Source organism: Humulus lupulus, chromosome 2 (assembly GCF_963169125.1).
Source record: "Humulus lupulus chromosome 2, drHumLupu1.1, whole genome shotgun sequence".
Classification (NCBI taxonomy): Eukaryota; Viridiplantae; Streptophyta; class Magnoliopsida; order Rosales; family Cannabaceae; genus Humulus; species Humulus lupulus.
In genome coordinates this window covers 221,012,347-221,084,435 of record NC_084794.1, presented here as the reverse complement: position 1 = coordinate 221,084,435, position 72,089 = coordinate 221,012,347, and the positions used below count along the sequence as shown (strand labels likewise).

The 72,089-nt window shown below is 36.7% G+C and overlaps 1 protein-coding gene and 1 long non-coding RNA gene across 3 annotated transcripts; both read right to left on the bottom strand.

Moving 5' to 3' along the window:
* Positions 1-14,193: 14,193 nt before the first annotated feature.
* Positions 14,194-18,418, bottom strand: LOC133816541 (uncharacterized). 2 transcript variants are annotated; one of them, XR_009885315.1, is made up of 4 exons: positions 17,878-18,418; positions 17,717-17,795; positions 16,218-16,283; positions 14,194-15,157 (listed from the first exon to the last, which is right to left on the bottom strand). It is a non-coding gene; the product is annotated as an uncharacterized LOC133816541 (long non-coding RNA). The 2 variants fall into 2 exon arrangements; XR_009885316.1 differs by lacking the exon at positions 16,218-16,283.
* A 14,235-nt stretch (positions 18,419-32,653) lies between these two features.
* LOC133818986 (uncharacterized) lies at positions 32,654-38,583 on the bottom strand. Its single transcript, XM_062252128.1, has 9 exons — positions 38,143-38,583; positions 37,855-38,066; positions 36,749-37,030; positions 36,499-36,621; positions 35,642-35,804; positions 34,860-35,080; positions 33,731-33,767; positions 33,485-33,643; positions 32,654-32,906 (listed from the first exon to the last, which is right to left on the bottom strand). Exons 1-8 carry the CDS (start codon positions 38,498-38,500, stop codon positions 33,525-33,527), a joined length of 1,515 nt encoding a protein of 504 aa, XP_062108112.1. The 5' UTR covers positions 38,501-38,583; the 3' UTR covers positions 32,654-32,906; positions 33,485-33,524.
* Between the last annotated feature and the right edge of the window lie 33,506 nt (positions 38,584-72,089).

Here is a 72,089-nt window from a genome sequence, read left to right as displayed (position 1 = left end):
ATATAAGCATGGTTGTTGGAGGTATAATATTGCATGAGAGTAGCATGATTTAATTGTGATGATAGGTATTTTCTTATAATAACAATATAATAATAGTTACAGGCTAGGGTTTGTGATTTAATTGTATAGATTTAAACATGTATGGTTATTGTGTAAATTTTGTGAAGCATGATAAAAAAAGATGGATTCTTGATTTGTTAAACTTGCTGATTTTAATGTTTAAAGGATTTAGAATATGATGAAAATAATGATTTTGCATCCTTAAATGATTGTGCAAATGCTATGATGTTTTTAAGAAATTAAAGGGAATTTTAACATGCATTAAAAATGGTATTTTTACTCAAATAAATACCTTCAGATTTTTTTTTATATATTTTAAAGAAATTATGGGATTTTAATTTCAAGATGGTGATTTTTTAAGAGTTTATTTTGTTGCTGGAATTTTTGGTAACAATATTGGAAAGTCTTTTAATTGAAAGAAAATGTGTGTGTTTGTGAAATAATATAACACCTAAACTATGTAAATATTAAAAATGGCCTTTTAATGTAACCATGATTGTTCATTTTAATAGATATGATTTTCTTCATTTTAATTAAGAAAAATGCTGAGGTAAATTCACTTGTGATTTTTAAATAAATTAAATGGTAGCTGAAAGTTTAGTTTAATAAATTAAAATTAATTATTTGATTATCACATGTGAATTTATACTACATAAAATTTAGTCTTAATAAAATAATACAAACAAAATATATTTTTCTCACACCTAAAAATTATATTTTCTCACATCAATTTTTGTAATTTTATTAGTTTAGATAAAATTGTGATTTTCTAAGGAAACATGATAATTATAAGTATTTTAAATCATGTCAAGCCTTAATTATGTCTATGTAATTTAAAATAATAAATGGATTTATTATTTTTTTAATGGCTAAAAAAATTATTTTTATGAAATAGAAATAATGTTTTAGAGGTTTAATCAACTTAGTGATTTTAAAGAGATCAATAATGATAAGAAAAGTATGTTGCTAAATTCTTGTTTGAAAACGATAGAAATAAGCGTGTAGGAATTATCGTTTTTAATGTCACTTTTTAACAACGTTCTCACGTATGCATGTCGCATGCAAATGCACTTTTGCGTTAAAAAAATATATCTAATATTCAACCATATGGTTTTTAATAAAAAACCATGCATGTAAAATATGTATAATTTGCATTATTCTTTTGGTGATTTTATGTGTAAATATGCATGTTTGAAAAATATGTATAGTTTTCACCATGTGTGCATGGCCCATGCACACATGGGGTATATGAGTTGGGCACAAGAAAGTCTTGCTAAAGAATGTTATTTGATTATGGTTATAGGATCGTTGTGAAGTTTATCAATTTTTGTTTTGCATGGACCTGAGGTAAGGAAGTTAGATAAAATTCTATTTGTTTATGCTATGAACGGTAAGATTGAATTGTATGAATATAAATGTTATATATGGTGATGTACCATGTATGAAATGTTATTCCGATATGATATGATGATTGCAGAAATTCATGTAGTTTTCCTTGGCTTTGAGATGACTGGATTGCATGTATTTTTGTATGTTGTATGATATGTAATGGTTATTAGCGTGTTGATCGCGACACAACAAATGGGTTACTAAAGATATAAAGACGTAACCCGAGTTACTAAGGATATAAATACGTAACTCATAGGGCGGACGCGCCAAGGTTATTCAAGGACCAGAGTTCTTGTTTACGTCAAGATGTGACATGGACAAGATAGGGGGTCATGTTCACAAAGATATGATGATAATGTTTATGATAATTATGTTATAATGATTATGTTTATGATGATGATGGTTATGATAATGATGTTTATGATGTATAACGATGTATGTATATGAATATGTTTTGTTGTGTTTACTTGTGTATTGTTTGCACTTCCTTATTGGGCTTTTAGCTCACCCCTTACTTTCCCTTCCAGGTAGCAAATAGGATTTCTCTTTGGCACGCGTGGTGATGTGGAGAGTTTAAACGCCAGGATGTGTATGGTGTGGGGGTACCCTATGGGCGAGAAAATGATCAGCTTAATGTCAATTTCTAAAGAATAATATTATGTTTATTTTTAACTTTTCAGAACTTATCAGTGGAACTTGAACTTTATTTATTTTTAAAACATTGCACAGAACTATTATTTTTATCTTTCAACTATTTGGCCCAACTTGCATGTTTTAGCAAGGCCCCACTTGGATTTTTCAAATAATAAGTGTCTTTCTTCTATAAGCTTATGAGTATGCAAATGTTTTACAAAATATTAGATTAGGGCATTTTTCAGATGTTGACTTGGAACATAATATGTGCACATGTAATGAATTTCAGCTAGAGGAAATTCCATGTGCACATGCCACAGCAATTGAAAGCAAGTACTTGGACAAGTACAAATTTTGCTCAAATTGGTATAGTATTTCTGTTTTGAAAAAGACATATGCATATTCAATTAATCATGTTCCAGATAAACTTGATTGGAGTGTCCCAGATGAAATTAAAGAAGTTAAAATGAATGCTCCAAAATTCAAAGTAAAACCAGGACGTCATAAGTAAAAGAGAATTCTATCAACGAGAGAATTTTCCAAGTGTGCTTGAGCAGTCAAGTGTGGAAATTGTGGAATATTGGGGCATAATAGAAAGAATTGTAGCAACCTACCAATTCTAAAAGAATGATAAAACATCAAATATGCGAACATGAAACTTTAACTATTTTTTTCATTTTAAAAAATTGTAAAAGCTTTAATGCTTTATAATTTTTTTTTCAATATTTTGACTTTCACGTGTTTAAATTTTAAGGATTGTGAATTATATTTTATGACTAGTAGTTTACATATTATGATTTGTGATTTACATCTTAATAAAAGAATGTCATTTATTAACCAAACTATTTAGATGCCTATACATGAAATTTTAAAACTAGTGCTCTAAATTTTAAAGAGTCGTTGTTTAGATTTTAAACAATTGTGGTTTATATTTTAATCCTTCAAGATTACATTTTAAAGTATCATGGTTTAGATTTTCAAAGTAATGATGTATACTTTACATTTATCATTTAAAGAAACATGCTTTAGGTTTTAAGCGTAGTCGTTTGAATTCTAAAGAGTTTTCATTTAAAATGTTACACTTCATTGTCTAAATTTATAGTTTAAAGAAAGTTGGTTTAAATTTTAAGCCCAGTGGTTTAACTTTAAAACCTTATGGTTTAAATTTTAAAGATTTATGGTTTAAATTTTAAAGAGTAACGGTTTAAATTTTGAGCCTTGTGGTGAAATTTTAAGTCTAGTGGTTTAATTTTCAATAATGTTGGTTTAAATGTTACACTTTATGGATTAAATTCAAAAATGCAATATAGAAAGAAAAGAAGAATTGCGCTGCGGCGCGTAGGCGCTATGACCATAATCTCTTTACTCGAGCGTCGCCGCTCTCAAAGAGACGTGCCACTGGGCACAGAAAAATATTAATCCATAATTTATTTTATGCCAATTAAATTTTGTGGTTTAATTTTTTAAATACTAAAGAATTCTGGTTTAAATTTTTAAGAGTAGTAGTTTAAATTTTAAGCATAATGGTTTAATTTTTAAAACTTGTGATTTAACTTTTGAGCCTTGTGGTTTAAATTTTTAAGAATTTGGTTTAGATTTAAGATATTATCAATACATGAATGCCTAGTTGTTTATAGTTTAAGCCTTGTAGTTTAAGTTTTAAAGAGTCATAATTTAAATTTTAAACATTATAGTTTAAGTGTTATAATTTTAAATTTTAAGCATAGTGGTTCAAATATTAAGGCCAGTGGATTAACTTTTAAACCTAGAGGTTTAAATTTTAAGAAATTAAAACCTTGTGGTTTAACTTTCAAGATCAGTAGTTTAAATTTTAAGCATAATGGTTTAAATTTGAAGTCATTTAAGCATTGAAGTTTCAATTTTAAGGCTAGTAGTTTAAAATTTAAAAGTTGTGGTTTAAATCTCTAGCCTTGTAGTTGAAGGTTTAAATAGTCGTGATTTAAATTTTAAACATTATAGTTTAAGTGTTATAGTTTAAAATTTTAAGCACAGTTGTTCAAATATTAAAGCTAGTGGATTAACTTTTAAACCTAGAGGTTTAAATTTCAAAATGGTAAAATCTAGAAGTTTAAATCTAAGACATTAAAATCTTGTGGTTTAAATTTAAGGTTAGTAGTTTAAATTTTAAGCATAATGATTTAAATTTTAATCCATTTAAGCCTTAGGTTTAAATTTTACGGCTAGTAGTTTCAAATTTAAAACTTGTGGTTTAAATTTCTAGCCTTGTATTTTAAGTTTTAAAAAGTCGTTATTTAAATTTTAAACATTATAATTTAAGTGTTATAGTTTTAAATTTTAAGCATAGGGGTTTAAATATTAAAGCTAGAGGATTAACTTTTAAACATAGATGTTTAAATTTTAAGACATTAAAACCTTGTGGTTTACATTTTAAGACATTAAAGTCTTGTGGTTTAAATTTTAAGACTAGTAGTTTAAATTATAATCTATTACCTCCAAAATTTAGATGCAGTTCATTTCCATTAGAGCTACCGTCCTGACAATTAATCATAAAAATCTATCTAACATTTCTGATCAAATAATGCTTAATTAATACAGCAATTTCCTTGAAACATAGATAGTGACAGACACTTGTTTATATATATGAGAAAATATCAAAATTAAACCACATGCAGAAGTATTCATAGAATCACATACAATGATTTGCACTACCTTATCATTCTTTATTTTCCATAATTAAACTACTTGTACAATGTACACTAAGAAACAAGTCGTCAATCTAAAAAATGAATTATTTTCACATTTTTAACAAAAATTCTTTAATGATTTTGCAAATTGGATTTTGGAATCCCTAACATAAGATGGTGTTCGTGGGGATCGCATTGCGGCACTACATATATAGTGTTGCGGCGGTCAGGAGGTATATACAAAAATATTCATTTCCATTAGAGCTACTATCGTGACAATTAATCATAAAAATCTATCTAACATTTCTGATCAAATAATGCTCAATTAATACAGCAATTTCCTTGAAACATAGATAGTGACAGAAACTTGTTTATACATATGAGAAAATATCAAAATTAAACCACATGCAGAAGTATTCATAGAATCACATACAATGATTTGCACTACCTTATCATTCTTTATTTTCCATAATTAAACTACTTGTACAATGTACACTAAGAAACAAGTCATCAATCTAAAAAATGAATTATTTTCACATTTTTAACAAAAATTCTTTAATGATTTTGCAAATTGGATTTTGGAATCCCTAACATAAGATGGTGTTCGTGGGGATCGCATTGCGGCACTACATATATAGTGTTGCGGCGCTCAGGAGGTATATACAAAAATATTCATTTCCATTAGAGCTACTATCGTGACAATTAATCATAAAAATCTATCTAACATTTCTCATCAAATAATGCTCAATTAATACAGCAATTTCCTTGAAACATAGATAGTGACAGAAACTTGTTTATACATATGAGAAAATATCAAAATTAAACCACATGCAGAAGTATTCATAGAATCACATACAATGATTTGCACTACCTTATCATTCTTTATTTTCCATAATTAAACTACTTGTACAATGTACACTAAGAAACAAGTCATCAATCTAAAAAATGAATTATTTTCACATTTTTAACAAAAATTCTTTAATGATTTTGCAAATTGGATTTTGGAATCCCTAACATAAGATGGTGTTCGTGGGGATCGCATTGCGGCACTACATATATAGTGTTGCGGCGCTCAGGAGGTATATACAAAAATATTCATTTCCATTAGAGCTACTATCGTGACAATTAATCATAAAAATCTATCTAACATTTCCGATCAAATAATGCTCAATTAATACAGCAATTTCCTTGAAACATAGATAGTGACAGACACTTGTTTATACATATGAGAAAATATCAAAATTAAACCACATGCAGAAGTATTCATAGAATCACATACAATGATTTGCACTACCTTATCATTCTTTATTTTCCATAATTAAACTACTTGTACAATGTACACTAAGAAACAAGTCATCAATCTAAAAAATGAATTATTTTCACATTTTTAACAAAAATTCTTTAATGATTTTGCAAATTGGATTTTGGAATCCCTAACATAAGATGGTGTTCGTGGGGATCGCATCGCGGCACTACATATATAGTGTTGCGGCGCCCAGGGGGTATATATACAAAAATGTTGTCTTGCGAGCTGCAACGCTACAAGCATAGCGCCGCGACACTCCAGAAGTATGTCAATATCTGTTTTGCAGCCTAAAAGAAAAAAATTTAAGCTATTTAAGGCTTGTGATTTAAATTTTAAGACTAGTGATTTAATTTTTAAGCCTTATGGTTTAAATTTTTAAAAATTTTGGTTTATATTTTAGACATTACATTATATAGATTAAAATTATAGTTTAAAGAGACTTGATTTATAATTTAAGCCTAAAGGATTAAATTTTAAACCTTGTGGTTTGAATTTGATGTCATTTAAGCCTTGTGGTTTAAATTTTAAGCCATTTAAGCCTAGTGTTTTAAATTTTAAGCATTGTGGTTTAAAATTTAAGTATTGTGATTTAAATTTTAAGCCTTGTGAATCAGAAAATTTCCCACAAGGTTTAAATTTTAAGTCTTGTAATTTTAATTTTAAACTTTGTGATTTAAAGTAATAAAGATTTTGGTTTAGATTTTAGGCATAATGCTATATAGATAAAAAAAATTATAGCTTAAAGAGACTTAGTTTATAATTTAAGCCTAAAAGATTAAATTTTAAACTTTGTAGTTTAAATTTGAAGTCATTTAAATATTGTGGTTCAAATTTTAAGTCATTTAAGGTTTGATTTAAATTTTAAGCCTAGTGGTTTAAATTTTAAGCCATTTAAGATTAGTGGTTTAAATTTTAAGTCTATTAGTTTAAACTGAATATACCAATATTCATAACTTTTTGTTGAAAGCTTCAATCAATCTATCTGTAATGGCCTGTTAAGATCCCTGGAAGGCAAATGATCATAAAACTAAATAGGTTTTTCTTCTAAGATTATAAATGCATTTGTGTATAACATAAATCAAAATATGAATCAACCAAACAAAATAATCCCCTATCAAATACTGAACTTGGTAGATAAATAATCTTGAAATCATCAAAAGAAAACAAAATTGGAACCAAACAACCTCAATTGAAATAAGCACAATCATTATCCAACACAAAATATGTTTACACATATATACATATATGTGGTGTGTATGCCTCAAATGAACAAACCAAACTAAATAATCTCATCATTACAATCAAATTACCATACATAATACTAAATAGATCCTACGATCTTAGTTACCAATAGTATTTGTGCTGATGATTATGAATAATTATACTGTTTCTGATAAAATTATAATAACAAAAGTAAATTTAGCTTCTAGAATTTTTTTTATTATTATTTAGCTAGAAATATTTTTTGCAGACCTCTCAAGGTATCAGCCATGTAGAAAAGGACTAAAGGGGTGTTAATAATCATACATACGTTGACATGAATTTATTCAGTATTGAAAACGACAAGTGGTTTAATAGCTAAGCATAACAAATCGGTGAGATCTTAAATTAGAAATTTTGTCTACATCATCATCACTTGTTCCTTCCTTGTGGAGGGAAGGAAGTATGTGTATATCTATATTATGAAGCTAGAGTAGTTTGAAGTTTTCATGAATCTAGACAAGCTTGTCATTGAATTTATGTTTATGTAACATAACAGTAGAGTTTCAACTTACTAAATGCCTACATTTATTAACAGTCTCTTACTGAAAAACTCTGATGTCTAGAATCACGGGTTCATAATTTCAATTTTATCCAAGACTATCAGAAGAACTCTACAACTAATTTGAGAATTGTCAATCTATCTATAATTTTTGTAAATCAAAAGCAATGACGAGTTTCATCAAAACAAAACAAACAATGAAAACACTATATAAGAACAGAAATTACGATTAAAATAATGAGTGTTTTTGGTAAAGTGAGGTCTCCTCCTTTTTCGTGGAGTTTATTAAAGAAGATCATTTAGTTCTACATATCATTGTACGAGCAAAAGCAAACGTAAAGTATATCTCGGTCGGTGGAAGAAGTTGAGCTCATCCAGGAGGGTTTTGTTTCAAAAATTTGTTGGGTATAGAGTTGATTGAAGAAGGAGAATTTGTTCTATGTAGGGTTGTACGAGCACAATATGAAAACATACCAAGACAAACTAAATGAATAGCTAACTTCTTAAAAGACCCAGAAAATCAGCATTTGAACACATTTTTGCTCTAAAAAATAAACTATACAACATAATAATAAAACACCAAGAAAATGCTATATTGTATGTACCCAATAGTCTTAAATCTAAAATTGTCCTAAAATATAAATCTAAAATACAAAGCAAATGAAAAAATTGTCCCCACTTATGGAGGGGGAGTACCAAATCCTGGCTTACGTCTGGCGGTGACGGAAGATTGATAGAGTATAAATGACTAAAAAATAAGTAATTCAAAAAGAAAAATTGTAGTAAATGTATTCATAGAAATTAGACAAGTGAATGTGTATGGGTAAATTGACTTTTGTTTGGTAGGCATACAAAAGAAGCAAAATCAAAATTCTTCAACATTTTTTATGCTGATCTTTTATGGTCTAATGAATTTGGATACATATAGTCTGGAGAAACATCCTCCCATCAATTTTCTAAACATCCAAAGACTTCAACAACTACACATCTGGGAAAATTATTCAAGAGAAATATCACAGTAGTTATTTGAGCACATATATGGAACATGCATAACATCATGTACAATCTGTAGAAAATTGCTCCATGTTGCGGCAGTCAAGTGTTTTTCAAAGACTTTAAAATAGAAACATTACATACAAATAAATGTCATACAAGAACATAAATTACGATTAAAATAATGACGACTTTCATCACAACAAAACAAACAATGAAAACACTATGGCTATATTCGGTAAAACATTTTTAAATAGTTTTTTGATTAAATAATAAAAATTTTGATAACAACACCGAAAAACGTGTTCGGTGAGTTAAAGTTTTTTTAAACTTATTTTTAATTTTTTTTAATTTTAATTAAAATTGACCAAATTTTGAAAACACCATTTTCATACTTTCAAAAAAAAATTAAACCAATTTTTTTTCTCCAATCTCAAGCTCGTGTGCAGAGACCTCTCTCAAGCTTCAATGGCTTCTCATAGGTCTCTCCAAATTTTCTTCAGGTACACCATCTATTTCATGTCTCTCCCTCGTATGATTTCTTCTTCTTCTTCTCAATCTCTTTTTCTGATTTTGTTTGGGATTAGGGTTTGTGATTTTCCTCCATTTTTTCTCTTGTCCAATATAATTGACACAGGACTCTGAGATTTTAGCTAAGCTCAATGTATTCTTAATTCACATGTACATATTTGTTCTTTTTTTATGGTTTGAACCTCTTTTTTGGATTCTTGATTTATGTTTTCTCTCTTTTTATCTTTGTTCTCTATTTCCTCTCTGTCTCACCTAGAGAGAGTACAAAATTTGGGACACCGATTCTTCTTCTCCTCATATGATCTACTCCGTTGTGGTAATTAGCTCTCTTTTCAATCTCATTATTCTGTATTTATATATTATATATGTATATATTTGTGGTTTTGAGCTAACTAAGACTATGGGTTTTACTAGGAGTGTGGATAGTTTCTGTTATGTTTGTTTAGTAACTGTTTGATAAAATGCTTATGTGAATATATTAATATTTTGAATAAGTTTTATGATTTTTGTGATTTCTTACACTCTTTTTGATTACTACTCGGCCCTTTTTTAATTGACTGAGTTTGTCTCATTAATATTGCATTCCAATTCCTTAATTTTGTTGGATTATGGATTGCGGTTTCTTTTTAGTAGATAGGACTGACTGTGTTTAGTGTAATAACTCTGTATAGTATATATTTTAGTTTTCTTTCATTTCCTCTTCAAGAAGTGATATTGTTCCTGAGAAGTATAATGCTTATAGAGACCACAAAACTAAAGTACTCCAACCTGATTTTCTTTATGCCATGTAGGAAAACAGGGTTTTCCATATTTCTACATAACATTGCTCATTTGAAAATATTTTTCCTTCTTTACAGTATTGTTTTTTCATTAGTAGATGCTTATCTAACCACATTTCGGACTTAATTAAGACTTCAAACTAGACTTGTTTTGTTCTCATAAGAAGTGAGTGAATGTCGTTTTTCTCTTTCGAATTAATCACAATTATAAATTATAATAAATCAAATAATTCAAACCATCTACTATATGTGACCACATTAGCTTTTGTTGTCCTCTTTTAGATCTGGTGTGCCTCTGATTTTCTTCTCTTCTGCGCATAAAAATTATTCATTTATATACAGCCAACTAAGGTGTAATCACTTGGTTATCTATCTCCCTTGATTTGAGGTCGGAGGTCCAGCATAAATTGAATGTGATTGTACGGAACTCACTAAAGGATTCATCTCCTTCCATTCTTAGTTGAGCTTCATTTCATCCCTCCATTGACTCAATTCTCTTTTTCCTCAATCTGAAAACAAAAAGGCTGGAAACATGTTTTATACCTTTTTCCTTTCTCACATCGTATTTAGCTGAGAATTTTGATTCATAAAATCAGCAGCTTGTGTATGTATGTCTTAGTATGATTTCTCTTCGTAGATTCAGTTATTCGAACTCGAATCTTGTTAATAGGCTCAATTGTGTAGATCCATTTGGCCAATATCTGTATTACTTTAAAAGAGTCTTTGTATTGTCATGTAACTCGAATTTGGTTAATGGAAATGAGCTGCGATACTTTTCTTTCATGGCACTGAAGGGCCACAAGCCATGTTCTAGAATTGCTTCAAAAGGATTACAACGTGGATTTGAACAGTTTCCCTTGTGATCTTTTTACTCAACTAAGCCTATATGTAGGTCTTATAGGAGGAGAGTTAGTAAGAGATTGAAAGCTAGTAGTAAGCCTATTCTCGATGAAGCTCAGTTTCAAAGGGCGTTGTCTCAACTTTTTCCTAGATTTACAGCTGAAGAATTGGGCAATGTTATGGCTCAGCAAGATGATCCTCTTGTGTGCTTGGAGTTGTTCAATTGGGCCTCGCAGCAACCGAGGTTCAAGCATGATGCTTCCACTTATCACACTGCCATAAAGAAGCTTGGTGCGGCTGAAATGTATGAGGAAATGGATGATGTTGTCAACCAAGTGCTTGCTATCTCTCATATGGGTACTGAGGCTCTTTTCAATACCATTATATATTTTTTCACAGAAGCTAGGAAGTTGACTAGAGCTATCAATATATATAAGCACATGAAGAACAGCAGGAACTTGGGTTGTAGGCCTTCAATTAGAACTTATAATACTCTTTTTGCGGCATTTTTGAGTAGGGGAAACAATTCCAAATTTTCAGAATTCCAAATTTTCTGTTTTTTTTTTAAGTAATAATAATAAGGCAGCTAGCAGCTAGAAGCTAGAATGCCTCTTTCTTGTTATGTGAATTTCTTTTATACGATCTCACTATTATTTTGAAGATCTCTTTTGGCCGTCTTTACTTGTTTATTATTAATGGAATTTTACTATGCGCTATGCCAGCTCTAGTTGGAAGTTTAAATTCTATTTGATTCACTTATATGAATTTATTATTTCATTTGAATAATCATTGAATCTGTACCAGAAGTTGGGATCTAAATCTCATTTGTTGTGTGCTTGCAGTTAGGTCAATGCAGTAGTTTTATTCTGATCCAATCATATAAATATATTACATATTTCTTTCATTATGACTCGTTTAATACTCTATTTTAAGTTTGGACAATTATCAGTTCATATATTTTTATTTTACTATGTAAACTTTCTTGATTTTGTGTTATCTCGTGGATAGATATTAAGTTTTGAAATTTAAGATTATTTGAATATTATTAATATGATCTTTTTTTACTATAATTTTCTTATTTTTTATTTTAAAATAATAAATAGTAGTCACAAAAAAATATTTTTATTTTTTAGTTTAGAAAATGAAAATAAAAAATAAATTTCAAAAAACAATATTTACCAAACATGTTTTTTATTTTTTATTTTTTTAAACAAAAAATAAAAATAAAAGTTACCAAACACATTTTTATTTTTATTTTAAAAAAAAAACAGAAAACAAAAATGATTATCAAACGCATTTTTATTTTATAAAAATAAAAAAACATAAAACAAAAATATATTTTTATTTTTTAGTTTAAAAAATTTTAAAACAAAAATTCTACCAAACGCAACCTATATAATAACATAAATTATTCATTTGATGATTAATGAAGACTTTCATCAAACAAATGGAGTGAAAAATATTAAACAAAACTATTTTACATACCTCACTACAAGAAAGCAAGTTTCCAAAATGACTTGGAAATCGGAAGTCGACTCTGTCGTTGGGAAAGAAAAAGAGACGGTAGTCTGCTTCAATATAGGGGTCGGAGTTTGTCAATGGAACAATCGGGAGTATGGCTCTGTCGTGGAGGAAGAATCGCACCGCATTCGATGGAGTCACCATCACCGCCGAAAACTTGATTGGTTGTCGAGTAATCGTCGGCGCGAGAGAAAGTGGAAGCTTGAAGGTGGAGGTGGGGAAGCTCACCGAAGACAGGGGAAGTCCGAAGGTGGTGGTGGGGAAGCTCGAAGGACGGAATTGAGAGAAGGTGAGGGGAAACGTGGGAAGAAGGGGAGAAAAGACTAAAATGATATTATGGGAAGAGTGATTAAAAACTGGGTACAAATAAAAATAAATAACACGTGGGTGAAAATAGATAGCCCTCTTTAAAACTGGGCAGTGGGCCTAATTTTTACTATATATAACGATGCTTTTTTTCCTTTTCCATAAAGATATGTATAATATAAGGAATTTCTTAACTGCAGGCCGTAAAAACGTGATTACTATACCGGTATTTTCAAAAACTCACGTGGCTTTTTCTTTTGATTGCCACCTGTTTCTAAATGTTTTTAAAAATACAATGCTAAATTGCTAATGCTATAGAACCTGCTTGAAAACGAACATTATTTTTTGTGGGTCCCACTGATTTATAATAATAATAAAAATCTTATTTTATTTTAAAATAAATTTTCCCATATGTGGGTCCCACAAATAATTTAAATAAATGTGATTTTTTTGTGCTAGAAATTTTAATTTAAAATATGATATTAAAAGAAAGAAAAAAAATTGGCTTATTTCATTTCACCCTTGCGTGCATCGTCCATTCTCTATAAGTCTAAAGTATTTTTTTTCCTTCTCTTAGAAAAATAAACAATATACAAAACTAAAACCAATCTTCACAATTCCTAAACGAAAGCCTCCATATTTTTTTGGAACTGCCATACTTTATATTGGCAACCACTGTATTTATCTTTTTTTTTTTTTTGTACTCTTTCCTGAGATTTATAATACTAGAGATATGTTGTATGAAGAAAAAAGTAATAGATTTATAAAGTTGTGCTCTATACTTCGAAACTGAGATATCATCAATTCATCATTTTTACACAATTTTTACACGTATAGCATCAAAAGTTAACATGGAAAAAAATGTGAAGTAAAGGAAAAAAAAAAAAAAGAACACAAGTAGTACACAATTTGGTTTCACCTAGCTAGCTAGGTATGGTAAGCTTATTGGTCTATATTTGTATTTTATATTCTCCTCTATTTTCTTACCTTATCAATTCTCTTCATGACATGAGTTGACTTTCTTAAATTATTTATGAACTTTTTTTGTTGGGATTTAAGACAATAATTAATCTTAAGAAGCTGGTCATATATGAGAGAAGCTTGATTATTTATCTTTTCACTTATTATTTTTTGAAATTTTTTTAAGATTATTTTATAAACTATATTATTTCTAAGCTTTTTTTAATCTCTTAAAAACAAAATTATAATTTAAATTGATAGTTTTTTTTTTTGTTGGAATTTCTATATTTAGAGTGCTATCTCTCTAGTATTTTTTTTACAATTATTTATGTTTTTTGTTGACTGTGTTTTTAGCCAACGACGTGAGAACATCAAATATGACAAACCTTCAAGATAATTTAAATAACACAGACAGTTTTAATCAAGAAAAGTAAATAACACAAGAGATTTTATAGTGGTTCAGCCCCGATTGTCGGTAATAGCCTAATCCACTTAGAGTTGTGATTTATAGATCCGTACTCAAGATCAGATGGACTGAGCCAACTGAGTTTCTTCAGTACAGATTGCAAAAATACAAGAATTCTTTCAAATGTCAGCACTTTCTCTCTCTAGAATACTCAGACCCAAATTTTCTCTCTCTAGAAAGAAGAAGCAGAAGAAGCCCCTCTCTCATCCCATAAGCCCTCTATTTATAGGCTTAGGGTCATACATACGGTATCCCCTAGAACCGAGATATTTTATTATATTTATTACATTTAAATTACAAAGAAACATTCAAAATTCAAAATGTAACACCCCCCATTTGTGGGAAGAATGAGAGATTCCCGCATATCTTGTTGAAGTTGTTTCTGGGAATCTTGACTGAGTCCTCCTCTAGCTAGTTGATCCACCTCCTACTGACCACCCATGCAAGTGCTGGTCGGACATGTGCATGGTGGTAGGACATGTTTTTGTGGGTCGGACAAGTGCATGGTGGTAGGAGATGCACTCCTCTCCTCTAACATGGCACTCTCCTCTAGCATGCCATATCTCTCCTCTAACATGGCACTCTTTTATTTGGGCAACCATGCACTTGCTGGACATATGTATAAAGACCAAATTCTTGGTCTCTCCTCGGACCACATCCTTGGTGTAACGACCCAGATTCTCAAGACTCGATAATGCAGAAATATAAATGTTTTCATTTAACAAAATGTCTCAAAAACCCATAGAAAAAAAAACTTTTTAAAAAGTCGTATGGCCATATTTAACATTTAGTTACAAACATGTTTTATAAAGATTAGAGTGAGCCTAGTTTAGGAAAATTACACAACATTTCCAAAAATAAAAAGGCTTCCCAAAAGGTCGGTCCACATGTACATTTGCAAGGAAGACTCCAGCGCTCACTGCTCTGCCTTGCCCTTGCTCTTACCTACAACATGAAACAACTAGGTAAGCGAAAACGCTTAGTAAGATCAACTTCCAAACAAAGCAGATAGAGAAATAGGGATCCGGACCCATCCGGACCCTACACAATCAATTTCAAGAACACTAAAGCGTCCTGGAAAACTTATGGTCATGCCTGATAACCAATGATAAATTAATTCGTAACTAGATAAAATCATGCACTCAGAAAAATCCCAGAACAAGCAGATATATTATATCACAACTATATCTTATCAACAATTATATCCCTGCACTCAGAAAATCCCAGAGCAAGCAGATATATTATATCGCAACTATATCTTATCAACAATTATATCCCTACACTCAGAAAATCCCAGAGCAAGCAGATATATTATATCACCACATAATTCGAGACCAACGCTCGACAATTTCCAACAATTCATGCGTAACGCGCCCTCCAACATAATTGTTAATCTGTAAAAGAGAACTGAGTCCCCACACTAAGATCTAGCCAATAAATATTCTCATCAAGGGTAACTATCGTGTTACCTAGGGCATCGCTACATATTCAAGAGTGTAATCCAATTTACACGATTTTTCGGAGACTTCTATGTTAATCAGTGGTGCTGGTGAGCAGCTGCCCCTAGGGTGTTCAACCTCACTCAATCTTGGCAACCCCTAGTACCTCTAGGCACTCTCACGGAATGGCCAATATTCACGGCTGCTATCCGGGAATAACTTATCAGAGCACTTGCTCGGATTCTAACCGTCCAATGATTAAGTAAGCATGAGGGCCCCTAGGTCCCATTTATCTTGGCACCCCTAGGTTTAACCAGCTTATCCTCATCTCATGGCCACTCGTCGCGGTAATGAACCGGACATAAATAAAATCAAGCAGTGTGACGGGGATCAACCGTCTAGGATATGACGGACTTCTACCGTTCATATTTTCTAAATCAGCACTCACTAGACTAACGTCTCTAAGCAACTTTCTATGACAGCCTATATATATGCATGTATCCCTATACTAACATACAAGACAATAATCATTTCATGTTGCAGCCATACAATATAAGTTGACTTACTTGGAGTCCTTAGCGCTCAGCAGGTTTTCACCCTCCAACGTTCAGTCCAGTTACGCTTAGCCAATACTGTAGTTATCCATACAGTATACTCGGATTAATTATGGCACTCATAATTCATTATTATTATTTTGGGCAGTTGGGTCATTTTAATAAAAGTCATTTGTAAGGATTTATAATCCTTATTTGGTTTTAAACCTATTAAGGAAAGTCATACAAAATATTCGAGACTAAACCCTAAGTCTCGGGGAGACCTATCCTAAGGTCTCGATACCTAGGCTCGGGTATCACAATGGTATTTCCTCACAACCCGCTAAAAATCTTACTCTTTCAAGGTATCACTATTAACCCGCACTTTCGACTAGTCGGTTAAAATATGTAAGATTTTAGCCGGTATTATATCCAGAAAATACAAATAAATTCCTTAATTATTTTTAAAGAAAATAAACTCTTTAAATTTTCCTTTTATTTTTCTTAAGGTTTTAATATCTAAAAACCGTTTTAAGAAAATTGCCTAATTTGTCTTAATTAGGAAAACCGTTATAAATTTCTCATCTTGACTAATTAATTTTCCCAAAAGCAATTAATCAATTTTACTTACTAGAAAAATAATTCATTTAAACTCAAAGGGGTAATTTTAGTGAAAATATGATTTCAAGACTTACCAATTTATATCTTGAAATAAACAAAATTTTACTTTTTACCTTATGTTCCAAAATCTCATTTTTACACTAAGTGTGAAAAACCTATTTTTCACATTTTTAACTACATACTTCGTTAGTTCATAACTTGAAATTTACTTACCCAATTGTTACCAAAATTTCCCAATTCCATTTTTGTTATGTCATTTAGGTCTTTGTAAAATCTTAGGTCAACATGAGCATTTTTTATTGGTGAAATCATTTTCCAACAATGAGGTAAAAATGACCTTATTTTCAAGTCCTTATTTTTTTCAGACTTTGACAGTTAATAACTTTCAAACCGTTCAATATTATCTTACCAAATTTTACAGTGGACTAATAGGTTATGCCAGAAATATGTCCACAAAATTTTAGAAAAAAATGGGTTCATTTGCCCTATACAGTGGCTGTCCAAACTTGGTTCCGAAAATGATAATACGAAAAAACAGTTTTTTACCTAAACTTTGAAATAGCATAACTTACTCATTTCTAAACATTTTTTAGTGTTTCAAAAGCTCAATTTTATGTACTCAATCTCAACAACATAACAGTACAATTTAATTTTACAAAAACAATATACAGTGGTTACTTGACCCCTTGGAAGTCACAGCTTAAAACATGTTTTGTTTTAGGGTATCCTACAAAACCCTTGGGGGTTTTGGTTCCCATTTTCAAAAATCAATACACATGCATCATAAAAATTATTAAACAACTACCATAACCTTATTACATCATCAACAAGAAACTCTAAGCATTAGATATACAAAATAATGCTTAAAACTAAAAACCCTACAACAAAATCATCAAAAGTAAACTTTTTACCTCTTTGGTGTTCTTGCTTAAGGTTTGGACCTTCCTATAAGCTTTGACTCCTTCAAAACCTTTCAAAAACCCTAACCAACTTCCTCCAACAACATAGGTAATTAGCTATTTGAAACTCTATGATTAAAACTTGACAAAAGTCTAGATTAATGAAACTTTACCTTAGGGAAAACCCTTCCTAGACCAAGACTTAGCTTCCAAGTTTCTTTGGTGTTCTTGGGGTTGAAAATGGAGAAAAAACTTGAGAGAGTCTTCAAAAATCAGATGAGAGTGAATGAGGGAGGGAGAGTGGTCGGATTTGGGGGTTAGAATGGCTCACACAACTCTTCAAAATATCACAAAACACTTGAGTGCTTTTCTACCCACTTGCCCACTTGACTTCTTAATTAAATGGGATTTGAATTTTATAAAATTGGGTTCACACCACTCTAAAATAGCACATGGCCAGCCACCATTTTCCATATATGTGACCATTAATTTTTTTTATTTATTTTTTTATTTTTTTATAAAGGTTAATAAAGGTTTATAAGAAGAAAAGTCCAAATTGACTTTTGACACATTTTTTCACTCTTATTAAGTTTTAATCACCAAACTTAACATTAATTAATTAAATTAAATGTCTCTCACATTTAATTTAATTAATCACATAATAAAATTTAACCTAAGGTCCATTCATGGAATAAAATTCCCCATTTCGGCAAAATTAGGCATTTAACACAAAATGCCTTAAAATTTCCATTTTCTTTTAGGTTTATTATTTTTGACCAAACTTTAACTTTTATGAATGTATTTTATGCCCAAAATATAATTGCCATGATTTTTCGTTTTATTTTCCGAGATTTTTACCCGATCAGGGTTTTTGTGTCGGTCCAGGACCGAAAGTCTTATCTTGACTTTTAAAATCACAAAATTCATATTTTGGCTAGCAATAACTCATGGAATACTTACAAACAAAATATAATATTATTTAAAATAATATTCTTAACCCGGGGGAAAAATACCGACCCGAGTCGTTTAAAGGTACCCGAAAACGTAGGACGTTACACTTGGGGTCTCCTAGGACCACTCTCTTGGGCTCTCCTCGGACCAAAGTCCCTTGGGCTCTCCTCGGACCACATCCTTGGGATCTCCTAGGATGCACTCTCCTTAGCTCTCCTAGGATACACTCTCCTTAGCTCTCCTAAGATGCACTCTCCTTAGCTCTCCTAGGATGCACTTGGCTTGGTTATGACATCTTTCAAGCAGTCCAAACTCTTCACCAGTCTACCGGGTCACTTTATCACAACTCTCAGGAGTCAATGTATCTATTGACTATTTAATGTGTCTTTTACGGACCATGTACTGCCATTTGTCACCTTTATTGCCACGTCATTGATCTCCAATTTTTGGGGATAACATTTTTTAATAAAAAAAAATAGCAATATTTTTATTGTAACATGTTAACAAAATTACTAGGAAATAAAAAAGTAAAGGGAAATTTCAAAAATAATGCTTAATAATGCCTAATATTACTAAAAAATCCTAGCACTATTAATCTTTTCAATTTGATGCTAAACATTCATCTCATACCCAAAATACCCCTCCCATTATATCAAAAATCCTAAAACCCTCTCTTCCTCTCTCTTCCCTCTCTCTTCCTCTCTCTCTTTCATTCTCACGAAATCATCCCTAAAACCTACAGATTTGTATGATTTTCTTGTCAAAATCGTTGTTAGCCATCTCCATTGTCTCTGTGAAGTCGTCAATATCAAAGGCAACATCTATTTTGAGAGTTTTTGGAGGAGAAAAACCATGGGTAATAAGATTGTACATTTTATGTGTTGGGTATTATTTGTTTACATTTTTTTGGCTATTTTGAACAAATCTGAGCCTATATTGGTGTGTTTTTTGGGTTTTTTAGAGAGATTCCGCGATCTGCGTTTTTCTGGATTTTCTACAACTTTTTTGCTCGATATGAGCTCGATGGTATGTAGAAGAAGGTCTTTTATGAGCTCGATGTAGCTCAATTATAGCTCGATAGGTTTAGGTTTTGTTGCTCGATTGTGCTCGATGGCAACTCGATAAGGGTTCGATTGGACCCTACAATATTTGGTGTAGTTGTTTTCTCGATATGTGCTCGATAGGAGCTCGATAAGGTTCGATGGAGGTTTTGGTTAGGTTTTATGTTCGATTTAAGAAATGGTAGCTCGATACTAACTCGATAAGAGCTCGATTGTGTGCTCGATGCTAACTCAATAAAGTTCGATGATAGCTCGATAAAGCTCGATAATGTTCTTTTTTCATGAATTTCTAAAAAAATGACAGTTTTCTTGACAATTTCAATGTTTTTTTTTCCAACACAGGTTCTATTGTCTACGTGTTTGTATCCTACAATGGTGTTTGGGAATTACAAGGGAATAAGTAGATTTTCAAGGACCCTCAATGCATGGTGATACCGATGGAGGATACTGTAACGTACTTGCAACTTCTTGACATATTTCACAAGGAACTTAAAGTTGATAAACATATGTATGAGTTGAAATTGGAGGTTCCTTACACATGCGGCGACCAACCGTTTACACCAGTTCATGTTGAAAGGGATCTTGGTGTCTGTGCATTCTTAGGAGTAACATCTAAAGAAAGGTTGGCCTTGTGTGTCACTCCTGTTAAAAAGATTGTCATTGCAGACCCATATTCCACTCCCGAACCTGAGGGAGCAGCCAGTACTTTAGGATGTCCTATTGGTGACCTGAGGGACAACCAGTATGAGTACAACCCCTATGTGAATGACGATCCAGTAGCTGAACATAATGAGGACTTAGGATACAATTCAGTGAATGACGATCCAGTAGCTGAACATTTGCAAGTAGAACAAGCGCAAGAACAACCAATACGTCATATTGCACGGGCGAACCCACCAAGTCAAGGACGTCAAACACCTGGCACCAGCTCTAGTCGCCCTGGGAACAGAATATAACTATACAGGGAACAATCCAATATGTTCAACAGAAGATCACAGAAAATGGAGTGCTCTCATGTTTACAAAAGAAGATATCATGGCTTCTAGTTGTTCTGAATCACCATCATCCGGTGTAGCGTTGGGGGAATTACATCTTGGGAAGACTTTTGAGAACAAGATGGAATTGAAAATCAAAGCGGCTCTCTTCGCAATGAAGAATAATTTTGAGTTTATGGTTAAGAAGTCTGGTACTGATGTGTTGTATATCATCTGCAAGGATCCTGATTATGGTTAGAGAATAAGAGGGAAAAAAGTAGCGTGATCGGAGATGTTTGAGATCACTGTTTATAATAGTGTACATACTTGCTCACTAGAATTGCGACAAAAAGGCCACCGTCAAGCAGCACCTTCTGTCATTAGGCACCTTATCAAGAACAAATATGCTACTAATGGCACTAGCTACCCACCAAACAGCATAAAGGAGGATATGAAGAATAATTTTGGGATCGATATGAGTTATATGAAGGCTTGGAGATGTAGAGAGAAGGCACTCGGTTATATCAGGGGGACACCTGAAGAATTGTACTCCAAGTTACCTTCTTACTTGTACATGCTGTAGAAAAAGAATCTAGGTACAATAACTGATTTTGTCACAGATGATAGTCGTTTTCTTTACTGTTTCTTCTCACTTGGAGTTTGTAGAATGGGATTTACATCATGTCGTCCTGTTATATGTGTGGACGGCACTTTCTTGAAGTCAAGGTACAGTGGCCACATGTTGTGTGATGTCGCATTGGATGCGAATAACCACATTTATCCAATTGCTTTCGCGATTATTGACAGTGAGAATCATGCTTCTTGGAAATATTTCATGATGAAATTGAAGGAAGCCATTGGAGTTGTTGATAATCTGTATTTTGTATCAGACAGGCATGCTAACATTATTCATGCTCTTGAGTTGGTCTTCCCTGATGCCTACCACGGCGCATGCTACCATCACATAAGTATGAATGTAATCGCTAAGTTCAAGACCGGTCACTGTCACAAGGGGATGTGGAGTGCGGCATATGCATTTCGGAAGTCAAAATTTCACAGGTTCTTCAACAATATAAAGCAAATGGATCCTGCCATAGCTCAATATCTCGAGGGTATTGGCTTTGATAAGTGGACTCGTGTTTACTTTCCTGTGAATCGATACAATGTAATGACAAGCAACTATGCTGAAAGTTTCAACAACAAAACCAGAGACGCAAGAACCTTCCTAGTCACTACTTTTGTGGAATTCATTCGTTTCACAATTCATTCATGGTTTGCTGCACGTCATGAGGAGGTAGAGAAGTGCACATCCAAATGAGCAACAATATATGAGAAAGATTTCTCAGGCATTGCGGATGATGCAAGGTACTTGAAATTCCATCATCTTGGACAGTTTGAATTTCATGTGGTAGATCCAGAAGGTGATGGTGAGGTGAATTTGATGACCAAATCATGTTCCTGTGCCCAGTTTCAAATAATGGGTTACCCTTGTGTTCATGGTGTGGCTTCGGCCATCTTGCGCGGTGTCAACATTTAGTCACTGTGTTCACCATATTACACTACTGAGATGTGGAGGGAGTCTTACAAAGAAACAATTTACCCAACTGGCAACGAGGATGGTTGGGAAGTTCTCGAGAAAATAGAGAAAATGCAAGTTGGGGTTCCCATTGAAAAATAACCAGTTGGTCAACCGAAGAAGAATAATGTAATGCCCTGAAATCCCTAATGTGGTTTAATGGTTGGATTAGTAGGCCGGGAGGGCCATAATTGATTTATTATGCCATTAAACTGTTATATGCATGTTTATGTGAATTATATTATAATATGATGTTAAATGCATGCATGTGGGTCTGCATTTCATGACAGGGGTATTTTGGTAATTTGGCCCGTTGAGGGCGTAATTGTATATTTGTATGCATGTCGGTGATATATTGTTGAGGCCACATTATAATATGGATTTGTTCGAGCTATTCGGCATGAGACGATCTTTGAATATCAAGTAGCGGTTTAGTCATAACGGGATTAAGTTCGAGGCTCGGGGTGAGTCTCGGGATATTTTAATGATTAGAACGTTGTCGGGAATAAAAGGGTAATGGGATTTGAATTATTGGTATTCGGGAATAGCGGGAATTGGAGGGTGTTAATTATGATTAACGAAATAGGTTTGAAATGACGATTTTACCCTTGGGAGTTTTTAGAAACTTTTAGATGACCTAGGGACAAAATAGTCATTTCACCCCTAGGATATATATTAGCTTTGAAGGCTGTAGAAGTTCACCCAAAAACAAAGTGTTGTTCTTGCTACACACGTTCATCATCTTCCCTCTTTCTCCTTTGAAGTTTTTGATCCCAAATTGAAGAATCAAGCTAGGATATCAAAGCTTGGAGGTTATAGACTTAGTTCATCCATTGGAAAGGACTCAAATCCAACTTGATGTAGGATTTCATCCATGAATTTTAAGCTATACTCTGTTTTTCTTTATAGTTTTCAGCTTAGAGAATTTGATGTGGCTAGTTGGGAATTAAGGGGTGTTTTTATGTAAAATTGATTGGGTTTTGATGAGGGTGTGATGTAGATGAAGTTTAGGGATTGAATTGGATGTTTAGGATTGGTTTGGAGGGTTGGTTTCAAGGGAAATCGCAAGGAGGAAAAACCAGAAAGATTCTGGTCTATAATTGGCGCAGCAGCACTAGGCAGGGCAGAGAGCTGGGCCTCTCTGACTTGAAATAGCGCCTCAGCGCCATTTAATACGGCTGCAGCACTGGTCCATTTTCCAGCAAGCCTATTTTAGGGCTCGGAATGACTTTTAAGGCTCGGGGATGGGTTCATTTACCCTGTTTGGGTAGATTAAAATTCCCGAGAGTGAGGGATTGATCCCGGAAGCGTGGTTTTAGATTGTGAACCTCTTATTGGTTTACTTTATTAATGGATTATAATTGGTTATGATTAGGTAACCGCTAAGGAATCTAAAGGTTGATCATTCTCAAGGGTCGTTCTTATATTATTTATCGCTCGAACCTGAGGTAAGAAAACTGCACCTTGTGTATATGGCATGCGTGATTGTTATAGAGGCATGTTGGTTGTTAAATGTGGAGATTGATTGCATATTAAATGCTTAGCAAATCTTGCTTACTTGTGTATGACACTGACTAGTCAGGGTCAGCACTGGTCGCGTATTATTGACCTAAGAGCCGGAAAACGGCATAAGCATCATGAACACAGGGCCGATAAAAGAATAGATCTAATCGATATCAGCGTTGAATGACTCTGGGAGCATTAATGCTGGACCGACCCTAAGGTCGATGAAAATCATAAGCGCTGGACTAGTCTAGGACTAGTTACTCAGAGCCAGGGCCTAAGGCTTAGGTGACTGCTTGTCACATGGCTAGGGAGCGGAATCCCACGGTTATGACTCTATGGTCATGTGGTAGGTTATATTGGTGACTAGTTCATCGAGCACCTATCTTGATAAGCTAGTGAAAAGATCACTTATTTATAAATCCCAAGTGATCCTATTGTCACGTGGCTAGAGGGAACGGAACCCACCACAGTGACTTTTCAACTGGAACTCATCTGTTTTGGACTGAAAGTCCTGAATGATTATTATGATCATTGTTGATATTATATTCATGCTATATTGTGTTTTCTTGCAGGGCTTTGGCTCATGGGTACTATGTGGTGCAGGTAAAGGGAAAGAAAAGCTTACCCAGCCTTGAGTGGAGAGCTCAGGTGGTGATGTGTACATATGTGGCCGCTTGACCACCACGGCCAATGAGTTCTCAGAGGGACTAGGGGGTTTACCCTATTTTTGCCGCTTAGGTCGACAGGTTTGTAAATTTTAAACTGTAATGACCATTTTGAGTTGTAAATAACTTGTAAACGTTTTGATGGGCCCATGAACCGTTTTATGTTTTAAATAAAATATATCCTTCCCTTTTGATTGGTTTTCCACCTTAACCTATTAATAACACCTAGAAGCACGTTTTTAACCAAAGAACTCGAGTAGCGAGTTAAATTCACGGTTCATTGTAACGGTCTTGGGGTATCCAGGGCGTTACAAATAAGGTGGGAAGAAGGAAGACAAACCGCTACCCATCGAGTGGCGAAATCATTCGCAAAGAGCGCAAGTGTAGCATGTGTGGTGGTCTTGGCCACAACAGGGCTACATGCAAAGATAGGCTATAAACTCTTTTTTCCCATTTGGACTTGTTGTATTTAATAACCTAGCTTGTTTTCCCTTCTTTTTTATTTGATTTTTCTTAAAAGTTATGTCAAGCTTGATGTAAACTCGATATGAACTTGATAATATGTATGTTAGCTTCTAAACTGACTTCAAATCGTAGCTCGATAATGGTTCGATAGTAGCTCGATATAACTCGATAGTAGTTCGATAACGGTTCGATATGGCTCGATATTAGTTCAATAACATCTATATAATGGATATGAAAATGATATTGCTCGATTGAAGCTCGATAGTAGTTCGATAACGATTCGATATGGCTCGATATCAGTTCGATAATAGCTATAATGGATATGCAAATGATATTGCTCGATTGAAGCTCGATATAACTCGATAGTAATTCGATAATGGTTCGATATGGCTCGATATTAGTTCGATAACATCTACATAATGGATATGAAAATGATATTGCTCAATAAAAATTCGATAACAGTTTGATATAGCTTGATATTAGCTCGATAACAACCCATGAAAGTTATAAAAAATGTGAACAAGAAACTGTACATGTAAAGACCCTATATATATACAATCATCAAGGTAACAAATTTTGATACCACAAGTCTGTGGTCCACTTGTTCCTGAACACCTCCATATTTTCATCGCAGATAATTTCCAATGGAAGGCTGACCATTAGATGCTCAATATGCTTGACAGCATACACACCACGATCCCCACTGTAAAAAAAAGTAAACATTAAGTGTACATTACTATAATTTTAGTTAGAAACAAATTTAGTATGAAGATGATGTTTGTTACCTTCTCTTTGACTGAGTGAGCTCGTGTTTCTGTTTGCGACGCCATGTGAACTGATGCGGCCTCTTTCCTGCTAATGGAATCTTCAACATCCAGCTATCAGTAAATAGTTTACTCTGCATTAATAGAGAAGGAAGCAAAAAGCACCATGGACTCATAATTTCCTCAAGCTTTGCGTCACTAATCACTGAGTTGTCTGAATCGTAAACAATAAGGGTCCAACTAGAAATGGAAGCCTCAATGGCAAACCAATGTTGTTGTCCATAGTTCTGGCGCCAATATACATCCTCAACTCCTCCCCAAGATGCCAGAAACTGATGCTCGATGCCGGTTAACATGGATATAACGTCAAAATCCCACGTATACTTTGTTTTGTCGACAATTTTCTTGTACTGATCATATCAGGCAGGTATCACTTGTGAGAAATACATGTTAATCACAACTGCATTCTGTCGATATATATTGGGAAAATACTTGCGATGCATACGAAGCATGTGTTATGCCGCATCAATATGCTACAAAGAGAGTACGATAAAAAAAGTTAGCAAAGACCATCATAAATTGCTATTGTCAAGCTCCATTGAGCTCACATCGAACTATTATCGAGCTACATCGAGCTCACATCGAGCTAATCTCAAACAGTAAACAACAACCATAATTTAACATCCGTATCGAATTACTATCGAGCTCCATCGAGCTAATCTCAAATAGTAAACAATAACCCTAATTTAACATCCGTATCGAACTACTATCGAGCTCACAACGAGCTAATCTCAAACAGTAAAAAAAAACCCTAATTTAACATTCGTATCAAACTACTATCGAGCTAATCTCCAACAGTAAACAACAACCCTATTTTAACACTCATATCGAACTGCTATCGAGTTCCATCGAGCTAATATCAAACAGTAAACAACAACCCTAATTTAACATCCATATCGAACTCTTATCGAGCTCTATCAATCTCACATCGAGCTAATCTTAAACAATAAACAACAACCATAATTTAACACCCATATCGAACTACTATCGAGTTCATATCGATCCTGGAAACCCCCATTAAGCTCTTATCAAGCTCATATCGAGTCAATAAAAATAGAACTTGTAATATTGAAAACAAAACATAATTTCTACCACTATCGAGTCATTAGGTATAAATGGCTTACCCCATCATTGAGCCACGACTGAGGTGTCTTCCACGTCAGAAACCATACTGGACCGTGATTCTCAATCGTTACATTCGTCGGGGTCTTGTTGGGCATGTCTCCAAGCAGCCACTTGCACATTGTCCTATACTATTTGCGATCTGGCTTCTTGAGAGGGTCCAGCACCTGTGTAGCCTCATCTTCTGGTACAGCTGCATCAGTGCGAGGTCTTTTCCTCGTAGGATCAGTGTAGTCCTCAAACCAATCTGTCTTGTGTCTTTGGCGTCTAGTCCTCTGAAACCGAACCCCAGCAACGTCCTCAGGGTTGACAATAACGACTCCCGGAGTCCCAACATCAGGTGTCACAATGATGGTAGGAGGTGTAGTTGGATCATCAACATAGTCCAGAGGAATATCCAATGACTCTAAGTCTGAATCTTCATTGGAGCCCCTCGGTTTCTCCTTAATAAATTTCAGGATCTAACTGACTACGTCCAAGATCACTTAATGGTTCTTCAGGAGGGCCTCCTCTCGACCCTCTACTCTGTCCAACCTCTCAATCAAGTCGGTGAGCTCAGGGGCTGAGGCTGAGGCTGGTGTTGGGGCTGAGGCTGAGGCTGAGGCTGGGGCTGATGTTGGGGTGAAGGCTGAGGCTGGGGCTAAGGCTGGGGCAACAGGAGGGGTGGGACCTGCAACATCCTCCCCCGGGGCAGCATCATCAAATATCTTGGCTGCCTCGGCTGCCTGAGAAACTATCTCCGTGATTTTCTCAAAAGTCGCATCCTCCTCCTCATTAGCCTCTGAGGGATCCTAGCCAAGCCCAGGATAAAGGGGAAGATCTCCCTCTGTCAAAGACAAATAATAATCTTTTTCTGCTGGTCGAGACTTCAACATCGGAAGGACAATCAACTGCAAACAACATAAAACATTTGGTTAACTCAAATAATGATAAAAGATAAGCATATAGATAAAAAAATATATAACTTACATTCTTCTTCGATAACATCGGTGAGATGACGGACTTGGTGAAATCCTTGTTCCTCCGATGCGACCAACTAAGCATCCTCGGGACCATGTTTCCCGAGCTCACAACAAACTTCGTCGCAAACTGCTGGATAGCCTCATATGCCCAGTACTGTAAGGCCGGAGCATAACTATACATATTGTACTTAGACTCTTGCTGCACCTTGGCATCCTTCTTGGCATCATAGTTGGCCTTTTGCTTCACCATATCCTTCTTACAAGACTGCAATAGCCTCCTATAAGAGTACTTCCCCCATGGATAGTTGAAGAAGTACTCTACGTCCTCAACAATTTTCAGAATATCTCGCCAAATGTGCAACTTGCCCTCAATGGCATTCAGAACCCCCTCAACCAACAAACATAGACCAAGCTTGTACACATCTTCCACAACAGTACAAGTCTTGAAAGCATGGTCCACCTGTGAGAGCTTTACTTTCTCAGCATCGTTTAAATACTCCTTTATCAACCGGTCGCTGAGATTATGCCCTTCCAACTCTTCTAGTGATGGGAAGGTACTGAAATTCAACCCCGTCACCAGGGCAAACTCTCCGATGTCGAATCTACAAGGCTTCGACCCCAAGAAGAAATGCACCTCATCTTCGTTGTTGCTGGAAATTTTCCTCAACAACAGTTGATGCACCAAGACTCCGGAGAAATTAAACTTCGAAGCCAAAAAGAACTGCTTGAAAGGGGATTCTTTAGCCCTTTCAAGCAGCCCAAGCTCCACAAACCTAGTCTTAATGTGATTTAAAGTGCTACTACCCCGATATGTCACTCGACCAAGAAAGTGATCACTGAACGGAACAAGCAACTTAGGCATTTACAACAACACATTAAAAAAAATTGGTAAGAACACAAATTGTCAAATAGAATATGGAAAAAAAAAATTTTAAAAAATCAAAAACTGAAATAAACACTGCCATCGAGCTTATATTGGCCTGTTATCGAGCCCTATCGATCCCTATCTAGCTCAATCGATCTATTCATCGACCTCTGTCGAACTTCCATCAAGCCACTATTAAACCTAATCTTTAGTATACCATCGATCTTATATCGAGCTAATGTCGAGCTTCCATTGAGCTTAACTATATCAAGCCTACTATCGAATCATTCAACTACCCTATCGAGCTCATATCGAGCAAGTATCGAACCATTCAACCTACCCAATCGAGCTCATATCGAGCAAGTATCGAACTATTAAACCTACACTATCGAGCTCCTATCGAACCATAATCGAGCCTATCGAGCTTGTTTTATCTATTACCAAATATCACTTGAGCCATTATCGAACCTGTATCGAATCTATATCGAACCTATCGAGCTACTGGTGCAAAACCAGAAGAAAAAAAATCCCCAAAAAATGATGAACACAATCCACAGATCACAGATTCAACAATATGCTCTATCAAAAATTGAAATGGGTTCGAGACTTTACCTTTGATTGTCAAACTTTGGAGGAAATGGGTCGATGTGGGTCTCGTAATCGCCGTGGGTCTCGATTCTGACGGAGAGATGGGAGAGCGGGTCTTGGTTTCGTCGTGGGTCTCGGTTTCGACGGAGTTGGTGGCTTGACAGAGGTGGAGGCTCGATGGAGGTGGGCTCGACAGAGGTGGGAGTTGAACGTCTCTGGGTTTTTTGTGAGAGTGGGAGTGAGAGAGAGAAACCGAGAGAGAAGTGAGATATTGATTTTTTTGCTCGATGGAGGTGAGCTCGACAGAGGTGGGAGTTGAAATTTCTCTGGGTTTTTTGTGAGAGTGGGAGAGAGAGAGAGAAAAGAGAGAAGTGAGATATTGATTTTTTTGGGTGTGGAAAACTGAGAGAGGTATTTTGGGAAATATGATAATGTTTAGCATCAATTTAAAATTGTAATTAGTGCTAGAATTGTTACGTAATTATCCCTATTAGTATAGAAAAAAAGTGAAATTTCCCAAAGTAAATATAAACACAAAAAAGCGCCAGCTCGTGACACGTGTCACCATCTCCCTTATTTTCCGCATGGCCCCACGCATGAGTACCCCTCTTCACTCTCCCATATTTGCGAGTGTAGCACACACATTTGTCACATTTGTCTGATCGGAGAGTACACTGCACTCTCTCTTTAACATATGAGCTTCAAAAGAATACAATGAAAACACCACTTCATGCATGCGTTTTCAAAGCATGCACATAAGAACTGCCCTATAATACAAACAAACATTAGATTTTATATGTATCAAATGATGAAAGAAATATTTTAATATTTTGACAAGATTTTGTCACTTTTTGGTGTTCAACATACACATTTGTATTTGAGATTTGACACATTTGGATTGGAAATGAGTCCTACAGTAAATTTTTCTTTATTTCTCATTCCAACTTTTTTCATGTGGTGCACAGTCCATGCATTCATTTTGGGACTGAAACCATTTCCTTTTAGCGCAATTTATGGGCTTCTGCCAATGCACTCATTCATAATAAAGTTGCTTCTCTATATGAAGATAGGATTTGCTTATACATTTTTTTATATTTTGAACATGAATTTTATATAAAATCATTCATAAATTTTCCATCTCCTATAGATTAGCAAAATTTATGTTTTTTTAGAAGATTTGACAGAATAACTCTTTTGAAATTTTAAGATTTTAAATATTATCTATGATTATATCTTACTTTTAAAGATATTTTTGTTTACTATAAAGTCTGGATCAAATAGATCGAGAAAAATACAAAATTCAATTTAAGATTTGAAGAGAAACTAAGCAACATGATGTCATGTGCATTTTTATAATTTATTATATTCTTCGTAGTTATATCACTTTTGGAGACCTTTGGGAATGTGGAGATTTTCCCATATTTGGCTCAGGTTGTAAAGTAGGAAAGTTTTGATATTTTATGGGACCCACATGCTTTTTATTGGGTAATCTCTACCTTTTGTACAATTGAGTTTTAGATTGAGTATGGTCCCACATTCTCCTTAAATCCCACCACTCAAAACAAACCTTATTTTGTAGTTTATAAAGCCTTAAGTTAAAATGAGTCATGAATAACATAAAAATCAATTTTGATTTTAGAAGAAATTTGGATATCATAATGATATAGAAAGATCAAAATTTCTCATTCCCCATTGCTATACCTTACTTTTGCAGATATTATTTTTCTCCTCACCGATTCTTTTTCTCTTTCTTTTTATTATTTTTAATAATAAAAAAAATACGGTTCAACATATAAATGAAAAAGGCACTACAATGAATGTTATATTTTATTTATTTTTCACTATTGTTAGAAACTTACAATATCCTCTATACATTTAGATATTACTATTCATTATTCAAATATTTTTAATAATATTTTTCACTCTTTTTTCTCCATATTATTTCATATTTGAAATTAATAAAAAATATTATATTTAAATAAAACAAAGAAAAAAAAAGTAAATGTATGGTATAATATAAAAATTAGATATAAAATAAAGAAAAATGACATTTTAGTGATATATTTTGAAAAGTAAAATGGAGAAACCATTGAAAGTGCTCTCAAGTAAACATTAGTATCAATTTGCCTAGGATAAAGGTCATGTGACTTTAGATATTGAGGTAGCATCAATAGTTAGAAGAGTAAAGCGTCAAAATGATTCAGGTACTAGAGCATGTAAGATGTTGAGTATTGACTCAAATATTTTTATGATTTTATTTATAGAATTTTTAATTTTGGGTAATTATTAATTTGTGTAAATGAGTGTCTTGTTGCCCAAAATGCCTTGATGCCCAAATCCTGCAACTATGAATATGTATTTTGTGTATGTCGTAGTGTGAGTTTTTAAGAAATGTGATAGAAGGGTCTTTTGAAGAGAGGCAAGTGTGGATTTTTGAAGAGAGAAGTAATAGTGAGTTTGGTGTATTAAGAGTGTGAGGGTGAATTTTAAGTGTTAAGAGTGTGAGAGTAAGTTTGAAGAATGAGAAGCAAAGGGTGTTGGGTGAAGAGATTGAGCGAGTTTCAATATGTATAATATTGAAGATTGAAGTGAAATAAATCTTTTTGTGAGTTTGGAAATTTTACATAAAGTAAATTTCTACTAATTATTTTGCTGCGCTTAAAATTTGTCTTATTTTCCCAACATAAGAGAGGCATTGTTATTGAGGGGAAAAAAAGCTACATTTTGAGAGGTACATCTCAATGGAGAAGTCATTTCCATGGGAAACTTATTCAAAGGACTGGTGTAGCATATTCGATTTAATTATAAGAAGTTTGTTAATGGTACAAGTCAAGAAACTGTATAACAAGTCGGTAGTAAGATGATTGGGTTGGAATTGGGATTGAACAAGTCGATAACAAGGGAAAATGTGGGTTGTGATCTACTAGGGCTTCAAATGATGTGTGAGTCACTCTTTGATGAAGCGTAAAGTCAGCTTTAAGGTTGGGAAAGCACACTAAGAAAAAGCTCAGAGTATCAAGTTAGCTTATAGGTTAGGAGATCTCGCTTGGAGAAGAAGCTGAAGAAATCAAGCCAGCTTGTAGGTTGGGAGAGCTCACTTACAAGTAGTGGTTAAGCACCAAGCTAGAGCTATGTTTGAGGACTATACTACTCTTCCATGGCTGTCTAAGAAATCCATTACAAAGGTCAGGTCAGGTCAGATCAGGGAATAAATGTCTTGATTTTGTTTTGAAAAGTGGCAGTTCCAACCTTAGAACGTTTTAGTTCAGCCAATAATTCTTTCCAGACAAAGCAGAGAAATATGTTTGTAGAGGGGATGTCCCTAGCTATAAATCTTTTCTAGTTTCCTCTTTCTTTTCTAAAAAAAAACTAATATATAGTATTCCAGAGTACAGACAAGTATTTCTACTCATTTATTTTTTTGAAGCGTTTATCATATACACCAATGAGAGTCCGACATCCAATTTATTAAATATCAAACTCATCCTTGTTTCCTTGTGTCAATTATATAGAAGAAATGTGCATGAACTTAGATTGTGAGCCCTATTATAAACACTCATAATTTCCTTTGCCAAGCCTTGCAGTATGATTCGTCACAAGCTCCAGTAGATTACACTTCTTCAATTTCCACATGTTCAAACATCTGAAAGCACAAAAAGTTACTACATCCTCTCTAAAAGACAATTTATTACAGCGGAGATTAAAATAATTAAGTGTCAAAGAAAAACAATTAAAACAATCAAAACAAGGTTTTACTTTTTCTAAAATAAACAATTCCTCATTCTTACCATCACACATGCCGAAATTTTATACATTTCGTCGTCTTTACTTTGAATTCTGGATGAAACGTTTTCCATGCGTTTTCACGAGGCCAATGAAATTTTACCTATGTTATTAGATTAAGTGTCCTATATTTTTCTTTTCACTTTTTCACCTATTACTAGCAGGTACAATGTCCATTATTAAGACTAAATCAATCTATACAGACTTATGGATAATATGCCTATTAATTAACTTAAGTAGTTAATGGTCAGCTTTCTTATGAATTAGAAAGAACTTTTGAATATCTTAATGCCAGTTTCAATGATTTGTTAGAAGAAAAAACACATTATATTGTTTCGATATCAAAGCTTCTTTCTCTTGAGCTAACTAAGATGAATAAAGAAAGAGGTTTTTTCATTCAATTGAATTCTGCTTGCAAACAAGAGGTAATTTCCAAACCTTTTAGCAGTGAACATGTTAAAGGTTGGTCGCAATGTTGTCACTCCAGAAACACTTGAATACGATCACCAATTGTGTCATCAAAATCTAACAAGAGTTTCCCTCCTGGTTCATAAGCTGCATCATCCAACAGCTCTTTGAGGTTTACTCCACCCAAAGCTGTATAACAGAATGAGATGTTCTGAGATTTCAAGGACTTAACTGAATCAACAATCCTTTTACAACAAGCTATAAAATAGAAAATACCTGGGACTATATTGGTGACTCCTTCCAAGAATCCAGCCTGTTGGAACCAAAATAAATAATTAAATTAACAATTGTTGATGAACAACTGAAATTCAATGTTTGTTTCTCTTTATCAGCCATTTTGTTTTCAATGCAAGGAGAGAGGGGTTCAAGGTAGGATCTTGGAGTTCAAACAGTAAAACTTTAAGTCAAGATCAAAACCCAAGTAGTCAAACATGAAAAATAAAAGCAGCATTGTCATCCAACAACCATGAACGTTATAAAAGAAATGGAAGAGTGAAGTTTACGACCTTGAAATGAAGAGGGAGATTAACATATTTAGAGTTTTGGCAGACAGAACATTGAATTCAATCCACATTCGCAAGTCATGAAGCTGCAAACACTATATAACCGTTCATGCTTGACTTCTATTTAGACATTTACACAAGTATGGGATTTTGGTACCATATAGTGATAAGTTCGGAAATGGTTTCATATTTTTAAGGAACGAAACTTGTATTAATGCAAACATAATACAAGGAAAGTTTGAATGAATGTCACACTGAAAATAACAATAATAATACACAAACTAGAAAGCTCTAATTCCTTGCTATCGCTAAATCAGAAAACAAAACTCTATTAAATTCTTTTGCATCAAATAATCAGATAGTCATCCAATATCTAATTTTTTTCCCATAACCGCTCTTCATTGTCTTCAACATCTTCAAAACAGTTTTGGTTAAATATTAACAAATTAAAATTCATATTAATTATAAACAGCAAAAAGAAAAGAAGGAACAAATCAGAAGACAACTCATACATTGTGAATATATTCAGATTATTACAATAAAGAACTAAATAAATAAGACACCCAGAACGTTCACAATAAGGTAAATCACAGGGAATTACCTTTGTTTGCTAGTAAAATATTATTGTATGTTAAAATAAAATAGTAATATCTGTATGTTTGTATGCGTGTGTAACTGTACAATATTCTCTTTCTATTTAAGAAAGACATACAAGAAACAAACAAGATACATTTTTTACTAAGCAAAAAACAAGATTATATTTAAATAAATGATTGTGATAAAGTGGCTAATACACGTGACAAGATTAAGTTTTTCAAGCCCATAGAGGGTAGATGACTTACAGGAATCCTAACATCAAGTTTCTCAAATCCATCTTTTCCAGTTAGCTTTATTCTCAATGTCCGAGACCAGATCCCAGAAAAAGGATCTCTTGAACCATCAGCAGCATAGCTATTGTATACTTCAGGAGTTATTACTTCTACAGCAGGATCTTCCCGACTTCGATCTCTTTGCTCTGCATTATCTAGAGCCCTCTGTTGAATGTCATTTATACTACTGCTCGCTGAAAAATTAACATTCTTTAGAATAATAATTAAAGACTCTGTATTGGTAATATTGTATGAATCTATAACAGGTTTTTTCTTATTAGTAAAAAGAAATTGTTAAGAATTGAAAAGAAAAGGTAGAAAATAAAATGGAAAAAGGGGGGAAATCCTCCAAATTTTGGGGAAAAAAAAAAGCTATAACCACCTCAACTTGTATCAGCAATAGAAGGATAAACAAAAATACAAGAAAAATGGCTTAATAAAAGGTACATTTTAAAGTCTTTTGAAGTAGAATAGATGTCATCAAGGAGCCAAAATCTTGACTTGAACATAACACAGAGATCATTCAAGACAAGAATCACTCCCAATAGGAGATTTGTGTGTTGTCAGAAAATTACTACTGATACTGCATCCTACCTTTACTCAGCACTAGTCAAGAATCAACTAAATAGAAAGGAGAAGTTAAACTCCCAATCAGTAATATGTTCAATTTTTTTAAAACTGTTACTGACCAAGTGCAAATCAACTATGACTAACATGATAAACAACATTACTTGACTAACAGGTCTCTTTCTCACCTCTCCGTGAATATAGCTGACTTGTGCTGGGCCTAGGCCTGGTAGCATACCGCTTTTCTTCTTCATAATAGATATTGAAACCTAAGATTTCCTTCATCTCTTCAAATGATGGCATACTTCCAGGAGAAGGAATACGGCCACCTCTAATAGCAGAAAGTGCATCCTGCAGTTAGAGTTATAATTGAAATCAACAGAAATCACCTTCATGAAGTAGCAGGCTTATTATTTTCTTGGTAGGTAAACAAATAAATGCCATGCCACAAAGGGTTATCTGCAACATTTAAAATCTGAGCATATAAAACCATAAATCGTTAAATTTCTTTCCCCACAAAATACTGGAATAAAGGGTATTCTGCTTTCATATTTCATGTTCCCAATGCCCCCTATTTATTAATGTCACATCACTCCACTTGTATTAATAATTTAATACATAAAAAACTAATAAAACAGTTATTGTGAATAACTAAAAATGAGGTAATGTGGTATTTCGTGATAGGTGAGAAAGATTAGAGTTGGAGATATGAAATTTGAGGACATGTAATTTTTATTAAAAAACATGTACGTAGTAAAGGCAAATTAGTTGGCCTTCCTTAAATGTTTGCATTGAAGTACAATATGTGAAATAATCCTGAATCTACACTTCCACGTTTCATCCAATTAACCTATCAACAGAACATAATCCATTAACTTTGACATAAAGCCAGAATTAGAGTTTTGTAATTATTAATTCTTAATTAAATTTCAGTTAAAAGATCACTGTCCAAAAATTGGACCACATTAGATTATATTGTTCTCCTTATTTTTCTGGTTCACCAAGTATGCAATCTTTGTATATAAGTGAGGTTTCGATACTTAACCTGCATTGCTTGCATAGATACCCCAAGTAAGGAGAGTGGATAGGCCACGATTTTATATCCAATATCTCCGAGTTCAAGAAGATTGAGGATCGGTGTTTTGCCCCCTCCTTCAAGCATATTAGCCTAACAGGAATCAAGTAAATTCATTACCAGTACAATCTATTTCAGAATACTGTAAGTTTCAACAGAAAATGATTGTCCATTAATTGGTATTTCAAAAAATATCTATATATATATATTTATGGCATACCATTTTTGGAACCAGGGGAGCAGTTTCACAGAAAACCTTCATTTCTTCTTTAGAAGTTAGTGCATCAATGAAAAGAACATCAGCTCCAGCATCAGCAAAAGCCCTTGACCTCCAGAGTGATTCATCAAAAGACACTGCTTGCCGAGAATCAGTCCGTGCCACAATAACAATGTCAGATCCACTCTCCTTCCTAGCATCAACAGCAGCTTTAATCCGCATCACTGCCTCCTCTCTTGATACCACTTTCCTGCCTTGTGTATGACCACAAGCTTTTGGAGATACCTTGCAATGGAAGTGCATAAGCAAACTGCACATTAAGCTGGGACAAAGTTGCAAAGTGGACATCACAGCTCAGATAAGGGAAATATCAAATATTAATTAGATTGAGAAACCAATGCAGGATAAGTGTTTCAGACAAGAGCCCAACTTAAAAACTAAACATCACAAGGTTGTAAGATCCTAGGTCAGGAAAAGTCCAAACAATCAAAGATTATGAATACCACACAACGCAAAACAGTGAATATAATTTTCCAGCCATTCATTTTCTTAAATGTCAATTGACTACTTCAAAGGTCTTATATATACAAGGTAATTTATATCAGATGATAATTTTCAGTAAAGTTTTGCAACTGACGGACTGCAGTTTTAATGTTGTCGACTATAGTTTTCCTAAATTGTGAGAAACAAACTTCATCCCTCACACTAATAGTAATACCTAGTGCTAAACATTCATGTGAAAATGAGAAGTTGTACTTCTTTATTCTTCCCTTTTCTTCTATTTTTAAAGACATTAAATTGATCTTCAACAATCTTATTGTGGATGCCAAACTCAGTTATATTTTATTCATGAAACCAGAATTTGAACACAAACAAAAAATCCCAATTATAAAAGATAAACTCAGCTTGAACCAAATGAAAAGGTTATATGGTGTTGGGTCTGAAAAGTTTCTAAAACCATCAAAACTTTTACATGTACCAAGATAACGGTTCATTAGAAAAATAAAAGTCTCGCGCTCAAACTTTCATGACATGAAAAAAAAGTCGGACACACACATACAAATATGTGTTTTTGTATGTGTATATTTAATATATATAAATATATATACCTGATCTTCAAGTATAATCCCAGAAAAACCAGCTCTTACGTAAGACTTCACAGTCCTCTTTACATTCATTGCATTCCCATACCCATTATCACCATCCCCAATCACAGGAATCGACACAGCTTCCGTGACAAGTCTCCCCTGTTCTATCATTTCTCCAAAAGATATAAAACCCGTATCTGGCAACCCCAATCTAGCAGCTGATATCGAAAACCCTAAAGCAATCACAAAATTCCATTAGCGGAATTAATTGAATAACTGACTTAGAAAGGACCGAGATTAAGGACATACCACTGGTAAAGCAGAACTCAAACCCAGCTCTCTCCACCAACTTAGCACTAAGAGCATCGAAACAAGCGGGGCCCTGGTGAATCCCCGGCGATTCAAGAATCCGGCGAAGCGCCTTGGCCGGAGATTCGGCTATATAATCTTTGTCACCGGAGTAAGCAGCAACGGAATGAAGGACCGGAGAAACACTTTTAAAGGCGACGGAGTTAGACTTTTGGTGAATGATCGAAGAGCCAAATGCGAGATTGGAAAGCGGTGAAGATGATGTATGAGACGGGGGTCGTTGCCAAACTCCGATGGTGCAGCCATGGCGGAGAGATTGCATTGAAGAAGAAGAAGAAGATGGCTGAAGAAGATTCATTCTCTTTCCCTCTCTAATTCTCCCACTCTCAATCTACAATTTACTCTTGCTTTTAAGTGATGTTTGTAGCTTTGCCAAAATAGAATGGAGTGAGGTTATTAACTTTTTTTCCTTTTTTTTTTAATTCTTTTCATAGATTTCAATTATATGTTTGAATAAATTTGTTTTTAATATATATTTTGTAAACATATTTATATAACCCTTAAATTTTTTGATTTTGATAAAAAATATTCTAGACGACAATTGCATTGTTAAAACATAGGTCCAATATAGTGTAATCTCTTTTATAAACAGTAACAATTAAAATTTTATTTTTTATTTCTTTTATAAAAATTTTAGTTTTTGAATGAAGTTGTCCAATAATTAAATAAAAGGATTAAAAAGAGTTTTGTGAGAAAATAAACAATAATTTTTCGGTTTCAAATATGGCTTCTCAATGAGATTTCTTTCTTCCTAGTGCACAATTTGGCTTATGAGATTTCTTGTGCTTCACATCATTCCCATACGTGTGACCATGTTGAAAAAAAAAAGCTTAGCACAAACAAGGAATAAATCATATTATAATAGATTTAAAAATAATATTGACAATTTAGGTCTAAAACAATTTTCTTTTATCTCCCAAAAAGAGCATTAAAGACAATGATCTCGTCCTTCCCTTTTTGTTGATTTTGGGGGCATCGTAGACATACATCTGTTCCAATCTTGAGTTATTTTAAAATCACTCACCAATACAACATATTTCACTTACACTTCTTGATCACACAAAGATCATGTTTCTTTTCAGTAGTAACATTTATCTAATACCTCAAAATGTGTTTTACAAGATGTTCTCTTCATTCCAAATTTCAAATACAACTTATTGTCAGTTAGTGTTCTTATTACTCATTCTTCATTTTTTATAGAGTAATTAACGGCAAAACTCCGCTATCTTTATCTTCTTATACACGTAACCCCCACTTATTTATTTTCGCCGGTTAAACCCTCCCAAACCCATGTTTCGTTACCATATACTGTTTATATCGATTCCCCCCGTACCCTCCTACGTGGCCCATTGAAACATGTCTAGCTCACCCATAGGTGCCCATGTAGATAATTAAATTAGAAAAAAATAAAATAAATCATAAATGAAAAAGAAAACAAATTAAATTAGAACAAAAAATGGGGCAAATGGGTTTGAATGCAACTATCGAGTATAGGCAAGTGTCCATGGTTCAAAAAGTAAACAAGTAGCAAGAATTTTTTTTTTTATGTATTGCGAAGAGGAAGAAGAAGCAGAGAAAGTCAAGAAAGAGGCAGAAGAAACCATGAGACGAACAAATGACAAAAAGAGGAAGAAGAAGCAGGAGACGCGAAGAAATAACATTTCAGAAACGCGGTGAAGATGAGGCTCCTCCTGACTACGGTAAGTGTTTGGAATATATGGCTTTACTCTTTGCAAATCAACAATGAATTATGATAATAAGGCAATATTCCAAACCCTAGATGCTGATAAAGATTCAAATTCAAAGTATGAATGTCATTCTTGATAATCAAATAAACATGTTCATGATATGAATGTTAATCTTGAATATAAGAAATTAAATGATTAAATGAATGATAAGGTGAACTTAGATACATTTAATCATCAATACTAACAATGGAAAACATAATAGAATGACAAAATTCAAGATTAGGGTTAGAGAGACACAATCTTTATATTGAGCTACTTGAATCTTCAAACTTGGGGAACTTCTAAGGCTTATACACAATAATGATATTGTTGTCCAAAATCTCTATTCCAAGTCTTCCCAATTTCTTGAACCTTCAACTAAGTAGAATGAGAATTGAGATTGAACAAGCCTTGAAACTCATGCAAGTCAAGCAAACTTGATGAGTTTCTTGGAGAAAACTTTGGTCTTAGAAAACTAGAGAGAGAATGAGTTTCAGAGAGAGAGTTGGAAAGTGTGATCAAGGCTTTTCAACTCTAATAACCCATATATATAGTGTAGACATCATCATTAGTCTAACAAATAGGATTAGAGCATTTAAAACACATCATTTGGAGCATGTTACGTAAATTGTACGACCCTAAAAGACCGCCCAGGTGATGCATCGCCTGCTAGGGCTTTTGAATCCCTTCACATTTAGGAGATGCTACGCCACTTAGGGGGCGACGTAGCGCCACCCTATCTAACTTTGGACCACTCCAATGGTCCTAAAATTGCTTCAAATGCTACCAAACTTTTTGGGAATGTTTGGATACCTCATTGTATCCCTTTAGACCCATAAAAGTCACTTTTAGATGCCTTCTACACAATCTCATGTTTTTACTTCTCTTTAAGTGAAAATCGTTAAGTGTTTTGCACCTCAACTTGTAAACAACTTAACCATTATATTTAACCAATCTCAACAATCCCCCACTTGGTTAAATATAATCCTCTCTTCTTAGCTTAACAATTTTGGTGCATAAAATAAATTATCTTTCAATTTGAACTTTATCTTAGTGAAAGTCTTACAAAGCCTATTCAAAGTCATTGGTGTCTTAAAGATTGAAACAAGTACTCCTTAATGATAAAACCGGTAATACCACACACACCTCACTTGACCATCATTTTCCCACTTTTCTCGCTTAGCACTCATATGCCCATGTGCTCATCTATTTCATGAACTTTCCGGGGAGAAACTCTAACTCCCATGAGAGGCGGCACCACCTTTAAGTTCACATAGGTGAAGTTCTTACAACATCTTTGCTACCTTTAGAGATGCTTGTTGCACATACCTGAACTTCATTAAAAGCCTTAGGCTTATCACTCACTCAGTAGCAATCAACACTAACCATCCTTGGATGGAACTCATGATTTTGTTAGTGTTGAAACAATTCACCCAATAACTTGTTCTTACCCATTGAAATCTTGCCCTTGTTGTTCACAAGTTTGGAGTTGGGTTGCCATCATTGGTGAGTATATTATTCTAGGAGTTTTAGTCTCATCCCTTTTGAAGTAGAACTTACTAACCTCTTCACAAGAGGTTTTTGTAAGTGGATCCGCTAAGTTCTCACTTGTCTTGTACATGAGATCGATATGATTCCTCCTTGAATCAATTTTCTCATATACTCATGCCTTAGACTTATATGTATAGACTTCTCATGTCATTATAAGCTCTAGCTAGTGTGGCTTATTTATCACCGTTGGCATATTCCTCATGAAGTCCCTAAGTAACTTGGTCTATTTTCCATTTGGTGCTAGAGTTATAAACTCATTCTGCATGGTTGAGTGAAATATATGTTTGTTTCTTTTGGCCCTAAGAAATCACTCCTCTTTTGAGTCATAAACACCCAACCACTTGTGGAGAGATTGTCTCCTACACTTGATATCCAACTCGCATCGGAATATCCTTCAAGTATCTTTGAGAACTTTGAATATTAGAGGTCTAGCTACTTGGTCATTTTAAGGTACCCTAGAACTCTCTCAATCACTTTTCAATGTTCCATACTTGGATTGCTAGTAAACCCACTTAGTTTACTAACCACTCTATCATTGTTATTTTCAAGTTTTATGCTTGAATCAAATGGTGTATTCGCCTCTTTGATTTTGAGATTATTAAACTTGTCAAGCATTTTCTCAACAAAGTGGGCTTGACTTAAGGCATAACCCCCACTATTTTTTCTCACTTTTATACCAAAAAAAGTATTCACCTCTCAAAAGTCCTTCATTTAGAAAGTAGAAGATAGAAACCTCTTTGTTTCAGTTATACCTCTCATTTCATTACTCAAAATCATCAATCATCAATATATAGACACACCATGATGACATAGCCATCACAAGTATTAGAGTATAAACACTTGTCCATTATTGTGTCTACACCCATCCGAAACAATAGCTTTATCAAACTTCTCATCCCATTGTTCCGGTGCTTGTTTTAAACCATATAGTGATTTAACAAGTCTACACATTTTATGTTCATTTCTCCTTAGAACAAAACCCTCGGGTTGTTCCATATTAATCTCCTCATTGAGATCTCCATTTAGGAATGTCGTTTTGACATCCATTTGATGAACATAAATGTTATATATTGATGATAATGCAAATAAAACTCTTTTTGTGGTTGTTCTAGCAACCGGTGCATACATTTCAAAGTAATAAATTCATTCCTTTTGTTTAACCATTTAGCTAGTCATCCAGCTTTGAAGAATTGTATGTGCCATCGGTGTGATATTTCCTTCGAAATACCCACTTGCACCCAATTGGTTTTGAACATTGTGAAAGGTCTACCAATTCCTATGTGTGTTTTTACATAATTGAATCTATCTCATCATTTATTGCCTCCTTCCAAGAAACAGTCTCACTATGACATTGCTTCTTGGTTGGTTTTGGGATCATTCTCAACTTGAAGAATCATAGGAAATTTCCATGTGACTTCTTCAAGTCTACCGTAGAGTATCTCTACTTGAGAACATTTCTCAATTAATCCCAACTCTTTAAGCCTTTGGCTTCTCCGAGGCAGTATAGGTTGCTCATCAACCTTCAGATCTTTCTCTTTAAGAGATTCCCCAATACTTGTGGGTTCTTGAGAATTGCTATCACAATATAACATATTCTCAAAGAGCTCCACTTCTCTTGATTCAATTATCACATTAGACTCCAAATCTAATAGCCTATAGGACTTGCTATTTGAGGCATAGCCAACAAAAGCACACTTTACGGCTCTTGACCCAACTTGGTCTTTTTAGGCTGCGTGCTCTTACAATAAGCAAGGCACCCCCATTTAAGATAACCTAAGTTAGGCTTCTTTCCTCTCCATAACTCATATGGAGACACATTGTTCTTTTTCGTAAGAATTCGATTCAATATATGACACGTAGCAAGCAAGGCTTCATCCCACAAATTATAACACAATTTAGCATGTAAAAGCATAGAGTTAATCATCTCAAAATAAGTCTTATTCTTTCTTTCAACTATTTCATTTTGTTGTAGAGTGTATGGTGCAGTGCATCCATGTATAATGCCATGTTGTTCACAAAACACATTGAAATTATTTGAAAAGTATTCACCACCTCTATCACTTCTAGGAGTCTTTATTTTCCTTTCCAATTGATTTTCTACTTTAGCTTTATAGATTTTAAATGCATTAAATGTCTCATCCTTACTCTTAAGTAAATACACATAAGTATACCTAGAGCAATCATCTATAAAATTCATGAAATATCTATTTCCTCCTCTAGTCAACATGTCATTCAATTCACATAAATCACTATGTATTAAATCTAGCAAGTTTGAACATCTATCAACACTTGGAAAATGTTTCTTTACCATTTTAGATTTAACACATAATTCACATTTATCAAGCTCATTCACATCACAATTAATTAATCCACATTTAACAACTCTTTTAATTGTGCTATAACCTATATGAGCAAGTATATTATGCCACAAAGTAATAGAATTAGAATTAATCACATTGCAAGATTTAGATGCCATATCATTATTGTCACTATCAAGGGCACAAAGTTTGATCATTCCATCACATGTATAACCCTTCACCACAAAGTAAAAGGTGAAGGGGTTTGTCCTAATTTTTGGTCTTATACTGATCATTCAAACTAAATTCTAATTTGCAGGGACTGAAGCTGACTTATTCACTGTAAAGCTATACCATGGGGGTATTTGGTTTAATCCAGGCGATACGAAGGAGGGCATGTTGCCTATTTTGGCAATTGTGAGTTTAAGAAGAATGATTTAGATGATATGGGTCAAAGGTTAGGTTACAAATTGCCCTTTGGTTTTCGGTTCAAGCCTTATGGGAAACACTTGAATATGGGGATAATGGTTGTTCTTGTTGGGGAGAAGGAGGTTAGACTGTTTTTGGATGACATGAGAGACCGAAGTTATTGGGAGGTTCAAATATATGTGGTGTTACCAGATCCTGTATTTGTTGTGGAGTGGAAAGATGATGACACGGCTGTAAGACATATCCCTGAAGCATGTCCTAAAAAATTGAATTTGGGTTGCTGCCTCGAGGAAGTGGAATCTGATCTCCCTGCTGATGTTTGTTGTCAATCCACCTGGACAAATGAACCAAGATGATTACTTTTACAACTTGTTTGTAAAATGGGGTGATTTGCTTGTTCAAGTGGATGATGAAGAAGTCAAATCTTCTGATGGTAATGAAGAAAATTTGAGGCAAGATGATGATGAAAATGAAGTGTTTGTAATGAATATCTCAGATGACTTTGAGGGCATGGAGTATGATGGGGAAGACTATATGGATTACTCTTAAGAAGAAATGATTGAATAAGTGATGATGAGCCAAAAATAGCCAATGAACGCCCAACAAATGTCCCACAAAGCACAAAATTTGAGGGTTCAGTGGTTGAGGTAATTTATCGACCAATTTAGATATTTCTTAACCAACTTAGCTTATGCATTTTGGTTTTAATCACATGACATTCTTAATTGCAGGAAGTCATAGTTGAACCTCAATCTCCCAAGGTAGTTGTATGTGGAGATGAACCAACAATTGTTGAGGAAACTCCAAGGAGTAGAAGACTGAGACTAAGAAGGATGAAGAAGGCATCTGTTGCTGCAGAAGTTTTGCCAGAAACTCCCCCTCAAGGTGAAGAAATTCATCCAATTCTCGGACCAGAAACTCAAGCATTTTCTCAATATGGATTACTCTACTTTTAGGGAGATGAATCAGAACACAAAGTACTCCATGGTTTCAGCTTCTTAGTTCTATAGAGCTCGCAGCGTTACTAAAGAACAGTTTGAGGGTTCAGTGGTACAACAATTTTCAATACTGGAGGTTTACTGCAAACAGATTTTAAATACCAACTCTGGAAGTACAACTAAGATACAGACTGAGTTGAAGGATGAGAAAATGATATTTAAGAGGGTCTACATATGTCTAAAGGCCTGCAAGGATGGCTTCTTACAAGGTTGTAGGCCACTAATAAGTTTAGATGGTTGTTTTTTGAAGGGGTACTGCAAAGGAATATTGTTCGCTGCAATTGGGATAGATGGGGCCAATTCAATCTTCCCAATAACATATGTAGTAGTTGAGAAGGAGACTGCTAACAACTGGACTTAGTTTTTGGAGCAGTTGAGAGATGATTTAATCCCCACAGATCCAACCACATTCATTATGATTAGTGACAGACAAAAGGATCTACAAAATGCAGTGGAGGTTGTTTTCCAAGGAGCAGATAGTTGATTCTGTGTCAAAAAGGACTTTCCTTTCCTTCTCCTTAAAAAATTGCTTTGGGCAGTAGCAAGGGCAACCACACCTGCTGTATTTGATCAGAAAATGAAAGACTTAAAAGGATGTTAATGAAAGGGCTTACAACTGGTTGGCTGCTAAAGAGCCTTCTGAGTGGAGTAAGGCTTATTTTGAAGAAGGAGCGAAATGTGACATATTGCTAAATAATGTCTGTGAAAGCTTCAACCACACAATCATGGATGCGACAGACAAACCAATAATTACACTCCTAGAGAAAATCAAATATTGGTTGATGTGTAGATTCAACAAGAGAAGAGAGAGTGTGGACAAATGGAAGCATTCTGTGTATGCCTGTTGACACCGTTTTTCGTCAACTTGATTATGTTGAGCAATAAACAATTAATTTAGGAAGAATAGAAGAAACCTGAGATTTTTAATGTGGTTCAGCAGTTAAAATCTGCCTACGTTCACTAGTCACTATTATTATGAACTGTAACGCCCTGGATAGCCAAGACCGCTACACTGTGTACTTATAAAGGTGTAGGACTTGCTAATTAAGTCATTAATTTAAAAACGTGTCACTAAACATGTATGAGCTAGGGTTAAAAAAGTTTTGGTCTCAAAAGTTTCACTTTATATAATTAAACAGTTTTATACATGGGATCCCAAAAAGAAACAAAGTTTAAAGGTTGGTTTATAGAATTCCCAAAATACAGACAACCATCAGCCATACTAAGGGAAAATAGACATTTCTGGTTCTCGCGTCCCTGCCTAAACCCCAACCGTGGCGGCTAAGTAGCTGGTCATGTACATTCAACTCGCAGAGCTCTCCAAGTCAGGGTTGATCGAGCTTGCCCTTGCCACCACGTAGCACCCGTGAGCCAAGGCCCAGCAAGAAAACATAACGTGCAACACAAACAACAATAATAGAAAGTCAATTCTTTAAGCATGATCAACCATTAAATAATCCACATTAACCATTCAGCATATACTCAGAATCAAGGATGCAACTAATCACAGATAACATTCAAGTCTCATAATAATTAGGTCACATAATAGTCAGGGCTGACAACTTAGGCTGCACCCTCTGTTTACCCCACTGACTCCGGCCCACTTAAACCGAGCTCAGTGCATAATAAGCTGTCCTCGGCTACCAGTGGCCAAGCCGCGCCCCGTGCGCTAGTGTAACCCTTGGCACTCTTAGGCCGTTGGTTCATTGTTTATATGGCTTAATGCCATCCTTTCAAGTATACATATTAGGGAGCCCTTAGTTCCATTACAAATACACAACCGGATGTAGTTTTCTTACCTTTAGTTTTTACGTTCATTGATTACGAGCGACGCTCCTCAAGCACGATCCGTTCCCGAGCCCTAGCTTTAACACCTAGTCACAACCAAGGTATTGGGTTCCATTAATATTCAAGTAAAGGTTTCTGGGTACAATACTAGCTTCTAGGACATCGAATTCCACCAAGCACGGTGGGAAGATCGATCCCGATCACCCTAGGCCAGACTCCCGCGCCTAAAATCCCCAAATGTTCAAGAATGCACCCAAGGGCTGCAAGCCCTTGAAGCCTAGCTAAAACAGAGCCCAAGGCCCCCACCAAGTAGACACGCGTCGCGGTCCTGCCCAAGGGCGCCGCGGCGCTTTCCCCTGGCCGAGCCTCCTTAGCTCTCTTGCTTCGTAGGGCCGCAGCGCTCTAGAATAGAACTGCGGCCCTTCCCTTTGTGCCCATAAAAACCACCATTTCTAGCATCCTAACCCCATCCAAAACCATTCCAAAGCATCCTAATTCAAAACCCATTAATCACAAGACTTTTAACATGACTCTAACAACATATCCCAATAGAAATCCAGCCTAAAAACCTACTAAAATTCCATTTTGATTCTCTGAAACCCAGCAACTCTAAACACCAAAACCAGTCATGCAAAACTCAAATTTTAACCTCTGAATACGAATTGAAGCTTACCTCTTTTGCTGAACCACCTTCTTGACGAATTCCTGAGCTAAAATCCTAGCTTCTCAGCTTAATTCAACCCTTAAACATCAAAACCATAAACTCCTTTAATACCCAGTCAAAACTCAAATTTCAAATGCTCAGAGATATGATTAAACCCTTACCTTAATCTTGGTTGAGTTTCCTTAGTTGAGCACTGGATGTAACCTACAAGTTTCCAGCCCAAATCACTAAATTCCAGCTAATTTCTCTTGAATTTTCTGTGGTTTCTTGGGAGAGAAAAGAGAAGAGAAGAGGAGAGAGAGAGTATGAGTCGGTTTGTGTTTTGTTCCCCTGTTTTTCATTAACTTAGTCTAATCCTAATCAGTTAAGTCAATCCCGAGGCTCGAGGTGTCGAAAACGTCCCCGAGGGCAAAAAGGTAAATTTCCCCAATATTCCCGCCTAAGCTTTCTATCCTCAAATATATCTCCATATGTTTATTTCCATAACTTGATAGTCTAAATAACTACCCGATACCTAAGATACCCCTGACTTGTCCAAAGTCAAATACTAAGTCCCGTTGTGACTTTTCCCGCTATCTAGCTTCCTAGGATCGGCTCAAGTCGCTCACTGCAAACCTACCCACATAATAATGTGGTTCTCACGGATATATCATTTAACCACATTTATATTCAAATAATCATACAAGCATGCATTAAATCATTAAATTTGCTCATAAGTCAATTATGCCTTCCCGGCACACTAATCAGGGCCCTTAAGCCATATTAGTGATTTTGGGTCGTTACATGAACACTCTGTAAAAGCTTCGGATGAAAGAAATTTGGTAGAGTCTCTTCTCAGTACAAAATTGTGCGTGAGTAAAAATGACCTAGTCCAGGCTGTTTATAGACCTGGTTGTAGGAATATCTTCCCCCCAATTCAAGGAAATTACAATCAAATGTTTAAATTCAAATAAATATTTGAATTAATAATACAATATAAATGCATTAATTAAATAATAATAATCCCATAAAAATAGGGATTTCCTAACAGCTTTTCCGTGTGGTGAATGTGTCATCGATCTTGAACACTGCTTCAATGCACTTTCGAGATCACTCATAGCTTCGAGCTCATCATTCTAGTTGTTACCTCCTCCTCACTCGCTAAGTCGATCGAACTCGTCCCTTGGAGAAGGTTGGTATCTTCGAGTCTGCAACTCATGCTCGAACGTTGATAGCATATCTGGAACTGTTTGACAATTTGTACAAGATACCTTCCAACACTTGTTAATCCTGAGCATACCCTTTACAAGCTTATATTTCGAGGCTATTTATTTAATCTCAAAATTTGGGTGTAATATTTTGACCCATGAAAAGTGTTGGTTCGAATCCTCTAAGAAGGAAACTTTTGAACTTCACTTTCGGAAAACGTTGTACCTACACGTGTCCCTAAGGGATTGCATACCGAGAGTATTCTGGTACTCTTTTCTCTGTGCACGTCCTTTCCTATTCCCTTTTTGTTGCCAATTCTGGAAATCATAAGTGGTCCATCGGATCACGTTTTATCCCAGATCAAGGGCTCAAATTTCCCTTCAGATATCACCTTTTTTGCCTATTTAAACCCCTTCTTCTTCTTTCATCCCTACTTTTACTGTAACGCCCTACTACCCAGGGACCATTACGTTGTGCATTTTAAATAGTGCTAAACTCGCTAACCGAGTCATTTGGTCATAATCGTGTAACTAAGTGTGATTAACAGTTTAGGGTTAAAAATTTTGGTCAAAGATACAACGTTTCACTAAAAGGTTTACTGTATACATTGGGATCCCAAAATATATTTTAAAGGTTAATTACAATAAAATATTTACAACCAGCCGACCTAAGCGGCAAAATAGGGTTTAACCTTAGTTCCTCTTTAAACCCTCGGCCATGGTGGTCGAGCAGCCGCATATGTACACATCGTCACCTAAGCTTTCAAACTCAAGGATGGTCCAACTTTCTTTTGCCTTTACCTGCCCCACATAGCACCCATGAGCCGAGGCTCAGCAAGAAAACTCAACATGCTCATAAACAGGTCACTAAATCATAATAAGCATGCCTAGCAGTAATAGCCCTATTCATGCATACAATCAAGTCCAAATAAATGATTATGGGGCCCTGCTCCCTGAGTAGATGACTGATGAGTCTATCTCTAGGGATCTGCTCCCTGAATAGATGACTAATGAGTCTATCTCTGAGGATCTGCTCCCTGAATAGATGACTAATTAGTCTATCTCTAGGGACCAATGCCCTGATTAGATGACTAATGAGTCTATCTCTGGGGACCCACACCCTGATTAGAAGACTAATGAGTCACTCTCTGGGTAGGTGACTAATGAGTCACACTCTGGATAGGTGACTAATGAGTCACACTCTGTGGCTCTGCACCCTAAGCCATGTGACGCTTCAGTCACCTGAACCTTTTGGCCTTGGCTCTAAGTAACTAGCCTTTAGACTAGAAAAGTGCTTTAGTTTTCTTCGACCTTAGGTTCGGTCAAGCATTTAATGCTCATGTTGATTAGATCTAATCATTTCGGCTCTACGTTCATGTAATGCCCTGGATAACCAAGACCGTTCCACTGTGTAGTTAAAATAGTGCAGGACTTGCTAATCAAGTCATTTTATTAAAAATGTAATCCTAAGGTCAACAATTGGATTAGGGTTAAAAGATTTTGATCATAAACGGTCAATTTTTTTCATTAAAATAGATGTTTGGTACATCGGATCCCAAAAACAGGGCTTAAGTGTCAATTTACAAACTCTCAAAAGTTATAAACAATTAGTGGCCAATCTAATGGCAAAATACAAGTTTTAGGCTTCTGTCCCTGTACTTTCCCTCGGTCGTGGTGGACGAGCAGCTGATAATGTACACCTCGCCCGCAGAGCTCTCCAACTCATGGTTGATCCAACTTACCCTTGCTTTTACCTGCACCACGTAGCACTCGTGAGCCAAGGCCCAGCAAGAAAACCAAAACAATAATCACATGTAGCAATAAGAATGCTCAATCAAGCTTATCTCATATAAACAAAAAATAGAGTACAGATATTCAATTAATCAATGACAATCACATAATCTCAAGTAATTAGGGTTGGCACCCTTAGGCTGAGGCCCCTGTTGATCTAGCTGGCCCCGACTTGATTAGGTCAGTCGCGCTTAGTACGTTTACCATTAGCCCTGGCTCCCTTAGGGCGATCTTCCTTGTATGACAGATAAATCTTACAAACACATAATACAAGCAATCAATAATTAGGAATCTCAGTCCCGTTCACAACCACACAGGGTGCAGTTTTCTTACCTTGAATTTCGAGCAAAGATAATAGAAAGGTCCCGAGCACAATCCTCAGTCCTGAGCCTTGGCGATAAACCTAGTCATAGTGGCCAATGGGTAATTGTCAACGTCTAATCCAAATAAATACTTAGGAGATAAAAACTAGCCTCCGGGACCTTAATTTCTACTAAATCGGGTAGTAGAAATTGTCTCGAGCGCCTAGGTTCGAGCCCCCCAAGCCTTACCAAACATAGAAACCATCCTAAGGAAAAAATCCCTAGGCAGGCTGCGGCCTGGCCCTAAGGGTCGCGACTTGCCCCCAAGTCAGAGGCTATACCCCCAAGCCTCAAGGGGAGGCGAGCTGGGACTTGCTCCCCAAGGTCGCGGTGCATCCCCAAACAGAGAGCACACCCAGGACCTGATGGGCACACGCGCTGCGGTGCCCTTGAGCTGGGTCGCAGCGCGCCCTCTTCGAACCCATAAATTATGGGTTTTCTTCTCACTTTTCCCAACTAATTTCCTCAAAACCCAAACCTAATAAATCTCCCAATCAGACCAAAATTAAACTACGAGTTTAAGACCTTAATCACATATTTTAATCATAAAATTCCTATCAATTTTACTAAATTCAATACCCCAATTCAGTAGCAATTTCCACTCTCACTAGCACCCATATTCAACCCATAACTAACTAACAAAACCAGACCTTAAGCAAGCTTAATCCTCAACATAATTTCAACATACTTAAGAGATTCTAACCAGAATTCTTACCTCAAGTGGTAACCAAATTCCTTCACAATTTCTCTGGGTATTCCTAGCTTGATCACCCAAATTTCCTTATGATTTTCCCCTTAGCTTCAAAACCTTAATTCCAAAGTTTGATTCCCAAAGTTTCTCAGCTAAAACTCAGCAAAACACCCAACTTGTCACCTCCTCAATCTTCAAGCTTCACTTAGCTTCACAAGGGATAGTGAAGAGAGAGAGAGAGAGAGAGAGAGAGAGAGAGAGAGAGAGAGAGAGAGAGAGAGAGAGAGTACGTGGGAGAGAAATATGAGAGTTTGAGAAGTTTTCTTGAAGTTTCTGATGAATTCCTACCCTTTTTCTAAGTATATCTCTCATCCCTTAAAAAGACCCTAATACCCCTTTAAGTTTATTCATCCTCAAGTTGTTCCTAGGGATAAAATAGTCATTCTACTCCTAGTTCTCGCTAATTCCTCAAGTATTCCTAATATCTACCAATTAATTCTGTCATATCCATTTAATTACCAAGTACTTATTCAATATCTATAAATCCCAAAATATCCTCTAAATTCCCAAAAATACCCCTAGGCTCCCTCAAGCCTGGTGTTAAACTCCGCTGTGACTATTTCACTAATCCGCTCACTAGGTCCGTCTTGAGCCATATGCTGCAAATATATCCACATAATACTGTGGTCTCAACAATTTATCACAACTAATCACATTTATGCCCTCAACGACCAAAATTACAAATATGTGCTTATAAGCTAGAAAGGGTCCACATGCATATCTAAACATGCATATAATATATCCATATAATCATAGTAATCTAGCATGACAGATAATCATGCATTTATCCATTTATTCATACATATACCAATTATGCCCTCCCGACGTGCTAATCAAGGCCCTTAAGCCTTATTAGTGAATTTTAGGTCGTTATAGTTATCCCCTCCTACTGAGAATTTCGTCCTCGAAATTTACCTAAATAACTCGGGATACTAATCCTGCATCGGTGACTCTCCTAGGTCACTTCCTTGACCCTGCCATTCCTCCACAAAATCTTGACTAGAGGAATCGTCTTATTCTGTAGAACCTTGTCTTTTCTGTCTAAGACCTGAATCGGCCGCTCCTCATAAGACAAATTTGTTTGCAGTTCTAAGTCTTCATACTTCAACACATGAGTCGTATCTGAGACGTACTTCCGAAGCATAGAAATATGGAATACATCATGAACTCCTGACAATGACAGTGGCAGTGGCAATCTATAGGCCACCTGCCCGATCCTCTCTAGGATCTCAAAAGGTCCTATAAACCTAGGGCTCATCTTGCCCTTTATCCCAAACCTTCTCACCCCCCACAGTGGTGAGACTCGCAGAAAACATGTGGTCCCCTACCTGAAACTCCACGTTCCTACACTTAGGATCAGCGTAGCTTTTCTATCTGTTATGTGAGGCAAGCATTCGGGCTCAGATCTTCTCTATAGCCTCATTTGTCTTCTGAACCATCTCTGGTCCCAAATACTTCCTCTCTCCCATATCATCCCAATGAATGGGTGATCTACATCTCCTCCCATATAACATTTCACACGGAGCCACTCCAATCGTTGATTGATAACTGCTGTTGTATGAAAACTCAATCAACAGGAGATACTTACTCCAAGACCCCTCGAAGTCTATCACACACGCTCTGAGCATGTCTTCCAATACCTGAATCGTCCTCTCCGACTGTCCATCAGTTTGAGGATGAAAGGTCGTACTGAACTTCAGTTGAGTCCTCATAGCCTTCTGTAAACTACTCTAAAACTTGGAGGTAAATATAGGATCCTGGTCTGACACTATGGACTTGGGAACCCCATGGAGACGTATAATCTCCCTCACGTACAACTCCACATACTGATCCACAGTATAGGTCGTCCTCACTGGCAGAAAGTGAGCTGACTTGGTGTATCTGTCTATCACCCACACCGAGTCGTGCAGCCCCACTGTCCTTGGTAAACCTCCTACAAAATCCATGGTAATGTCCTCCCACTTCCACTCGGGAATACCCAAAGGCTGTAGGAACCCCACTGGTTGCTGATGCTCAGCCTTCACCTGCTGACAGGTCAAACACTTGGCCACATACTCAACCACATCCTTCTTCATCCCAAGCCACCAATACAACGTCCGTAGATCCTGATACATCTTCATGGTGCCTGGATGGAGTGAGTATGGGATTCATCGAGTATCTCTCGCCTAATCCCCATATTAGTCGGGACACAGATCCGACCCTTATACCGTAATAACCCTGTCTCTGAAATGGAATAGTCCTTAGCCACTCCAGCTAGGACATTCCCTCTAACCTCCTGCAACGATGAATCAACCATCTGACCCTCTCTTACCCTCTCCAGAAGATTCAACTACAAAGTGATATTGGCTAACCGGCCCATAGCCAATTCTATCTTCGCTCTAGTCATCTTTTCTGCCAACTCTCTTGATATCTGTGCAGAGCTAAACAACTGCCCCGGGCCCCTTCGGCTCAGCACATCCGCCACTATGTTGGCTTTCCTTAGGTGGTAAAGGATATCACAGTCATAGTCATTTACCAGCTCCAGCCAATGCCTTTGCCTCATACTCAGATCCTTCTGCGTGAAGAAGTACTTCAAACTCTTATGATCGATGTATATCTCGCACTTCTCCCCATACAGATAGTGTCGCCAAACCTTTAGTGCGAATACCACTGCTGCCAACTCTAGATCATGGGTAGGATACCACTGCTCATACTCTTTCAACTGCCGTGTCGCATAAGCAATAACCTTCTCATTCTGCATCAACATGCATCCCAATCTAAACCTGGATGCATCATAGTATACTACAAACTTCCCTCCCTCCGAAGGAAGGCTCAATACCGGAGCAATAATCAGCCGTCACTTCAATTCCTGGAAGCTATTCTCACACCTGCCTGACTAGACAAACTTCAGATTCTTCCGTGTCAATTCTGTCATTGGTGTAGCATTCTTCGAGAATCCTTCCACAAACCGTCTGTAATAACCTGCTAACTTAAGGAAGCTTCTAACCTCTAAGGTGTTCCTTGGTCTCGGTCAATCCCTCACTGCCTCCACCTTAGCTGGATCAACTTTAATTCCATCTTCACCAACAATATGCCCAAGGAATGTTACCTCTGGTAACCAGAATTTACACTTCTTAAATTTGGCATACAATCGATGCTCCCTCAATCTCTGCAAGACCTGTCCGAGATGTTGTTCATGCTCTGCCTCTGAACTGGAGTAAACTAAGATATCTTCGATGAAGACAATCACAAATTAGTCTAGGAAGTCCTTGAACATCCTGATCATCAAGTCCATGAATGCTGATGGGGCATTGGTCAAACCAAACGACATGACTAGGAACTCATAACGCCCATACCTCATTCGGAAGGCCGTGTTTAATATATCTTCGTCCTTGATCCTCAACTGGTGATAACCAAATCGAAGATCAATATTTGAGAACACCGTCTTTCCTTACAGCTGATCGAACAGGTCATCGATCCTTGGTAAAGGTACTTATTCTTGATGGTCAACTTGTTCAACTCCCTGTAGTCTATACACATCCTCAGAGTCCCGTCCTTCTTTTTCACAAATACAACTGGAGCACCCCATGGCGAGTAACTAGGTCTGATAAACCCAAAATCAAGAAGCTCTTGCAACTGTATCTTCAATTCTTTCAGTTCCACTGGAGCCATCCTATATGGTGCCTTCAACACTGACTCTTTCCTCGGCGCTAACTCAATGACGAATTGAATCTCCCTATGCGGCGGCAGTCCTGGTAAGTCCTCAGGAAACACATCCAAGAACTTGCATACTAATATGGTCTGTCCCGGCATAACTCTAGTAGTATCCACCACACTGGCTAGAAAACCTATACAACCTCCCTGCAATAGATCCCTAGCCGTTAATACTGATATCACGGGAATGCGGCATCCATGTACAACACCAACGAAAACAAAGGGATCCTCTCCCTCAGGCTCAAAAGTCACCATCTTCTTTCTGCAGTCTATAGTAGCCCCATATCTGACTAGCCAATCCATCCCCAAGATCATATCAAAATCATCCATACTCGGCTCGATCAAGTCTACTGATAGTTCCATACTATCCACCATCACTGGCAGTGCTCTAATCCATCTCCTAGAAACTACCAGTTCCCCTGTAGGTAGTATAGTCCCAAACCCCACGGTATAATACTCACTAGGTCTACACAATATATTGTTAGAGAATATATATTATTGCTCAATGGAATTATGGAAAAACCAAATACAACTCTATGCAAAAATACAATGGACAAGATAATATTGATTAAATAAATATTACAACTCAATTGCTCAAAGTACAAGTAAATAAAAAGATGTAGAAGAAGAAGATTACAAACTCAATACTATAACAATACAAGTAAATAAGAAGAACAAAAGAATGAAAACACAAACTAACTCTCACACAACCAAAGTGTAGAGTAGTGGGGATCACCAACTTGAACAAGGTTCAAGAAATTTGTCCAAAAGCTTATTTCCCCTTATTCTCTAAGCACTAAGGGATCTCTCTAGGAAATAGCTCTCTGGAATTATCAAGCCTTTTGGTGAATTTTTCAGCCAAGTGCTTTGTGGATGAAAAATGGTGTGTCATACAAGTGAGCATTATGCTCCTATTTATAGAGTTTGAGATACCCCTTTGAATTTCAAATTCCACCAACCCCATGGCTGTTACCAATGTTTAATTGGGTGTTTATGGAATTCAAATGAAGAATTGGGAGTTATTTGGGATGTTAGAACCGTTCAATTTGGAAAAAACTGAAAATTCACATAGGCTGTCAGCCTCACTGGCCGCGGCCAGGACTTTTCAGTGGCCGCGGCCACTGGCTTCTGTCCCCCAGGCCGCGGCCACATGCCATTTTCAGCACAAAAAATTCATTTTTCCAAAACGTCCCAAATCATTTCCCACATGATTTTGTAACCTCCAAACACCTATTGGGAGTTAATAACATGTCTCCAATAGTCATATATCATCATGACTTTATGAAATCCAATCTCAAATGTGTAACAAATAATATACACATTATTGGGTAATATTTGGGAGTTACAAATTTGTAACTGATTTTGTAACTCCAAAATATGTCACATTTGGGCACACACATTAGTCCAATTTTGTGACTCTCAATAATATGTTACAAGGTGTGACAAATCACATTTGTGTGAAAAATCACATTTTGTCACATTATTTAATCTAATATTATATTATATGATATAATATAACATATATCAATTACCTTACTAGAAACAAACAAATGTGTAGCACCAGAGTCAATCAATACAATATAAGAAGACCCAACGCTAGAAAGCTGACTTGTCACCATTGAGGGACTAGCCTCGGCCTTTGCCTACGTCAAGGTGAACACTCGAGCTAGAGTCAAGCTGTCCACCTTCATTGATTCCTCTTTCTTCACTGTTGGGCAGTCCTTCTTGAGGTGTTCCACCACTCAGCATAAATAGCAAGCCTTTGCCCAACATTCGCCCAGATGGCGCTTCCTACACCTTGTGCACTCAGGGTAACTCCTCCATGTCTCACCGCCTCCTTGATGGCCACCCTGAACACCTCGACCCCTCTTATCAGGACCAGCAGTGGTCGAAGTGTCAGGGGTCTTTCTTTTCAGATCACTGGGGCCTCCGCCCCTACTGAACCCTATGGATGGAGGCACTGCCCTGTGAACATCCCGTCTCCTAGCGCTCTCCCTCCAGATCTTATTTTCTGCCTCTTAAGTAGTAGGTGCCTTTTAAACTGTCTGGGCATAAGTGGTCTGCCCAGGTATCGAAGTAATCCTCACATCCCAGGCTATCATAACATTGAGCCCCCGGACGAATATGTCCTGCCTGGCCGCATCTGTAGGCACCAAGTCTGACGCAAACTTCGCTAGCCTATCAAACTTCAGGGCATACTCTGTAACTGTCATGCTGCCCCGTACTAGTCCTGTGAATTCATTTATCTTCGCGGCACTGATGGCAACATTGTAATACTTCTGGTAGAATAGATCTCTGAACCCATCCCAACTCAAAGTAGAAATATCTTTGGTCTGTGATGCCACTTCCCACCAAATACAGGCATCCTCTCTAAGTATATAGGTGGCACAGGCCACCCTGTCATTTCCTTCCACCCTCATAAAATCTAGGATAGAAGTAATCATACTCAACCATTGTTCAGCCTTCAATGGATCTGGTCCTCCCTCAAAGGTTGGAGGATGCTGTCTCCCGAACCGCTCATACAGTGACTCCCACCTGCTCCCAATCTCAAGTGTCTGTATAACTAGTGCCACAACAGGTGGCACAATAGGTGCAGCACTCCCTGACGGAGCCTGTTGTCTTAGAAGACGGATCTGCTCTTCCTGGTTTTGTAACCGGGCTTGCATGTCTGCAAGTATCTGCTGCCAGTTCTCAGGGACTGACAAAGGGTTCTAGCCCTAGTCATCATCTCTAGCTTCAGATCCCGTGCCGGCTAGTCATATTGATCGCCTTAGATGCATAGTTATCCAAGTTTATCTGCAGTCAATGACTCAGCGGTCAGACAATGATGGCAGGGTAACAATCTTTCCATAGTCCACCATCGAATCTCAACCAACCACAAGCAATCAAGATAAAAAAAATCATTCAAATATCCATTCACATGCAACAGAAATGCTAATAAGCACGCCTCATAGTAGTCACACAACAATCAAGGGCTAGGCCCGATCAATATCTCATGCTCCCTATTAATCATATAGTAAAGCATTCATATTCTATTCAAACATTTAAGCATATAATCACATATATACAATTACCAAACCCTGAGTCAAGCTTGTCTTTAGCAGGGAGTGTACATGTCCAGCCAATCTTTAGAAACCCTAAAACCCAGACCACTCTGATACTAAGTTGTAACGCCTTGGATAACCAAGACCGTTACACTGTGTAGTTAAAATAGTGCAGGACTTGCTAATCAAGTCATTTTATTAAAATTGTGATCCTAAGGTCAAAAATTGGATTAGGGTTAAAAGATTTTGATTATAAATGGTTAATTTGTTTTCATTAAAATAGATGTTTGGTACATGGGATCCCAAAAATAGGGTTTAAGTGTCAATTTATAAACTCTCAAAAGTTATAAACAATCAATGGCCAATCTAATGGAAAAATACAAGTTTTAGGCTTCTATTTCTGTACTCTCCCTTGGCCGTGGTGGACGAGCAGCTGACAATATACACCTCGCCCGCAGAGCTCTCCAACTCATGGTTGATCTAACTTACCCTTACCTTTACCTGCACCACGTAGCACCCGTGAGCCAAGGCCCAGAAAGAAAACCAAAACAACAATCACATGTAGCAATAAGAATGTTCAATCAAGCTTATCTCATATAAACATAAAATAGAGTACATATATATTCAATTAATCAATGACAATCATAAAATCTCAAGTAATCAGGGTTGGCACCCTTAGGCCGAGCCCCCTGTTGATCTAGCTGGCCCCGGCTTACTTAGTTTGGGTCGCGCTTAGTACGTTTACCATTAGCACGGGATCCCTTAGGCTGATCTTCCTTGGATGATAGATCAATCTATCAAACACATAATACAAGCAATCAATAATTGGGAATCTCAGTCCCGTTCACAACCACGCAGGGTGTAGTTTTCTTACCATGAATTTCGAGCGAAGATAATAGAACGGTCCCGAGCACGATCCTCAGTCCTGAGCCTTGGCGATAAACCTAGTCACAGTGGCCAATGGGTAATCATCAACGTCTAATCCAAATAAATACTTAGGAGATAAAAAATAGCCTTCGGGACCTTAATTTCTACTAAACTGGGTAGTAGAAATTGTCCCAATCGCCTAGGTTCGAGCCCACTGAGCCTTACCAAATCTAGAAACCACCCTAAGGAAAAAAATCCCTTGGTGGGCCGTGACTTGCCCCCAAGTCAGAGGCTATACCCCCCAAGCTCACGACGCGCTCCCAAACAGAGCACACCCAGGACCTGATGGGCAAACGTGTCGCGACACCCTTGAGCTGGGTCGCAGTGCACCCCCTTCGAACCCAGAAATTCTGGGTTTTCTTCTCACTTTTCCCGGATAATTTCCTCAAAACCCAAACCTAATAAATCTCCCAATCAGACCAAAATTCAACTACGAGTTTAAGACCTTAATCACATATTTTAATCATAAAATTCCTATCAATTTTGCTAAAACCAATACCCCAATTCAGTAGCAATTTCCACTCTCACTAGCACCCATATTCAACCCATAACTAACTAACAAAACTAGACCTTAAGCAAGCTTAATCCTCAACATAATTTCAGCATAGTTAAGAGATTCTAACCAGAATTCTTACCTCAAGTGGCAACAAAATTCCTTCACAATTCCTCTGGGTATTCCTAGCTTGATCACCCAAATTTCCTTATGCTTTTCCCCTTAGCTTCAAGCCCTCAATTCCAGAGTTTGATTCCCAAAGTTTCTCAACTAAATCTCAACATAACACCCAGCTTGTCACATCCTCAATCTTCAAGCTTCACTTAGCTTCACAAGGGAGAGAGAGAGAGAGAGAGAGAGAGAGAGAGAGAGAGAGAGAGAGTACGTGGGAGAGAAAGAGGAGAGTTTGAGAAGTTTTCTTTAAGTTTCTGATGAATTCCTACCCTTTTTCTAAGTATATCTCTCAGCCCCTAAAAAGACCCTAATACCCATTTAAGTTTATTCATCCTCAAGTTGTTCTTATGGGTAAAATAGTCATTCTACTCCCAGTTCCCGCTAATTCCTCAAGTGTTCCTAATATTATATTATTTCATATAATATAATATTAGATTAAATAATGTGACAAAATGTGATTTGTCACACCTTGTCACATATTATTGAGAGTCACAAAATTGGACACATGTGTTTGTCCAAATGTGACATATTTTGGAGTTACAAAATCAGTTACAAATTTGTAACTCCCAAATATTACCCAATAATGTGTAAATTTGATATTACACATTTTGATTTGAATTTCTTAAAGCCATATGTGAAATATGGCCGTTAGAGATGTGATTTTAACTCCCATAATGTGCATGGAAGTTACAAAATCAAGTGGGAATGAATTTGGAACGTTTTGGCAAAGTTGGAAAATTGGTTGCTGAAAAAACGTCTTAGGCCACGACCTGAGTTTTTCAGGCCGCGGCCCAAGAGGCAAAAATAGGCAAAAACACACCATGGACTGTGGCTCGTGTTTTTCAGGCCGCGGCCTGAGTGACTGACAGCATTTTCCAACTTCGGTTTTTATCCAATTTTGAACGTTTCCAACAGCCAAGTAACTCCCAAATCTCTATTTTAATTCCATAAAACATCCAATTAATCATTGGTAACAGCCATGGGGGTTGGTGGAATTTGAAATTCAAAGGGTGTCTCAAAACTCTATAAATAGGAGCCTAATGCTCACTTGTAAGACACACCATTTTTCATCCACAAAGCACTTGGCTGAAAAATACACCTTGAGGCTTGATTATTCCAGAGAGCTATTTCCTAAAGAGATCCCTTAGTGCTTAAAGAATAGGGGGAAATAAGCTTTTGGACAAAGGTCTTGAACCTTGTTCAAGTTGGTGATCCCCACTACTCTACACTTTGGTTGTGTGAGAGTTTGTTTGTGTTTTCATTCTTTTGTTCCTCTTGTTCTTCTTATTTACTTGTATTATTATAGTATTGAGTTTGTAATCTTCTTCCTCCACATCTTTTTTATTTACTTGTATTTTGAGCAATTGAGTTGTAATACTTATTTAATCAATATTATCTCGTCCATTGTATTTTTGCATAGAGTTGTATTTGGTTTTCCATAATTCCATTGAGCAATAATATATATTCTCTAACACCTAATATCTACCAATTAATTCCGTCATATCCAATTAATTACCAAGTACTTATTCAATATCTATAAATCCCAAAATATCCTCTAAATTCTCAATAATACCCCTAGGCTCCCCCGAGCCGGGTATTAAACCCCGTTGTGATTATTTCGCTAATCTGCTCACTAGAACCGTATCGAGCCATATGTTGCAAATATATCCACATAATAATGACATTTATGCCCTAAACGGGCCAAAATTACAAATATGCCCTTATAAGCTAGAAATGGCCCACATGCATATCTAATACCCATAAACATGCATATAATATATCCACATAATCATATTAATCATGCATGCCACATAATCATGCATTTAACCATTTATTCACACATATACCAATTATGTTGTCCCGGCATGCTAATCAAGGCCCTTAAGCATTATTAGTGAATTTTGGGTCGTTAGAGTTCCATATACTAACGCCGCTCTTGACTCGTAGGTCAATTGCATATGACTAATGCTCAGTACTATTGCCGATCATGACTAATAAGTCAAAACTTCACGACTAGTACTAACACCAATGTCGTTTCTGACTAATGAGTCAGTGCTGTTCACAAGTAAGCAATGCAACCATGCATATATCATATGTCAAATATCCAAATATAGGGCATTTAGCATGCTTACTCAACAATCACCAGCATAATTATGATCATGCACATTTACAGAGACTCAAGCTCTGACCAATTCCATATTCAATATTCATGTCATTCCCTAATCACATGTATCGCATGGATCACATGCATCACATACTGGGTGCAGTTTTTTTACCTTTGGTCCAAGCACAGGTTACCAATAAACGACCCTCAAGCACGATCCTGTTTCCAAGCCCCTGGCGATAACCTAGACACAACCATAATATAAAACCCCATAAAAAATGAGTAAATAAATACTTCGGCAAATCCTAGCCTCGAGACGTCGATCCTACTCAAATGGGTAGTAGGATTGATCTCAGGCCCTTAGAGTTAAGCTCCCGCGACAAAAAACCAAATATGAGCAAAAATGCACAGGCCAGTCGCGACTTGGATCTAAGGGTCGCGACTTACCCCCAAGACAGAGAGCCTCTGCCTGGGCTTCAGGGCGCGGGCCGCGACTTGGCCCCTCTTGGGTTGAGCGCCCCCCAAGCAGAGCCCTCCTAGCTCCTGGTTCATCCAGATCGTGACTTGCTAGAACATGATTGCGACTTGACCACGAAACCAGCCATTTCCTACAATTTTTCTCATTTAAAATCCTCCAAAAACCTATCCAAATCCCAAAATAAAAGTTCCCAAACATCCTAATTTCCCAAAACCATGAAAACCCAACTCTCAATCCATCCAAAAACTCCTCAAAATGTAAAATCCAATCAAAGCTTAAAAACCCAAAAACTTAAAACTTAAAACTCGGATTACCTCTGATTGAGTCGTTTCCCAACTAAATACTTCGGCTAATAAGCTTCTAATCTTCCCTAGAATCGCTATGCCTCGATCCTTGCTTGAATCTGAGTCCTAATACTCAAGTTTCCTTCAAAAATACAAATGGGTGTCGAAAAGGGAACATGAGAGAGAGAGAAAACGCTCTTTTTTATTTTCTAACATGTTACTTCGAGCTTAAGTAACCTCAAGCAAATCCTAATGCTCGGGGTCCCAAAAACGCCCCTGGGGTAAAACAACCAAAATTCCTAGAATTTCCCCCTAATCTCACTAATTCCCAATTTATCATCAAATATTTATTCCCATTACCCAATATCCCATTAATGTGCTAAATACCCAAAATACCCATTGACTCACTCTGAGTCAAGTATGGGTCTCGTTGTGACTTTTCCACTAGCTTGCTCCCTAGGATCGTCTTGCGCTGAGTAACCCAAACATAACCACATAGTAATGTAGTACCACACACATACCACATATATGCCAAATATACCCATAACGAGCCAAATTATGAAAATTTCCCAATTAAACAAAAATGGGCCCACATGCATATTTAATTCACCTAAACATGCATATCAAGTCATATTATAATATTATTCACATAATCACATGATAATACACATAAATATCATATAATCACATAATTCCACAATTTGTCATCCTGGCTCCCTAATCAAGGCTCTAAGCCTTATTAGGAAATTTGGGACGTTACATTTACACTCTTGCCTTTCAGAAAGAAAACCAGAGCCAAAAACAAAACAACATATTTTTATGTTTTCCGAACCCAAGAAGCTAATCAACATTTGTTCGTTTGGTTCTGTTTCCTCGTTCCTACTTCTGATCCTTCGATCCAGCATTTCTTCATTCCCTGTGTCATCTTTGTGTAAGTTCATTAGACTTTATCACTCATTTTTTGTATGCATGAAAGAAAAGAAAACAATCCTGGTCCTTTTTATATTTTTGTGATCTTTAATGTACATAGGGGTTTTTTGATTCGTAGGGTGTATAGTTTTTATGGGTAAAAACTTGTTTATGGCGTAAAACTCGTAAAAATGGCCTCTTTCTAATCATTAGATATTCAGATATAGGTATCGTGTAGAGTAAGAAATAGGGCTTTGGATTAAGGTTTTAACGCACGTATCCCGATAATATCTCCTTTTTGGGTAACTGCCCATTTCTTCATAGAAATTCGAGATACCCCAAACTGACAATAACTGCCCCACTCTCGTGTGGGTCCACCCTCGATGCCCCAAAATTTTAATAGCTTAGTTTTGGCATTTGAATCAAACTTTCTATTTCGAGCCTTCATGCTTGATTAATGCGATCTTGTTATCTCGAGCTTGCAAACTTGAGTTATCAAAAAAAAATTTAATTCTTACCATTCTTTCTAAATGATGAGCCCTCACATTTTTCTTTCTTGTTATATGTCGCAGTCTTCAGAGAATTGGTGGGGGACCGAGTTTCGATCCCATACCATCCACTGCCTCCTCAACCTGAATCACCATTTTCCCATAACCAGCGACTGATCAGGGAGCGCAAAGAGAACCTCGAACGGGAAGTCATTAGGGCCCTATTCCGATGCCAGATTGATGAGGTTGAAGAGGGAAAAAGAATGAGGCTATGATTTTCCGTGCATCTTGACCCGGACCCCAAAATCCAACCAGTTCCGCTAGACCCCAAGTGTAGGGTCATAATACCCTTTTCCCCAGGCAAACCCTCTTTCAAATTCATGGAGAGTACATCGAATCATCCAACCACACACTGCCTCCAAAGCTCTTTCCATCCCAGTCTTGGAGAGCTCTTTCTTTGAGGCTGAACATTATCAAAGTTCCATCACTTTCACCAGGCAGATTTCAGAACTATTGTCTTGCGATGGATTAAAGTTATCGGGAAAACTGGTGTGTCAACCCGCTAGCTCCAACGAGAGGAGTTTCTTTTCTCTGGGTGAAGACAACCCTGAGAGGAAAGTCAAGCTCGCGGCCTGGAGTCATGAACATATGCGAGCTGTGGCATTAATGCCCTTGAAGGACTATTTTTGGACTTTTGCTGACTACGCTGGTATCGCTCCATTCTAGCTTCATTCAAATTCATACAAAGTCCTAGCTCCTCTGAGGTCGTTATAACACAAGATGAAGTAGGATGGACCCTCAGCACATGAGATCCTATATCTCTTCTGCCTCAAAAGCAATCCTTCTCGAGCTCATGGCGGGGATGGCTTTTATTACCTTTCGAGCTACACAAAGGAGAAAAGGTTGTTCGAGGACATTCCTAACCATCCTCCCAACTTCAAAACTATCTTCTTTTGGACAGAAGGCCTCGTTCCTTCTCGATTCTATTCATTTCAACGGATCTGTAAGTATCTTGTCATAACCTCTTTGATTTTTTTGTTTCAAGCTCGAAATGCTTATTCAAAATTTTCATGCAACCAACTATCACTGCCCACAACCCACAAAGACCATGAAGGACCATAGGGAAGTGATTCTCAAGCTCCCATATGGTCGGCGGTCCCTCAACTATCTCCTTCATGAGGATAAGCTTCGACTGCGTGGTCTCCTTGGCGAAGGCGAGTCCACAAATGACGCGGGAATCCGCAAGTTTGCGAGATGGGAAGGCATCCCTGTCCCAACCACCAAGGTTCACCCCCAAAGGAAACTCTTGAGCTCGCACTCCTGGACATTTTATTCTTCACTTAGCCGACCCTCCATGCTCGAGAATTGAAGCTCAGGACGAGGCCTCACCAAGCTCGTTCGATGGAGGTAAAGTCGTGTTAGATCTATCCAAGTGGTCTCCCACTCTTCTTAAACGGGAGCCTAATGTTGTAGTTCTGTTTAATGATTCCCAAAATAATTTTATGGTTTGGTCGGGGCTAGATCTTAAGGTGCATAGGTTTGATAGTTGGTTAGGGAAATACTAAACTATGTATAGTTTGAATGAAGTTTGGGATGGGATAGTTGTCCAGTATGGGACTAATGATTATAGGGACCTATCAAGGATGTCCCCCACTTATAGAGAGGGAACCCCTTTAGAATCTTTTGAAGACAGAGGGATTTCCTGGTCCCTGAGCTCAAGCTCGAAGGAATCTTCCAGTTAGGTTTCTTTCACCTAGAAGTTTCAACATATATTTTAAAATATAATCAACTCTTGATGTTTGTTATTCCCCTTTTCAGGTAAGATGGATTCAGACCTTGACAACATCCTCAACCAACCCATTGTATCCAAGGGAGCCAAATTCCACCGGGTGTCCTTGAAGGGAGGTCACCCTTCTAAGGTCACCAAAAGGTTCAAGGCATCCCCATCGGCCTCGAAGCATGTCGATTTGGGCCTTGTCACTGATCCTCCAGCACGTCTGGAAGTTGTGGCCCCTCCTCGTATGAGCCAGCCAAAGAAAGTTTTCCCTGTCCAACCTCCAATCCGAGACTGCAAACTTACTGTCTTAACCTACATCCCTGAGTTTGTGGTCGAAAATGCCACCGACACTCTTGGATTCCAGCTCGATTATGATGCTTTGACTCGTGTGGGCCAATGCCTCAGTAACCTCGAGGCTCCCCAGTGGGAGTTCTTAACAAGCTGCGAGAGTGCCAACACTCTTTTCGACAAGAGTGGAGAGTTTCTTTCTATGGTAAGTTATTCTTTAAGAATTGATAAGTTCCATGTTTCAACGCTAACTCTTTATTTCTTTACTTCTAACGTCAATTTTGATTGTAGACCCTTCTAACCTTTGTTCAACATAATTGTGTCCTGAATCGCGAGGTCGCGACGAGCAAGGTGCATGCCCAAGATGCCAGAGATACATAACTCAGGGCTTGAAGGCTACCTTAAAAAGACTCGGCGAGAGCTGGAAACGGCTTAGCGGGGGCTGAAGGCGACTCGGTGGGAGCTTGAAACGATTCGACGGGTGGTGGAGGCTAAGGAGACGGAGATTAAGAGGGTCCAAGAACTAAATGTCAAGCTGGAGGAGGACAAGAAGATGACTTTCAAGTTCATAGAGAGTGAGAAGGCTCATCTTCTTGATGAATTCAGGACCAAGAAAGACAACATCGTCGACATGGCGATGTATCGCATTTGGGCCACCAATCCCAACCTTGACACTGGCTTCCTATCCATTAAGGAGAACAAGTATGTCAGCAGATGGAAAGCTCGGCTGGAGGAGGGGAACCCAGGCTCGAAGCGGCAGAGGCCACGAAACAAGCCAGGACGGTGGATGCCGGAGCTGCCAATCCTTGAAGGCCAACTTATGGGCTGTGACCCATAGGTTTTTATTTCCTTTGTAATTACCCTTTTTGGTGCCCTTAGGGCATAAACAATTATAACTCGAGCTTGAGTTATTTGACGAATTATATTTTAATGGTAGTTTTTTATGCTTAAATCTCTTTCTCGAAATATTTATGCATATTATCTACTTATAACTTTTGTGTTATCCTTATACATCATACTCCAAGTTCGGAATATTCCGAGCATACATAGACTTATTTTTATATCTGTATATTTATACAAATATTGCCGTGCTTAGTTTGTACTTCCATATATTCATACATAGTCCATTCGATTGCACATTTTCAACTTCGTTATCCTTAAGGTCGAATATTACTTTTACCACGTATTTTTGTTAAAATATACGTATTGGCGTGTAACCTCGCTAGTCTAGTTATTTCTTGCTTTACTATAGTAAATTTTCCTGATCCTCAAGTATGGTCTCAAGGTTGCGAGATTGAAACTTATTTGTAAAAATTTCCAGCTCTGTCTCGACTCATGAATTTTGTTGGTTTATCTAGAATTCCAAATTTTAATTGTGTCGATTAGAGTTTGCTGGTTTGTTCTAGACTTGTTTAATTTGTGTTTGGTTAATAATCCATACACTGTTATTGATTTTATTTTATTTATGCTATATTTTCGAGCCTATGGTATGATTGTATACCACTTATGCCCCCTTAATATCCTATGATTACAATCTTAGGTTATTGAATTTTGAGAGCTTGCAAAAAATATAACTATAAAAATATAAAAATGGAATAAGAATCAGTGCATTATTAATGAAACACAAAAATCAAGACATCTGAATAAACATCATTCTTACATTGATGGTAATAAGGTCGGAGATGTTCACCATTCCAAGCTCGGGGAACCAAATCTCCATTTAACCTTGCTAGTTTATAGACACTAGGTCGAATAATGGATTCAATTTGGTAGGGTCCCTCTTAATTAGGCCCGAGCATGTCTGCAGAGGGGTCTCGTGTGGCCAAAAACACACGCCTAAGCACCAGATCTCCCAATCCAAAGTGTCTGTCTCGAACCCTCTTATTGAAATATCTTGTGGCCCTTTGCTGGTATGCGACGTTTTTAAGTTGGGCTTCGTCTCATTTTTCTTCAATTAGGTCCAGAGTTTCGAGCTGAGATTGGTTTGAGGTCTGGTTGTATGCTTCGTGTCTAATCGTTGGGATTTCAACCTCAATGGAGAACATAACATCGCAACTATAAGCCAGGGAGAAAAGGGTGTGTCATGTTGAGGTTCGAGCTGTTGTTCTGTAAGCCCATAGGACTTGTGGTAATTCTTCTGGCCATTTTCCTTTAGCTTTTTCAAGCCTTTTCTTATTGGAGCTCTTCAGAGTCTTGTTCACAGCTTCGACTTGACCATTTGCTTGTGGATGGGCTACTGAGCAAAAACTCTTGATTATCCCATTCTTTTCGTAGAACTGTGTAAATAGTTCGCTATCGAACTGGGTTCCATTGTTTGACACTATTTTCCTTGGTACCCCGTATCTGCAGATTATACTTTTCACCACAAAGTCCAAGACTTTCTTCGAGGTGATTGTGGCAAGAGGTTCAGCCTCAGCCCACTTAGTGAAGTAATCAACAATAACTACAACATATTTTACTCCCCCTTTTCCTTTTGGTAGGGATCCAATGAGGTCGATTCCCCATATCGCGAATGGCAATGACCATGAGGAGCTCATCATGATGAGCTTAGTTGGTGGAGCTCGCAGGATTGAAGCGAATTGCTGACACTTGTCATAGTGTTTGACATATTCAAACGATTTAGCTTTTACTGTAGGCAAGAAGTATCCTTGCCTAATTACCTTTTTTGATAGACTACGCTCCCCAATGTGGTCTTCGCAAAATCCTTCATGGATTTCTTTTAAATTTTTTCTAGCTTTGGGTGGAGTTACACACCTTAAAAATGGCATAGAATATCCTCTTCTATATAGTCTCCCCTCCACGATAGTGTACCTTATTATCTTGTACAGTAGCTTTCTTACCTTGTTTCGGTCCCCTGGAAAGCTCCCAGTTTCAAGGTAGTCTAGTATGGGAGTCATCCAAGTAGACTACAAGTCTGTCATGTTAATGTCATCCTCGCCAAGTTCGGCTATGCTCGATACTGGTAAAAATTCGAGCGGTACCACAATGAGTGTATCGGCTTCCTTGGTCGTGGAAAATTGAGCTAAAGCATCTGCATTCGAATTCTGTTCCGGCGGAACTTGTTCAATCGCATAAAACTCAAATTGCCCGACTGCTGCTTTGACCTTCTCCAAGTAAGCTGCCATTTTAACTCCTTGAGCCTGGTATTCTTCTAAGACCTGGTTAAGAACCAATTGGGAATCACTATAGCAGTGGATGGCTTTTTCTTTTAGCTTGGAAGCTATCTGAAGTCCTGCAAATAGTGCTTCGTATTCAACCTCATTATTTGATGCCTCAAAGACAAACCATAAGGCTAAGTGAAAACAATTTTCTGTTGAAGTAATTGAGATAATTCCTGTCCCGACCCATTCTAGTTCCAAGATCCATCGACGTAAAGTCTCCATAGCTCGTGGTGTAATGACCTAAATTTCCTAATAAGGTTTATGACCTTGATTAGGAGGTCAGGAGGGCCATAATTGATTTATTAAGCCATTAAATGATTATATGTGTGTTTATGTGAATTATATTATTATATGATGATAAATGCATGCATATGGGTCCACATTTCATTATAAGGGCATTTTGGTAATTTGGTCCATTGACGGCGTAATTGTGTATTTTCATGCATGTTGGTGAATTATGAATAATACCACATTATAATGTGGATTTTTTCGAGCCATTAGACATGAGATGATCTTTGAATGCAAGTTATCGGTCTGGTCATAACAGGGTTAATTTCGGGGCTCGAGGTGAGTTTCAGGGTAATTTGGTGATTAGAACATTACTGGGAATTAAAGGGTAATGGGATATGATTTATTAGCATTTGACAATGTCGGAAGTAACGAGAATTGGAGGGTGTTAATTATGATTAACGAGATAGGCGGGAAATGACGATTTTACCCTTGGTGGCCTTAAGAGGATTTTTAATGACCTAAGGGTATTTTAGTCTTTTGACCCTAAAAGATATATATCATCCATTAAAGCTGTAGAAGGCTGTAGAAAATAGAGCATCTCCTTCACCTTTCCCGATCATCATTTCCCTTCATTTCTCTTTGAATTTTGAAGCTTCTTTTGAGGAACCAAGCTAGGGAATCAAGTCTTGATAAGCTAGGTGTTATCCCCAAAAAATGGAGATCGATGACATGGCAATAGAGGTGACAAGTGGCAGTACATGGTCCATAAAAGACACATTAAATAGTCAATAAATGCATTGACTCCTCAGAGTTGTGATAAAATTTTGACTGGCTTGAGAAGTGTCATGACCGACTAGGCATGACCTTGTCCGACCAGTCATGACATTACTGCCCAAGAGTGACATTGCTGCCCAAGAGTGGCATGCTAGACCAGAGTGCCATGTTAGAGGAGAGACATGGCATGCTAGACCAGAGTGCCATGTTAGACGAGAAACATGGCATGCTAGACCAGAGTGCCATGTTAGACAAGAGACATGGCATGCTAGACCAGAGTGCCATGTTAGACCAGCATGCACATGTCCTACCACTTGCATATGTCCAGCATGCATGTGTCCGACCTACACTTGCATGTCCTACCACTTGCATATGTCCAGCATGCATGTGTCCGACGAGCACTTGCATGTCCTACTAGCAAGTGGTCCTACAAGCAAGTGTATGTCCTACCAGCATGCACATATCCGACCAGCAAGTGTATATCCTACCAGCTAAGTGCGTGACTATCCAGTAGAGGTGTGTTCGACCAGCTTGAAGGAGATATGGGTCGACCAGATAGAGGAGGACTAAGTCAAGATTCCCAGAAACGGCTTCAACAAGAACCGGCCTTGGCACACGCGGGAATCTCTCATTCTTCCCACAAATTTGGTGTTATGTTAAATTTTGAATATTTTTGTAATTTATATATAATAAATATAATGAAATATCCCGATTCTAGGGGATATCATATGTATGATCCTAAGCCTATAAATATATGGCTTATGGGATCAGAAAGGGGCTTATTCTTTTTTTTTTTTAGACTTTTGGGAAATTTTGGGTCTGAGTTTTCTAGAGAGAGAAAGTGCTTGTATCTGAAATAATTCTTGTATTCTTGCAATCTGTACTGAAGAAACTCAGTTGGCTCAGTTCATCTGATCTTGAGTGCAGATCTATAATCACAACTCTAAGTGGATTAGGCTATTACCAACATATTGGGGCTGAACCACTATAAAAATTGTGCGTGTTATTTACTTTCTTTTGAAACCCGTCTGGGTCGTTTTATTTCTCTTAAAGGCTTCATCGTTTTTTACGTTCTCACGTCGTTGGCCAAAAACGTGGTCAACACTAGGGTTATGTTCTACCATTGAAGAGGGTGTGATTATGAGATTGAGGTGAGTTTTTAGCCATTAAAACTCTAGTTCTTTCCCTGTTTTTCATTTGAGTTTCAGTTGGGTTTTCAAGTTTGATAATGAGAATTTATGGGAGTTTTTGACAAGGGTTTCTTGGGTTATGATGCCTAGGACTTGTGTATATGGTTTTTGGGTTCATTTGGGAGTTTAATTGAGGTTTGGAAGCTTGTTTTGAAGGTTGGAAATGGAGAAATCGAAGGAGGGAAAAACCATGGCTGATCAGCCTGGTCCTAGCGCTACAACGCCTAAAGGAGGGCGCTACAGCACTAGCCAGGGGGCCTTCATCTCCGCCAATAGCGCTGGGGCGCTAGGGGGTAGTGCTACAATGCTACCTTGCTTTTCCAGATT

Excerpts from the sequence above, each read along its gene's own strand:
- LOC133818986 (XM_062252128.1), bottom strand. The coding sequence starts at position 38,500 with ATGAATCTTCTTCAGCCATCTTCTTCTTCTTCTTCAATGCAATCTCTC. Across the intron at positions 38,067-38,142 it reads TGAGTTCTGCTTTACCAGTG|GGTTTTCGATATCAGCTGCT; the intron begins GTATGTCCTTAA and ends TGATTGCTTTAG. Across the intron at positions 35,805-36,498 it reads TATCTATGCAAGCAATGCAG|GATGCACTTTCTGCTATTAG; the intron begins GTTAAGTATCGA and ends CTCTAACTGCAG.